The 72089-nt window shown below is 42.5% G+C and overlaps 1 protein-coding gene across 1 annotated transcript; it reads right to left on the reverse strand.

Moving 5' to 3' along the window:
* Nucleotides 1–1058: 1058 nt before the first annotated feature.
* Nucleotides 1059–27952, reverse strand: TPPP3 (tubulin polymerization promoting protein family member 3). The gene is made up of 4 exons (XM_056526385.1): nucleotides 27735–27952; nucleotides 9386–9580; nucleotides 8513–8666; nucleotides 1059–6168 (listed from the first exon to the last, which is right to left on the reverse strand). Exons 2-4 carry the CDS (start codon nucleotides 9571–9573, stop codon nucleotides 5980–5982), a joined length of 531 nt encoding a protein of 176 aa, XP_056382360.1. The 5' UTR covers nucleotides 9574–9580; nucleotides 27735–27952; the 3' UTR covers nucleotides 1059–5979.
* Between the last annotated feature and the right edge of the window lie 44137 nt (nucleotides 27953–72089).

Genomic DNA, 72089 nt, shown 5'->3' on the forward strand with positions numbered 1-72089 from the left:
AATACACTGAAAACACCTGGTAGTAACAATCTTCATGTTTTTGAATGAAAACATGGGGCCTCATGGCAACGCTTGTATGTTCTCAGATATTAACTGCTGTGCTGCCAGATGCCATGGCTAGTGAGAATTCCTGGGCTCCCAGCTATAGGACATAGCGAACAAGCATTAGTTCTTCTTAAGCTCATTATATTTCTTATTTTACTATTACAGCTAAGTTACATGCCGTATTTTTCGTCCTATAGAACGCACCGGCGTATAAGACGCACCCAATTTCTAGGTGCAAAATCTAAAAAAATAAAGATTTTGAACCCAATAGTGGTCTTCAACCTGCGGACCTCCAGATGTTGCAAAACTACAACTTCCAGCATGCCCAGACAGCCAACGGCGTGCATGCTGGGAGTTGTAGTTTTGCAACATCTGGAGGTCCGCAGATTGAAGACCACTGCATAGGAGGTAATACTCACGTGTCCCCGCTGCTCCGGACCCGTCACCGCTGCCCTGGATGTCGCTCCATCGCTGTCGCCGTGTCCCCGTCGCTCCGGAACGTCTCTGCTGTCGGCCGGGTTTCCTCGCTCTCCGTCGCCATCACGTCGTTACGCACGCCGACGCACGTACGCGATGACGTGATGACGAGGAAGGAGAGCGCCGGCCATACAGGGGATCCCTGAACGGAGAAGACACCAAGGAGGCAGGTAAGGTCCCTCCCGGTGTCCTGTAAGCACTAACCCGGCTATTCAGTCAGGCTGTTCGGGACCGCCACGGTGAAATCACGGCGGTCCCGAACAGCCCGACTGACCAGCCGGGTTAGTGTCACTTTCCCTTCAGACGCTTTGATCGCCGCGTCTGAAGAGTTAATACAGGGCATCACCGCGATTGGTGATGTCCTGTATTAGCCGCGGGTCCCGGCCGTTGATGGCCACAGGGACCGACGCGATAGGGGTGTATTCGCCGTATAAGACGCACCGACTTTTTCCCCCCAGGTTTGGGGAAGAAAAAGTGCGTCTTATACGACGAAAAATATGGTACTTTAAAGAAATAGAAAATAAAAAAAAACGATGTACAAAAAAGATATATTTATTGAAGAAAATGATTTTTTCGTACACATATATATATATTTATATAGACAGAAAGACATTTTAATACATTAACTGTTCACCTTTAGATTGGGGTGATAATATACAACCAAATATTGCGCTCTCTGCAGTGTGAAAAGAGGATTAGAGTTTATTAGTATGAACTGGTGTGAAATAAGTTAAGTCTGACACGAGCTGCCTGTAACAACTGTACTCACCATTGCCTTAGAAATAAATAACAAATTAATATTGGGTAGTTACTACCATTTCTTTTACTGCGCTTATTGTGCACAATGCCCTCAGGAGTGGTGTCTTTAGCTTAAGTGTTTTTTATGGTATATATATATATAGACAGACAAAAGAAATCCAGCAGCACACCATAGACGGTGAAAAATCAAGGTGGTTTATTCACCCAGTGTCTTGCGACATTTCGGTTGCCCGGTTGCAACATTTCTCAAGCAAGGCAATCGGGCAACCGAAACATTGCAAGACGCTGGGGGAATAAACCACATTGATTTTTCACCGTCCATGGTGTGCTGCTGGATTTCTTTTGTTTGGATATCATCATAGACCCTTGACCAGAGTCTGCTCCTGCCTGCACCCAGCATCTTTTACTTTATATGGTTGTGCTGCTTCTTTGCTCTGTATATATATATATATATATATATGTTATTAATTCATGTCTGCTTTAGTGTTTTTCATGCTCTATTCCATGTCGGCAAGGGTCAGTATCACAGGACTATACTGCGACAATTTACAGTATATTAGTCATCACATTTAAATAACATTGATTTTTCCTCTGTCAACCCTTTTTAGAACTTCTTTGTTGCCCGCACAGTAACCCTGATGTTGGCACAGTGGAATTGGATGATATCACCATCAACTCCACATGAGCCACTGAATAACTATTTGGCTGAAATACAAGTAGATCAACATTATATTGCGGTCAGTAGAGCGTTGCACTATATTAGTAGCTTGCAGGTGAAGACCACCAAGGCTGTCATGTATCACAGTGTCAGAACATCTAGTTTAGGAGATAAACTCCTGTATTTTTCCTCTAATAGGTCAATGATGTTCCAGTCCAGTCCTGGAGAGTACATAAATATGGACCTCTGTGGTGTTCAAAATAGCTGTAAATAGAGTATTGACTAAAGCTAGAGCAGTTTACATTCAGACCACTGGGATGTTAGCTTCCGGTATAAGGGTCTATTCACACAGGACTGCAATGCTGCAGGTTTGTTGCAGATTGTGATTTCCCTGTTAACTATAATTGGGAAATCCGCAACAATCTGCAGCATTTAAACCCTATACCCTTAGGCTGGTGTCATACAACACAGTTTTTATTTTTATTTTTGTAACTTTCCGTGCAGTCAGAAGTGGATTGAAAATGAATGGGAAACATAAAGGAAAGAATTGTACTTCTCATTCCTGCTGGATCCACTTCTGGGTTTGGTTCAAAAATTGCAGTGGAGTTTTAAAAAACAATAAAACAACAACAACAAAAAAATATGAAAAACAAAAACAGCTATGTGTCAGCAGGCTAAGGGTGTCTTTTTAATCCTTAGCTGTATACTTAAATCTACATAAAAGGGAAGCTGTCACATTAAAAAATGCAGTCTATTATGCAAGCAGCATGTTATAGAGCAATAGAGGAGCTGAGCCAATTAATATATATCTCTTTGGTAAAAAGATCCAATATATAATGTCATTTATTGATTCTCTGAGTTTTGGAATCCAGTGGGTAGTCCTAATAAGTAACTGACTATCTGTAATAACTGACTACAGGTTACACAGAATTATATATATATATATATATATATATATATATATATATATATATATCCAGCTCCTTTTGCTCTATAAGACTATAACATGCTGCCTGCACATTGAGTAAATTGTAATCCAGGTGACCATGGCTGACTATTGCTAAGTGGCACGGTATGTCTAACATGATACAATTATCAAATACACCTGACCCCCTATACACATTTAGACATCAGGAATCATTTGTTTCACACATTCCTGGATAAATGAATCCATCACATAGATGCCTACATGGCCCAAAGCAGATAAGCACATTATAATATAACAAGTAATATTATACTGCTTATTTCAACATACACATGCTGCATATAACACATGATAGCGCAAGTTGTATAAATAGCATTTGGGTAGGCATTGAGATAGAAAATATCCTACTGTATTCTAAGTCATTGCATGTACTAAACATTATATTGGGTACTGCATGGGGAAACGCATATATAGTAAGGCAAATTCCTAGGCATTGTAAGGCAGCAAACGGTAGAGAATATACATGAAGTGTTAATAAACAGCATGCTCCTACATTCTATTTAGTGCATTTTCTATACTGGGCAAGGTAATATAAAGATATATGGGCTGAATAAAGCCATGGACACGCTGAATTGGTCATGGTTTTTTTTTTTTTTTTTTATGTATTTCGTTGTTCTCTATGTTTGGAACCAGTTTCTGTCTCTCTCTCGCATCGGTGATGGCATGATAATCTCCTTTTAGTGCCAAAAATGATTTAACAGCTGTGTAATGGCTCAATTGTTTTACATATTTGGGCAATATTTATATAGCCATAAAAAAAATCTGCAGTTGAGGGACAGGAAGATGATCTCATATGGACTTTTTGCAGAAGTGGTGTCATCGAACGGCAATTTCTTACTCAAAGCACATTTTATCTTTAGACTGTCCCTTCATAATACTTGTGTAATGTTGGTATAATGTATCAGGAACGTATATGGTAAACAAGAATTTAAAGGGGCGTTCTGCTTTTAGGGTAATAATAAAAGAAAACCTCAGAAAAACTGTATTTAAGACTTCCAGCAAGTTTTAAATCGTTCCAATTTTTTTAAAATGTTTTTGCTTAGTTGGATCAATTCTTGAATTTGTGCAGGAGGTTGGGAAGGCTGATTTCATGATACACAACAACAATGTAACAGTATGCAATACTAATGAAAAATCCCTGAAAATATATACTTCATCCATTCAATATATGGCCATTACTTATTTATTGCTCCTTTGGTAATTATACCTTATACCATTTCCTGTTACAAAAATATCCTACTGTTCCCGCTGCTTTTGGAGTAAATTATTTACATGGTAAAACATGTCATCTAGAGGTGTAAATTAAAGCTCCTGGGTCTTGGTACAAAAGCATTAACTGCTGCCACTAAAAAAGATACTGACATTATATGCCACAGATATCCTTATAGGCGCTGACCTCACATCCTACTGGATCTATGTACGTTCCGTTTAGTCTGCGTTTACCATTGTACAGTTAACATTGTACAATACATAACATTGTTTTGTGCAGGGGTAGCATTCGCACCTGGACCTGGATGCCTGAGGGGCCTCAAAGACCTCTTTTCTACATAAAAAACATTGACTTATAAATGACATATGACAGGTAGGGGCCCTGAAATTTTTTTTTTACTGGGGCCCAGGAGCTTTAAAGGGTTACTCCACTGCCCCACTGCTTGGAACATTTTGTTCCGAACGCTTGGAGCAAGCGGCGAGGGTCGTGACAACAGGACCACGCCCCTCGTGACGTCACATCCCACCCCCTCAATGCAAGTCTATGGGAGGGGGCATGGCGGACGCCATGCCCCCTCCCATAGACTTGCGTTGAGGGGGTGTGGCGTGACATCACTAGGGAGCGTGGCCATGATGTCACGACCCTGCCCCCCGCACCCAGCGTTCTAATCGCTGGGTGCTGCACAGAGATCGCGGGGGTCCCCAGCAGAGTGACGCCCTTGATCAGATGTCTAGGGGCGGAGTACCCTTTAAGTTACATCTCTGTTTTTGTGTCCACATTGGCTAGCAACTACCACCTCTGTTGGGCCAATTTGGAACAGCAGTTTTGTCAATATTGCCACTACTACTTTAGCCTTTTTTTTGTTTTTGTCAAAGCAGTAAGAAGGTGCTCCCACATGGTAACCAGCATTAATGGGGTGGAAAACTTTTTATTTTTTTTAAATCAACTGGTGCCAGAAAGTTAAATAGATTTGTAAACTACTTCTATTAAAAAAATATTTACCCTTCCAGTACTTTTTAGCAGCTGTATGCTACAGAGGAAATTCTATACTTTTTGAATTTCTTTTTTTGTCTTGTCCACAGTGCTCTCTGCTGACACCTGCTGCTCATATCAGGAACTGTCCAGAGCAGGAGAAAATCCCCATTGCAAACCTATGCCTCTTTGGACAGTTCCTGACACAGACAGAGGTGTCAGCAGAGAGCACTGTGGACAACACAAAAAAGTGCTAAAAAAGTACTACTGGAAGGGTAATGATTTTTTTTAATAGAAGTAATTTACAAATCTGTTTAACTTTCTGGCACCAATTTATAAAAAAAAAAAAAAAATGTTTTCCACCAGAGTACTCCTTTAATACCATATACACCATTCACAATCTTATATTCCAGGCCAATAACACTAGGACTGTAAAGATTAACCTTCCCATGTATCTCATCTGAGGTCAAGTGTTTCCTAACATTTAATTCATCCATTATTTTTCAGGCACTGTAAACCAGAACTACGGTAAGTTATTACAGAGGGTATGGTGGTGTACTTGATTCTTCTCATAGTAGATAATGCTGTGTATAGGCTAAGAAGTGTACAAGAGAGATTAAAAGATGCATGCACAGTTATCACCATCAAGACATGCTTTACCGATGATATAGTGTACTGTATATACCTTACACCCAACAAAATGTTGCTGAGAATGGTTTTCTGTCATAGGTATTACTGACAACAATACTATATTGCTTTAATCCTCCACTTCTTACATTATCTTCATCACTAGCAGAAGGACTACATTATTTCAATGGGGACACAGAAGTTAATAATGTCTTTGCAGGAGCTGATGGAAGTTACGTCCAAGGTCTATTTCTTCACTTTAGCGTCATAGGTGCCTGCATTTTTGTAGGAGGCTACATAGCCAGTGTTTTCGACGAGGTTCTCTCGGCCACCTTTGCCTTTTCCTTTCCCACTTTCATCAAAGCGTTCCTTGTGGGAGCCGGTGTACTTGGTTGTATCTGTTAAGCGTTCCACTGCTCCGACTGCTGCGGCTTTCTGTAGGGAGAAATCATTATGGGTGTGAGACCCGGCAATCCATTACAGTGATCCCTCAATTGGTTCCAGGAAGACCATTGTATGTTGAAACCATTGTATGTTGAGACCATAACTCTATGGAAACCTGGTAATTGGTTCTAAAGGCACCAAAATGTCAAAATGGATTAAAGAAAAATAAGTAAATAACTAATAGATAAAGCAAATCCTTACATATAAAAGTAAGAAAGATCTGCTGGGAGCTGTAAATGACTGTCTATGTCAGTGTTTCCCAAGCAGGGAGCCCCCAGCTGTTGCAAAACTACAACTCCCAGCATGCCCGGACAGCCAAAGGCTGTCCGGGCATGCTGGGAGTTGTAGTTTTGCAACAGCTGGGGGAACCCTGCTTGGGAATCACTGGTCTATGTAGAGGACAAGAGCTTCTTCGGGGAACTGTACAGTACACACAATGTCCTAAAAAAGTAACATGGAGCCGCCCTCACCTGGTACCCAAAAGAGCAGCTAACCCTGGTACAGGTAAAGTGTACAGAACATGTAATACCTCCCTGTACTGTAGGGGGTGCTACCAGACACCAGTCAGTGCATACGCTTCAGTAATACAGGAGTTTTACCAGTGAATGCCGATTCTGATTGGTCAGTTCATTGACATGTTTCACAGATCTGGACTGTCCATAGCATTGCATGTTGAATCTGGTTTCAACTTACAATGGTCCAGAAAGGACCATTGTATGTTGAAACTATTGTATGTTGAGGCCATTGTAAGTTGAGGGATCACTGTATTATATTCTATAGGCTTTATTTAGGAAGTTTTCCTTTTTTGGATTAGAACAGCCAGCTGACTTCACATTTTATTGTATTGTAAAGCGAAAGGTTCAATGTAATGTCAAGTAAATCTCATTGAAAAGTTCATTCATTGCTTCAGGTATGTGAAGGTGTGGCGTATTCCCAGTGATGTATACCTTGAACTGGCTATAGGATGCAATGAGCCCACAATTGTGATCAACTGATCTCTGCAGTTCTCTATCCCATGCCTCTCAGCTGGTATTGCCAAAGAAAGCTGTGTGCCATCACTGAATCCCCCTATAACGGTAATGTTGTAGTTATGGCACCAGCCGGAATAAATGCTCGGCCATTATGATATTATGGTCATGCGGAGTCTTTTCTTTGTAGCTTCTCTCCACTCTTGATCAAAGATTTAGAGCCTGAGCGGACAGCAGACCTCTATGATATCCCTATACTCTCTGTCCTAACTCCAAATGAAATGAAAAAACCCTTTAATGTGTCACTGTCATGTAAAAAAAGCAACTTTTGTTGTAGACTCAGCTAAGCGCTTCCCTCCCTGTCCCTCTCCTTACTGCAGGAGCCCCACTCCATAGACCTTGTATAGAATCAGAATGTTAAGCTTCGACACATTGAGGAACCTGTTTAACCCATGGAAAGTTAAAGGGGTACTCCGCCCCTGGACATCTTATCCCCTGTCCAAAGGATACGGAACAAGATGTCTGATAGCAGGGGTGCCGCAGCTTGGGCCCTGCGATCTTCGTGCAGCACCCGGCATTAGTTTAGAACGCTGGGTGCGGGCAGTGGGGGTCTTGACGTCATGTCCACGCCTCTTGTGATGTCACGCCACACCCCCTCAACAAAAATCTATAAGAGGGGGCGTGGCGACCATAGACTTGCATTGAGGGGGCGTGGTGTGACATCACACGGGCCGTGGCTGTGATGTCACAACTCCCCTCTGCCCGCTTCAAGCTTTGGAACAAAATGTCCCGAAAGCTAGGGCAGTGGAGTACCCCTTTGAATCTGAAATCTAGATACTCATTTCTGCATGCTTCAGAGTTAAAATCTCCCTAATAATGTTTACTCTTGAAAATAGAACTAGATATAGTGCAGTAATCTGGTGTAGAACAAATTGTCTTGCTCACCCATGCTGATAGTATCTCTGACTACATGCTTGCAAATTGTTTCCAATGACAAAATGCCAACTTGTACATGGCAGCTGTGGGCTATAATATAAGTTGTAATTCAGAATCAGGGCACATTAAAGGTTATGTATGTACATAGACTGTAAAGCAGACCATAGCCACATTAGATTATAGTCGTAGGTGGGATGTCTACCTCCCGCTAATGGATGATGTCGGGAGAAGGAATAGACAGTCAGGTTGGATTATAAAAGGCCCGATATCTGGCAGTGGCTTACTCATCTTCCCTATTTTAGAGTACATGTATATAGGGGGATCGGGAGAGACAACTTAGCTGGCAGCTATCTAAACTGAAAAGCTAGCCTTGAGATGATGTTTAATGGTCAACAGACCTTAATATGTTGTACAAGTATATGTTCACTTACCGTGACCCCGGAGCTTACAGGTTCCTTTCCAGCCACAAGTTTGCAAATGGAGTCATATGCTTCGTCTTTGCCCTTTCCTTTAAACCTTTTTGCAGATAGTTCCTCTAGGGCCTTCTTAAACTCTTCATAGGTGATAACTCTTGCTGTCTTTGCTCTAAAAAACAAAAAATAAGGTTATCATGTGAAAAATGCTACAGCTTATTTTCTTGCTTGTACAGTATATGGTGACCTTTGGAGAATAATTATTTTGCATAGGCTACGGCTCTGTTCAGAGTCATATTTACAATTGGGACATGAACATTGTGACTGATCTATTTTTCAACAGAGCTAATTGAACTATGATCAACTTTATTGAGCTTTATAGGGTCTTTTATGGTACCCCATTTGAGCTAATACAAATTTTGTACTTTGTAAGTTATATTTTTTAATGTGCCCCGATGTTTTTTTTTTTTTTCTGTGGTCCCATCATATTTCACTCTGATGTTATTAGCATTGAGTCAATATCACCATCAATTATAGTAGTTAAGATCAATTATAGTCCTGCAGGACCATCCATTGAGGGGAAATCTTGGGTAAGTTCCCACACTTTGTTTTGCCAGGACTTGACCCCTGTATGCTTGAAAAAGGTTCCAGGAGGAGCTGAAACGTTGTAATGCTGACATGAGATATTAAATAATTTATTTTGTTGGAGTGCTGCGCCTGTATCTGGTTCTTATCTTGGATGGACTCTGATCAAGTCCTTTGGGACACTGGCACCAATTTTTTGGTTGGACTGGATAAGTAGTGCTGCTTTATTTTGGGATTATATATATATATATATATATATATATATATATATTTATATATATATTTATGTGTGTGTATTTCACTTACTTTACTTTAGAGAACACAATGTCAACATCAGTTCCAGTCACTGTCTTCCCATCAATAACTTTGCATTCTTTACAAAGCTTGGCCCAGTTCTTGCCTGTCATTTCATTGCCTGTTGCCTTAGTGTCACCATAGATGGCAAACTTTTTGAAACTTTCTTCTAAAGAAGCAAGGTCAGCGTTCTCAGCCATGGTATTCCTGATAAATATAAAAACAGAAAGGACATTTGATAAAGAAAAAGTTCATGTAAAACAGGAGATCAACAGGTTAAATCCTTCTAAATAAAACTGCTGGGTTCTATATGTTAATATGTACTTATTTTGTTGCTTAAAATTGTGCTTTGCATAAGGTGCATATAAATAGGGGTACAGATTTTCCTCATTCACACTGAAGATGTGAACCTGCACTGTTAACAAACAAGGGTGGGCAAAATGACCTGAACATAACACCCCTAAATGTAGGTTTTAACTTTAGCAAAAAAGAAGAAAAAAAACTTATCATATACATGTCATAGCTGGTGGTCAACTTATTAACTTAATAAGCAAATAACTAATAATATATTGGTAAAAAAATAAAATAATAAAATCACAAGACTGTCACAGTCAGTTGCACCATAGTATGTGACTAAGCCTAACAATTATTAACAAGCATGCACCAATATATAAAGTACAATTGATTCAGTACACAAACAGCTAAATAAATTGCTAGTAAAGCCAGTCCAACACCTATTTGTACACGCTCCTCTTAACATATATTGCATGCATCATTTGCACTCTTGATGTCCTTTGTCTTATTGACATTATTACTCCCTATAGCAGATTTGAACACAGTCCAACATACTGTGGTGTCAAGCGGCACAAGGAAGAATGTTCACTTTCTATGTCAGAATACGTTTTGTTTTGCTGTGTATTTAGTAGCAACAAGTAGTTGCTATTTGGCATCCAGCATAAAGTTTACAGCTTGGTATTTGTACTTACACCTTGTTGCTATGCAGCTTCTCTGTCTATTATTTTATGTAAGGTTCCTCTTATGTGTTAATACTGTGATTCATGTTTGTTCTTTGTTGGCTTTACTCATGAAGTGTGGCAATTGGACTCATTTGGAAGTCAGATGAAATTTCCAAAAAATTGAAAATCTTTGATGGGAAGATAATTCTGAATTGAGAGTTGGGGGATCTATATGAATCTGAAGATCAGACTCACTAATTCACAGTGGGGCAAAAAAGTATTTAGTCAGCCACCAATTTTGCAAGCTCTCCCACTTAAAAAGAAGAGAGAGGCATGTACTTTACATCATAGGTATACCTCAATTATGAGAGACATAATGAGAGAGAAAAAAATCCATTAAACCACATTGTCTGATTTTTTTAAGAATTTATTAGCAAATTATGGTGGAAAAATAAGTATTTGGTCAATAACAAAAGTTCACAACTTGAAGCAAGGTGGGCTCAACCTATATATAGGGGCCATGAACCCCCTCTCTCCACTATCCCATCGTCCAATAATATTACATAGTGATAGCTGCTAGTACTAGATGACCCAATATGTCCTGATACTAGTTAGCAAATGCACTGTGGTATAAACAAAGCATCTAGAAATAACATGAGATGGAACTCATAAAGATGGTAACCACCACAGTACATCTAAGACATAAGGCAAGTAGAGATGAGCGAATCGAATTGGACGAAGTAAAATTTGTTCCGAATCCTAAAATTTGATTTGGACCGAATCCGAACTTTGACTTCGAAATAACAAATTTTTTCATTAGCGACACCCGCTGATATCGTCCTGTATAATGTATAGATGCGAGCGTCTTTCTCCTGCGCTCGCATCTATAGCAGCAGGTGTCAGGAGTGACATTTGCTGTGATCTGTAATCAACTGCAGGTACTACTGCTCCCAACATGGACACACTCTTCTCCATGCTGGGAGCTGTAGTACCTGCATTAATAGTCACATCACACCGCGTGTCCCTTCTGACATCCGATGAGATCGTCCTGTATAATGTATAGATGCTGGTGGCCGGCCGCTCTTCTCTGGTCCCACTGTAGTATGAGCATATGCCAGGTATATATACCTATTATTTATATTTCCCGCAGAGAGCTGTGAGTGGCTGGAACCATCTGGCCAATCACAGCTCTCTGCGGGATATATGAATAAGTGATGTTGAATTCTATTCACATCACTGGCCGGCCGGAGTATAGTGCAGAGATGTGAGCGCAGGAGGAAGCTGCTTCATCTCTGCAATAGATGGGATGATCATATCGGGTGTCAGGAGTGACACCTGCTGTGATCCGTCTATTAGTACAGGTGCTACAGCTCCCATCATGGAACAGTCTGTTCCATGCTGGGAGTAGTAGTACTACCTAAAAAAATTTAAAAATAGAGAAAAAAAAGTGAAACACACATACACACACTTTATTAAACACAGTATTAAAATACATTACTACCGGTAATAAAAAAAAATTGTTTGGAAGAAGAGATGTTGCTGGCCTCTCTATACCCTTGCCTGAACTGCACCCCTGTGTAATACAGTAACCCCCCGACCTACGATGGCCCCGACATATGATAAAATCGACATACAATGGCCTCTCAGAGACCATCGCATGTCGATGTCAGCATCGACATACGATGCTTTTATATGTCGGGGCCATCGCATTAACTGCTATCCAACAGCGCAAAATGCTTAAGCTGCTGTCGGATAGCAGTTTAAGCATCCCTGGCAGGTTCGCTTACCTATTCCCGCTGCTCTGGGTCCAATTCGCGATCCTCCGGTGTCTTGCGCATCTTCTCCAGGGTCCGGGCCTCGCTTTCCTCGCCGGCGCAGCAGCGTAATAACGTCACCAGAAAGCGAGGCCCGGACCCTGCAGAAGATGCGGAAGAAGCCGGAGGATCGCGAAGAAGACACCGGAGCAGCGGGACAGCATCGAGAGCCCCTGGGACAGCATCGGGAGCGGTGAGGACCTGGTCCGGAGCGACGGGGACAGGTGAGTACAGCTTCCTATACTTTACATTGCACGGATCCCTCAACATACGATGGATTCGACAAACGATGGGTCGTTTGGAACGAATTACCATCGTATGTTGAGGGACCACTGTATAGATAAAAGTTATATAACAAAATGATAATACATTATGAAGGAATAATATATGTATGGAATAGGGGATACAGCTGGCCTCTCTGTGTATCTGTCCGCCCCATGAGCTGAAACTGTAGACAGCTTCCCCATTTCCCAGCAACTCTATCAGCAGCAGTCATTAGTTGTTCTATTCACTGACAGTTTTCTTTTCCACAGGTTGATATTGAATAGAACAATTAAAGATCGGGATTAACAGCGGAAATTCTCTTACCCCTGCCAGTGCAGAGGCCAGTATAGGCTTTTCTCAGGCGTGTAATACATCACTATAAGGGTACGTTCACACACACGGATTTTTGCAGCGTATTTAGCTGCGGATCCGCTGGTGAAGGCCCCGCTGTATGCTGGCTTTATATGTGCCTGCTGGTAACGGCAATACGCCGCTACCAGCAGACACAGTGCAGCGATGTGCGCGGCGTACTCGCACATCGCGGCCGCTCTCCCTGCTCTGAGCTAGGCAGAGAGCTCCCGCCATGTGCGAGTATACTGCGACTCGCACATTGCTGCAGTGCGTCTGCTGGTAGCGGCATATTGACACTACGAGCAGGCACATGTAAAGCCAGCATAGAGTGGGCCTTCATCAGCGGATCTGCAGCGTAAAATACGCTGTAAATCCGCACGTGTGAACGTACCCTTAGGCTAGGATTCCACTGAGGCCTTTTCCCACTTTTTCCTGAGTTTTGGCAGTTTTTCTGGCTTTTTCTGGCGTTTTTACCTTTGTGTGGAAATTGCATTTTTACCCCTTTGGCAGTTTCCCTGCAGGCGATTTTATGTTGAGCACCATAAAATGCAGAAATGATGCAGTAGGGATGTCTGAATTTGTAGGGATTATTTTACATGTTTTAAAACGAAAATCTTTTTTATTTTATTTTTTTATAACATTTTTCTGTTTGTAATGTTTGATTTCCCTTAATTTTTTTTTTTGGGTGGCTTTATAATTTTTTAAACACCCAAGAATGGAGTCTACATATTATTGTATTCTGACAGAGCAGAGAAAATCATTAACTAGACCACAGAAGCTGCAAAGGTCACAGGTTAAATATGTGATTAACCACAATTAATTTGCATAATAAGTAGGTCAATTGACTGTGCTCTTGTGGTTTACCACATATTTAACCTGTGACCTTTGTAGCTACTGTTTATTGATAATGATTATTTCAGCTCTGCGCTGAAAGTTAAAAAAGTCTGCTATGTGGATTTCAATAATTTCCTTATGTATCACAAAAATAAAGAAATAAAAGATGTAAAACTGATACTGTGACCATGCCAGAATTTTTAGGCAACAACATTTATATGTTTTAAAACAAAATTATTTTATAGTAAAAAGCACTGAACAATTTTTGTGAGAGGGGCAAGGAACTGAGAGCCCCAGCCAGCTGATATTAACATGCAAAGCAGCCTGTGAAAATGAATAGAATACTGTAATATAGTATTACAGTAAAGGTTAGAATCGACAAATAATATTCTTAGACTGGGGCTATATATATATATATATATATATATATATATATATATATATAACATTCAATATTTCTAGCTGCGATGTTCTACAGAAATAGTTTACACTGCCGTGTGCAGAAGATTTAATCAGCCTGTTGTACAGTTCTGCCGGGATGGATTTATATTGCTAACATTTTTTAATAAGGGGGTATAGTGACTAAAACTACCACTATTAAATATAAGTTTATATACAAAATACACCTGTACGGCATAACGAAAGGTGTTCTCCGGGCGCAATGGTATATATGCTGTACGTATGTTGTTTGTACATATGTTGCTTGTAGGTGACCAAATACTTATTTTCCACTGTAATTTGCAAATAAATTCTTTAAAAATCGGACAATCTGATTTTATGGATTTTTTTTCTCGTGTCTCTCATAGTTGAGGTATACCTATGATGAAAATTACAGGCCTCTCTCATCTTTTTAACTGGGAGAATTTGCACAATTTGTGGCTGACTAAATACGTTTTTGCCCTACTGTAGACTCTTCTGTATCATTTTCATATGTTCTTATAGGAGCATAGAGAGGTCCCTGTATTACTGGCTATAAGTTATCCTGGTATAAAAGATCATTCTAAGGCTGGCTTTATATATATATATATATATATATATATATATATATATATATATAAATAATAATAATAGGGTTTGTCAAGCTGAGACAACCCTATTTTAAAGAGAAAATGGGAAATATGTTGGCTGTTTTTGGACATGCTAAAAAGTTTTTCTGTGCAGACTATCATAAGTGTTACAACCATAGTGTCCCTGCTTCAGAACTGTTTCTTATATTATGCAATCCCAATGTTATTTGCAGCAATGTGATAGTTTTATTGTAAATTCTGCAATTACTTGAAAAGTTCCACGGATCATTGATGGATTCAGTTCCTCAATGGTGTCAGGTTTGTCAATTAATAAAAGCAGAGTTACCAACTATCCGTTAATCAGGGTCAGTACCAAAAAATTAGTTTTTACATTATTTTATAGCCTTCGATTCTTACCTTCTTGCTACACCCCCACTCGTTCCCACAATATATATATATATATATATTTATTTATTTTTTTTGCTATGTTGACTATCTATACTTTACACTGAGTAATGTGGTGTGATTAGGAGCTTCATGGCGACACCATTCTGAATATGATTCACACCCCTTACACCCCCTTGAGTCTTGTATAAACACCACACTCTACAATAAAGGTCCTGCCTAGCTGACTATTCAGTGAAAAGTACAGATAGTCAACCAAATAGTACAACTCCTATCCTGACACAGGTGTCAGCAGAGAGCACTGTGGTCAGACAGAAAAGAACTACACAACTTCCTGTGGAGCATACAGCAGCTGATAAGTTTTGGAAGGGTAATAGAAGTAATTTAACAAATCTGTATAACTTTCTGCCACCAGATGATTTGAAAAAAAAAAATTTGTTTTCCACCGGAGTACCCCTTCAAGTTATTACTATTAGCTACTAGCATTATAACTACCCAAATAAAATATCAGGGTTCAATTTAAAGGCATTGTTCCACCACAGGATAGGTGTATTCTCGCATGGCATCCAACTGTGAATATGGGATAAGTTTTAATAGTGGGACTGTCCCTTTAAAGAAGCACTCCAAGTTTTTCTTTTCTTTTTTTTGGCTCATATCATGCACACTCACCATTACCATTCCTACTGTGCTATTTTATTCCAGCACAGCTGCATCCATGCATTTAGTTACTGTACTCGGATCATGTGACCAGCATTTAGGCCACCAGAAAATTACATGGATTTATGTGTCTTAGTAAATGGTTTGTCCTGGGTCAGCTGACTTCCTCTTAACTACCGAATGACATCAATATCTATTAGGCCATGTTCACATGGCAGAATTTCCGTGCCGGATCCGCATTGCAATCCGGCACCGAGATTCCACTGCAGCAAAGTCCTGTTGAATTCAATGGGATTCTGCTGCTCTGTGCACACAGCAGAATTTCTGTGACAGATGTTTCTGACACGGAAATTCTATTTTCCTTGTCCGTACAAAGGATTAACAGGTTAATTCATTGTGCAGAGTTCGCATGGAACATAGCCTTAGATACCTCCTGGCTGCTCACAGACCCCTCCCTACCTCTCTCTTCCTTTCCCATGTCTATCTGAATACTGCTGCTATTTCTACGGGTTCAGGATATACTGTATAGTAATTATACACCTCCCCTGAAATTTTTTTATTTGCTCCAAAATTGCTGCAAAACTGGTGTTATTTTACAACAATTGCAAAAATCACAGTAAAAAATGTGTAATCTGTCCAGCGATTTTGGATAATCTAAGCAGAAGTACAGCAAAGAAATTATAAAAAACATTTGAAAATGCACTAGAAACAGACACTTACAAGACTCAGCAATTTAGGCTGCTGGAATCTAGTAAATCAATAAGGCTGAAAACCCATGCTTGCCCCATCAGCTTAAAAAGGTAAGCACAAGGCATACACATGAACCTCTAATAATAGCATATGCTGCACTTTACAAAAAAAAATGCTTCTTTTCAAAGCCTGCCATTTCATTGCTTTTCATTTCTTTTTTTTTTCTTTTTTTCCAGTAATACAGATGGAGAAGCATCTTCTTTAATTTTTTTGTATCACAACAAGTTAAATACATTTACATTTTGGATTTTTAAGACCATAGTAGATATATCCATAAATTGTTGAAGATAAATTTTCGCTTTCCCTTGGTTAATATACTGTTATTACACACCGGTGCGCACACACTCAACTGGCATGATGACCGCAGTACAAGCCAGGGCTAAATACTGTTTACTTTATCCTTTCCAAACTGGCAAACAGTTTTATCACTAGATATATAGGCTGAATGATTGTATGAATGGGACAAATATTTGTTTAGGATAGCAAATGATTTTAAAGTATTCCTATCTGCTTGTATGTCAATTATCCTTTACACATGTCTCCGGACAATAAGCTCATTTTATGCTCAGACAGACTCAACTCATAACCAGTTTATAGGCACAATTCTATCCTAATGATCCTCTGTAGTCTAAGCCATATTATGAAATAGCACCCTCCGCTATGTAATGATTGTTCACGACAAAAGAATAGTTAACCTTCATACAATGGTCCAGGTTTACTAAAACTGTCTAATTCTGGGACAGTATAACCTAAAACAAGCAGTTTACAGATTCACCAGATTTACAATGTGGCTCAGGCTGATTGATACATCTGTCATATCTGTAGATTATCTAGTCTACATTTACATCAACTATTAGTTGGCTTACGTTACATATAATATGTGCATCAATATTTTGGTGCATATTTTTGCACCAACATCTCACTGGAGCCACACACTCTTTTAGACAAACCACACCCTTTACTTATGGACCACACTTACTTGTTGATAAGAAATGTGGTGCACATGTACACCTCAGTAACTACACTTCCGGCTCCATGTACAGAGCTCTATTGTGCACATAAGCCCTTGCTTGAAGAAGTCAGTGACAGCACATAAATCTAGCATTTTAGCATCTGTATTATGGCTTCAACATGCAGACCACATGAGAATCTGCTAAACTGGAATTTGGCCACCAATGGATCCTATGACATTCTAGGTCAAATTTAGTGCAACTGTGGGAAGTGCAGGAGTTGTGTCCATAATATGGTCACTGACTAAGACTAGGTTCACACCACGATATGTCGGGAAAATGTCAAAATTACATGCTGACGTGTCCATGCTCGGACATGCACGGGCCCCATTCATTCAGATAATTTTTTGAACATATCCCAGTTATGGCACAAATCATGGTGAGAGCAATGCCTTATACTGTTTATAGAGTGACATACTTGAAGTCAACATAAAACATCCATCAGTCTAACTTAAAATAAATTGTATCCTCCGATACTGCCAATGGTTTTGGTGTGAAAATGTATTTTTTGTTCTATGTGACAAGCTGCCTGCCCAGTTTATACAAGTCCCTTACTAACATCTTCAGTGACAAAACAGCTGCAGCCAATGAACTAAGTATTTGATTCCCTTGTGGTATTTTTGTCGCCCTTATGATACACTGAAACACTTGCCATAAGTGTGAAAAGGTTTTCATAGAAGGAAGGAATCAGTTACTACATACTTACATGACACACAGATCATCTCATTCTATAGAATAAATCCATTTTGCATATGACCTGTGGAAGTTATCTATTTTACATAAGCAGTTATATTGAAAAAGTATATACCCATACAGGGCTGGATTTGTCATTTTTCCCATTGAGGTGGAGACACCATTGGAACATTGTGATAATTTATCTATTGCTGGGGACATCACAATATAAATCTAAGGTTTTGGATCATCAAGATTAAGGAGGTCTCCCTCAGGGAACCTCTTTGATAACCTCAATATACCCTGATAGGGCTAGGTGAAGGGTATTGCATTGTTCCCTTGCACCCTCTTCAGGGGTTCACTGATTTCATCCTACTTAAATACAATGGACAAAACAGTCCACTTCTCTGCCCAAATATAGTTAGGTCAAGTATTGCAGTATATCTTACCTACCCCTACATAAGACATCCATGAGGTTGGAAATGAAATTCTATTTTCACCAATGGACACAAGCAGCAAGCACACAATGAATTCATAAACTCCTTTACCATGATAAGCTGTACTTGGATGTACCAAAATGAGTGCCTACACTTTATACACATTTACAATGCATTTGGAAAGTCTTAAGACCCTTTTCTTTATTTAACATTTTCTCTCAAGAGCGCAATGGCCTCCATAATTCTTTAACGAAAGAAATCAGAAACAACCAGAACTCTTCCTAGAGCTGGTCACCCCACCAATCTTAGTAACTAGATGAGAAGGGCCTTGGTAAGAGAGGTGACCAAGAACCCAACAAAATGACAGAAAGAAGCCTCTCCTTAATGGAGCAAAGTGCAGAGATATTCTTAACAAATACCTTATCCAGAGTGCTCTAGACTTAGACTGGGCCAAAGGTTCACCTTCCAACAAGACAACAACCCTAAGCACACAGCCAAGACTCTAAATGTGCTTGAGTGGCCCATCAAGATCCCTGACATCTCTGGAGAGACCTGAAAATGTCTGTTCAACAATGGTCCCATCCAACCTGACAGGGCTTGAGAAGATCTGCACAGAAGAATGGCAGAAAATCCCCATATTCAGGAGTGCAAACCTTGTGGCATCATACCAAAGAAGACTGGAGGCTGTAATCACTGCCAAAGGTGCTTCAACTAAGTACTGAGTAAAGGGTCTGAATACTTACAGTATCTCACCTGAGTGAGCCCACCTGGAAGAAATGACCCTCGGCTACAATGTAAAGTAGTGAGTGCACAGCTTGTATAACAGTGTTTAATGTTGTGTCCCCTCAGAATAACTCAACACACAATCATTAATGTCAAACCCTTGGCAACGAAAGTGAGAACACCCCTAAGTGGAAATGGTTGTCTTGGAGGTCTGCATAGGAACATTATTATGTTGGAATACTGCCTTCGGCCCAGTCTCCAAATGGAGGGGATCATGTCTGCTTCAGGATGTCACAGTACATGTTAAACGGGGTCAGTACTTTCCTCAGGGAGAGGACACCTCTTCAGGTGTAACAGAGATTCAAGTTAGGCCATTTAGCACTCCGCGGGCTTCTGGGTAAAAAAATATTTAAATTAGCTCACCACACCACCTTCACAGGTAATGTGTCCTGCAAAACCGCTCAGGCTCCATTTAAGAAGTCTCAGAACTGATTGGGATTTATGCCAAGCCAGAACTCTCTCCAGAAGGAAAGAGAACCCATGTTGGCATTCATGGCTCCTTCGTGAACTGTAGCTCCTCAGTGCCAGCAGCACTCATGTAGGCCCAGACCATGCCGCTCCCACCCCATGCCTGGCGGTCGGCAAGACAAACTTGTAATTGTACTCCTCACCTGGTTTCCCCCATACATGCTTAACACTATCTGAACCAAATAAGTACCTCCTGGTCTCATTGGACCACAGGAAATAGTCCAATCTGTATGTGAGCTTTCCTTTGCTTCCTCTCTAGAAGAGCCATCTAGCATGACAGACATACATACCAATTTGATGCAGTGTGCAGTGTATGGCCTGAGCACTGACAGGCTGACCCCCCCTCCCGCCTCACCCTTTTAACCCCTGCAGCAATGCTGGCAACACTCATGCGTCTATTTCCAAAAGACAACCTCTGGATGTGCATTGAACTCCTTTGGTCAACTATGGTGAAGCCTGTTCTGTGTGGAACCTGTACTGTGAAACTGCTGTATGGTCTCACAATGCTGCAGATCAGTTTCAGGGTCTTGGCAATCTTCATATAGCCTAAGCCATCTTTACATAGGGGAACAACTTTTTTTTTTTAGATCTTCAGAGAGTTCTTTGTCATTAGGTTCCATGTTGGACTTCCAGTGACCAATATTAAAGAGAGTGAGAGCGATAACACCAAATTTAAGACAATTGCTCCCCATTCACACCTGGGATCTTGTAAAACTAACAAGGTAAAATGACTTATTGGGCCCATTTTGGACATCTCCACTTAGGGGCCCATTTTGGACATCTCTACTTTTGGGCAACTCCACTTGTACTCACTTTTGTTGCCAAGGTTTAGACATTAATGGCTGTGTGGTGAGTTATTTTGAGGGGACACAACATTAGACAGTTATACAGGCTGCGCACTGACTACTTTACATTGTAGCGGTGTTGTCACATGAAAATATATAATAAAATATTTTTTTAAATTTGAGGGCTGTTCTCACTTAGATACTGTATTTTCATGCAATATTTTAGTTTTTCCTTTTCAATAAATTCGCAAAGATTTCTAGCATTCTGTCTTTGCTTTGTCATTTCGGAGTATGTAGTGCAGAAATATGGGGAATAACTTTTGTTTTTAATTATTATTTTAGCACAAAGCCGCAACATAAGAAAATGTGAAAGAGTCTGAAGACTTTCAGAATCCACTGTACACCACCTCGATGCCGTCTCACATTTGTGCCATCCATCTATCTGTGGGCATACATAAAACAGCAGTGTATCCATTCACACACCCATCGTGTGCAGCTATATTGATACATATGCCCCTATAACAAAACTATTAGAATAACAGATGTGTGATCTCTCTTCTTGCCACACTGTAGTGGGTTTACAGAGGGATTCTATTCCTTAAATGGGCACTGTTGTACTTATGCACTACAACATATCTCTAATATAGATCCATAATTTTTTTTTTTTATTATTAAAATAGTTTATTTTAACTTTGAAAAACGGCCACTAGGGGTCTTCCTCCTAGTGGCCGGCTGCAGGCTGGTGTGACGTCACGCTTGAATTCGGACTGATGCCGGCTGGGCAATCGGTCCTAATTCATTCAGCCTGATTGACAGGCAGGGAGCGAGCGCTGAGAGCGCATTGGCTGCCTTGCCTCACACGCTGGTCCCGCCTCCCGGCATTTACACACCGCTGCTGCTGCCCTACTCTTCACTAGGGTATGTCTTGGGGAGAGCGGGGTTCGGGATTTTAAACACGGGGGTTGTGGGAGAGCGGGGTTCGGGGTTTTCAACACGGCCCTAACTTATTGTTTTCATCACAGAGTGCCTCCAGCTGTTTCACCACTACAACTCCCAGCATGTCCTGATAGCCAATAGATGTCAGGGCAAGCTGGGAGTTGTAGTGGTTAAACAGCTGGAGGTACCCTCTATAGGTGAACTAAGGGCGGAAGTCGGCCCCCCAGCAGGCATCAGTGAAGTTGCACTAGCTGGGGAAGTCTGCCTGGTAAGTGAGCAGACAAAAAGTCATTTTAAATATAGTAAAAAAAAAAAAATTTAAGGCAGGGAAGGGGTTAGGGATAGATGGGCAATAGGCAGGGACAGAAAAAAAAAAGGAGGGTGGGAGCTACTCTTTAAAGCCAGTGTTTTCCAACCAGGATGCCTCCAGCTGTTGCAAAACTGCAACTCCCAGCATGCCTGGACAGTCTTCGGCTGTCCAGGCATGCTGGGAGTTGTAGTTTTGCAACAGCTGGAGGCACCCTGGTTGGGAAACCTTGCTTTACGGTATGAAATTCTCCAGTAAATGTATGTAGTACATGGTATTTGTGATGCCTATAGACCTATAGACCCTGGGCTATTTCTGTAGACATAGAAGCAGTTAAGCCAACATGAAGCTTTTATTGGTTCATGTTTTAGCTGCAGATTCACCACCCTTCTCTGTATCCCTGTGGGCCCTGCAGGCAGATCATGTCACTGCTATTTCTCATCCCGCAGATCACCATGACAACAGTCTGTAATGGTGTAAACAAAGCGTAACAGAGAAAGCATAGGGTGGGAGGCAGCGGGTTCCTTCTCACAGCCATTGGAACAAAATTGTGTAATTCCCTGAGTGTTCTTATTAAGAGCCATTAATTCATTTAAGTGCCTGACTGTCATAGGGGACGGCGAGACCTCGCTGTAATGCAGGCCTAAAGATTCAGCATCTAGCTGAGAGTCACACCGAGCATCCCCAGGGTCCCTAGGGACAACGACGGAGACATCAGATGTTCTTGTATGAAATCTCAATTCCCTTTAGACGCCTGTAGTATTTTTGCTTGTATAGATCTCATCTGTGTTGGGATCCGCACTGGATGGATATGTTGTTTAGTTTTTTACAATCTATAAAATGAGGAAATGTATCCAGGGTGTGGTTTGACTAGACAGAATTACTGCAGGACATGGAGGAACGGGATGAACATATCAATGCATGGCCAATGTATTCACTGGGTGCTATTCTTCCATGTTCATAGTACTTTCTACTTGGTCTATCTTAGTTATTTTCCATTATTTATATAGACCCAACATATATAAATATATATAAAATAAGGGTGTCGCCAGCAATAAATCACTCCTATCAATCATTCCAGACTAGGGTCCCATTTGTCTTTTCTTTAGAATTAGATGCAGGGACTCCTTTCAACAATGACAACTTGTCATAGAAAATGAGAGGACACCCACTTAAATGGGGAGTAATGTACCTTTAATTACACTTAAAGTGTACCTGTCATCAACAAAAACTTTTTATATAATGTAGATCATACAATTATATGTATATTTGTGATATACATTGGTTAAAAAATGTGTATATTTATGGGTGAAAAAGTGCTGTCCCTGCAGCTATTGCCTGTGTGTCTCTATGAGGAGACCAAATACAGGAAGTGAGGACAGGACAAGCAGGGCTCTGTGCAGGCTCCTGGCTTGTCAATCATTCTGATGTGTGAGCCCGTAGCATGTCGCAGAGCCTCAGTGCACACTGTTCTGCTTGTCCTCAGTGTACAGAGCCCTGCTTGTCCTCAGTGTACAGAGCCCTGCTTGTCCTCAGTGCACAGTGCCCTGCTTGTCCTCAGTGCACAGAGCCCTGCTTGTCCTCAGTGTACAGAGCCCTGCTTGTCCTCAGTGTACAGAGCCCTGCTTGTCCTCAGTGTACAGAGCCCTGCTTGTCCTCAGTGCACAGTGCCCTGCTTGTCCTCAGTGCACAGAGCACTGCTTGTCCCCAGTGTACAGAGCCCTGCTTGTCCTCACTGTACAGAGCTCTGCTTGTTCTCAGTGCACAGAGCCCTGCTTGTCCTCAGTGAACAGAGCCATGCTTGTCCTCAGTGTACAGAGCCTTGCTTGTCCTCAGTGTGCAGAGCCCTGCTTGTCCTCAGTGCGCAGAGCCCTGCTTGTCCTCAGTGCACAGAGCACTGCTTGTCCTCAGTGTATAGAGCCCTGCTTGTCCTCAGTGCGCAGAGCCCTGCTTGTCCTCAGTGTATAGAGCCCTGCTTGTCCTCAGTGCACAGAGCCCTGTTTGTCCTCAGTGTACAGAGCCCTGCTTGTCGTCAGTGTACAGAGCCCTGCTTGTCCTCAGTGTACAGAGCCCTGCTTGTCCTCAGTGCACAGAGCCCTGCTTGTCCTCAGTGTACAGAGCCCTGCTTGTCCTCAGTGTACAGAGCCCTGCTTGTCCTCAGTGCACAACGCCCTGCTTGTCCTTAGTGTACAGAGCCCTGCTTGTCCTCAGTGTACAGAGCCCTGCTTGTCCTCAGTGTACAGAGCCCTGCTTGTCCTCAGTGCACAGTGCCCTGCTTGTCCTCAGTGCACAGAGCCCTGCTTGTCCTCAGTGTACAGAGCCCTGCTTGTCCTCACTGTACAGAGCCCTGCTTGTTCTCAGTGCACAGAGCCCGGCTTGTCCTCAGTGAACAGAGCCCTGCTTGTCCTCAGTGTACAGAGCCTTGCTTGTCCTCAGTGTGCAGAACCCTGCTTGTCCTCAGTGCACAGAGCCCTGCTTGTCCTCAGTGCACAGAGCACTGCTTGTACTCAGTGTATAGAGCCCTGCTTGTCCTCAGTTCACAGAGCCCTGCTTGTCCTCAATGTATAGAGCCCTGCTTGTCCTCAGTGCACAGAGCCCTGTTTGTCCTCAGTGTACAGAGCCCTGCTTGTCCTCAGTGTACAGAGCCCTGCTTGCCCTCAGTGTACAGAGCCCTGCTTGTCCTCAGTGCACAGAGCCCTGCTTGTCCTCAGTGTACAGAGCCCTGCTTGTCCTCAGTGTACAGAGCCCTGCTTGTCCTCAGTGTACAGAGCCCTGCTTGTCCTCAGTGTACAGAGCCCTGCTTGTCCTCAGTGTACAGAGCCCTGCTTGTCCTCAGTGCACAAAGCCCTGCTTGTCCTCAGGGCACAAAACCCTTCTTGTCCTGCCCTCACTTCCTGTATTTGGTCTCCTCATAGAGACACACAGGCAATAGCTGCAGGGACAAAAATATACATATTTTTTTAACAAATGTATATTACAAATATACATATTATGGCATTACATACGTTATATAAAAAGTTTTTGTTGATGACAGGTACACTTTAAAAGGGAAACACAACATCTTGTCCATCGTTCAGTGCTGCCTTATACAATGTAGAATTGAAAGCTTGTAGGAACATAACTAAACTTTCTTGCCAGAATATTTTATTATTTTTTAAATCAGGGAGACAGTACCTTTTGTATGACAAAAAGTAATTTAAGAGAACAAGTGTCTAGACATGTAACGTTACATGAAATTCCACAGTTTCTCTATGGTAGACTAAAGGCTGATACAGATCCTAGGCTGCGTTCATACATAGTATCAGTAATGATGTAGCTGGGACATATCTGCATTTACATATTGATGTGGCAGAGCTGAGTTTGTTATATGGCGCAATGCATCATGATTTTGGGATGTATCTGTATTTTTACTAAGGGCAGCAGTTAGACCTACTACTTAGCTCAGAGAGTTAACAAGATTGATCACAAGACGTTATATGACTAATGGGGCTTTACTACAGAACATGCACACTTTTGCTATAGAACAGTGTTTCCCAATGTGGGAGCCTCCAGCTGTTGCAAAACTACAACTCCCAGCATGCCCGGACAGCCCTTGGCTGTCCGGGCATGCTGGGAGTTGTAGTTTTGCAACAGCTGGAGGCACCCACATTGGGAAACACCGCTATAGAGACTATTGCTTTCTAGTAACCTTATACTTAGTACATACACAGTATTTGAGGTTCATGAGTATGTAATATGCAACACATAATGAACACTCTCAATTTTATCATATCTATCTATTTATCTATCTATCCATTTCATCTATCTATTTATCTATCTATCTAATCTATCTCCTATCTACCTATCTATCTATCTATCTATCTATGTATCTATCTATCTATCTATCTATCTATCTAATCTATCTCCTATCTATCTATCTATCTATCTATCTATGTATCTATCTATCTATCTATCTCATATCTATCTATCTATCTCATATCTATCTAATCTATCTCCTATCTATCTATCTATCTATCTATCCATTTCATCTATCTATCTATCTATCTATCTAATCTATCTCCTATCTATCTATCTATCTATCTATCTAATCTATCTCATATCTATGTATCTATCATCTATCTATCTAATCTATCTCCTATCGATCTATCTATCTATCTATCTAATCTAGCTCCTATCTATCTATTTATCTATCTATCTAATCTCTCCTATCTAACTATCTCCTCTCTCTCGCTCTAATCTCTCTCTCTCTCTCTCTCTCTCTCTCTCATCTCTCTCTCTAATCTCTCTCTCTTTTTCTCTCTCTCATATCTATCTAGCTGCACGCGTCTGAATAAAGATCACTATTTTCCACTATACTGGAGTGCTGCTGCCCATTCATTTCTATCTATCTATCTATCTATCTATCTCTCTCTCTCTAATATCTATCTATCTATCTATCTATCTAATATCTCTCTCTCTCTCTAATATCTATATATCTATCTAATCTCTCTCTAATATCTATCTATCTATCTAATCTCTCTCTCTCTATATATATATATATAATATCTATCTATCTATCTAGTTTCACACATTGATGTCTGAATAAAGACCACCATTTTTCACTATACTGAAGTGCTGCTGCCCATTCTTATCTATCTATCTATCTAATCTCTCTCTAATATCTATCTATCTAATCTCTCTCTAATATCTACCTATCTATCTATCTATCTATCTATCTAGTTGCACACATTGATGTCTGAATAAAGACCACCATTTTTCACTATACTGGAGTGCTGCTGACCATTCCTTTGTATCTATCTATCTATCTATCTATCTATCTATCTATCTGTCTAACTATCTATCCAACATCTATCTATCTATCTATCTAATCTCTCTCTCTCTATATATATATAATATCTATCTATCTATCTAGTTGCACACATTGATGTCTGAATAAAGACCACCATTTTTCACTATACTGGAGTGCTGCTGACCATTCCTTTGTATCTATCTATCTATCTATCTATCTATCTATCTGTCTAACTATCTATCCAACATCTATCTATCTATCTATCTATCTATCTATCTATCTATCTATCTGTCTGTCTGTCTGTCTGTCTATCTTTATCCATCTCCTATCTACCCCCCCCCTCTCTCTCTCTCTCTCATATATTTATATGTTTATCTATGTTTCTATCTATACAACACAATAGTTTTGACTACTCAGTTTTAGTGGAATTTCAGCAATGCTACATCATAGCTATATAAGTACTGAATAGTTACCATTAAATGCATTTGAACATGCAGAATATATTGAAATCACTAGATAGAACACCCAATATGTTGTTAACCCCTTTGTAACATGCTAGATGAGCTAAACACTGTATTAGGTTTACCTGCAGTCCTATGTAAAGCCATGTAAAGCCAATCACAAATTGACAACCCCAGCTCTGTTGCATCTGTACATACCCAGACAGGTGAAAGGCATACAGCAGCATCATGTACAATCCTCCTTACCACAAAGCATAGAAATATTGCCTAATCCCTGTAAAATGATACGAATTGTACCAAAAAACCACACACACCAGACGCCTATGAACAACCGCCACAGCCTCTATGAACAGATGTACTGCACGGTAGCTGAGATAAAAATACTACACAGTGGGAGAGACTGAGGCAATGTTTATAAGACAACATGCCTGACTATATTCAGCCACAGCAGAAGACATTGGGGCACTAAACCAGGGAGGCTTCATGTCAGGATGGAGAAGGTTCATGAATGCAGAGATTTGCTTCTTTGCTTACTCTTCTTTTTGACAAGACAGGTAGAAGGAAGGGAGGAAAATAAATTCTATACCTTTAGTGTAAAGGAATCTTGTTTTTTTTTTATTATGGAAGGAAAGGGAGTGTGTTGAGCTATGTGCAGTGTCAGAATCCTGTTCTTACCTCCTGATTCCCTGTGTTCTGCTATAGACGCCTCCTCTCCCCGCCTGGCCCTGTAGAATGAAATGCAGCTTTAAAGACTGTAGGGCTATTATCTTGTGTTTATTCCTGTATCCATAGAGACATCCTGTAAAACATCAAGGGAGTGTAATATAAATATAAGTGACCAAGGTCATTTACAGGCAAGAGATGTACCCTCCTTGCTTGGAGCAGACAAGATCTCCAATACAAGTGACTGGATGGGGTTCTGTCCCAGAGGGGTGGGTCAGAGCAGAACAAAGACAACTAGTCAGAGACCTTCATTCATTCATTAGCTGGCTAGCATCGCTCCTGAACAGGCTACTACACCCAGCTGGCTGCTATGGATTTTTGCAGTAGTTTTATGACATCATTTTAATAGAATCATTTACTGCATTTTTATTTAATAGCACTGACAGTTCTTACAGGGTGGGGTTTGCGTGTTGGAACCTTTGCACGAAATTAATATAAAAAAAAGAGACAGCGGCAAATAATATTTTAACCATTTTTGCATTTTCATTTTTTTTTTTATCCTTACCTTCTAAAAGCCATAGCTTCTTTTTTTTGTATGCTACCAAGCCAAATGAGGGCTTGTTTTTTTTTCCCCGGAACACATTGGGGGAGATTCATCAAGATCTGTGCAGAGGAAAAGTTGACCAGCAACCAATCAGATTGCTTTGTTTATATTTAATAAGGCCTCTGAAAAATATAAGAAGGGATCTGATTGGTTGCTATGGGCAACTGGGCAATGTTTCCTCTGCACAGATCTTGATGAATCTCCCCGTTATACCTTCTAATGACATCTTTTATTTTACCCTAAAATGTATGGAGAAACTGAAAAAAATGTTGGTGTGGTACACACACACACACACATACACACACACACACACACACACACACAATTATGCAACATTTATATATATATATATATATATATATATATATATATATATATATGAAGGAAAGAACAAGGTCCGGCACTAGGTTGCAGGTAAAAACTTCTTATTTCTTTATTTGAAGATTCTGCAGTACAAGGTAGAAAGTCTGACACGTTTCGCTGAAGAGCTTAAGAGGCTATGATTAAGCTCTTCAGCGAAACGCGTCAGACTTTCTACCTTGTACTGCAGAATCTTCAAATAAAGAAATAAGAAGTTTTTACCTGCAACCTAGTGCCGGACCTTGTTCTTTCCTTCACAAGTGAGTAGCCGGAGGCGGTACCGGCCGGTCTGCAGCACAGGTGGTGAGGTGGGCGTGCACAGGGTGAGCGACTCACAATCCTGCCTTCTGATATATATATATATATATATATGTATATATATATATATATATATATATATATATATATACTCCAAATTAGTAATAAGCTGCACAACCCAAAGGTGCAAAAGTGCGGTGGGTGCCGTCAGTACAGTCATGTTCACGGTCTGTCTTGTTAGATGCAGGAAAAGAGGTTCTGCAGCACTTCAGTTATGTTCAAAAACGGTGTTTTATTATCCCATAGCAAAAGTGATACATTTCACCGGTCTCACACCGGCTTTTTCAAGCCGGTGTGAGACCGGTGAAATGTATCACTTTTGCTATGGGATAATAAACCACCGTTTTTTAACAAAACTGGAGTGCTGCAGAACCTCTTTTCCTATACATATGTGTGTGTGTATATATATGTATATATATATATATATATATATATATATATTCATTTATTTATTTATTCGCCATGCAAGTTATGGTAAAACTGATATGTTGTCTGTATTCTGTGGGCCACTATGATTACAATGAAACATAAAATATACTGCATTTGTTTTATTTTACTACTTATTTACTGGATTTGAAAAGCGGAGAAGTCTTAATCTTTTCTTATACATGTCCTCCCTTTATGATTTGTTCCTGACTTCCTGACAATTCTTGACATGTACAGAGGTGTCAGTAGAGAGCACTGTGGACAAACAGAAAAGAAATTCAAAAAGAAAATGATGTTTTCACCCCCCATGCTTCACAGTAGGTATAGTATTTTTTGAATGCAACTCACCATTCTTTCTCCTCCAAATACGATGAGTTGAGTTTTTACCAAAAATTTCTCTTTGGTTTCATCTGACCATATGACATTCTTCCAATACACTTCTGAATCATTCAAATGCTCTCTAGCAAACTTCAGACGGGCCCAGACATGTACTAGCTTAAAGGGGTACTCAGGTGTAAAAAAAATGTTTTAAGTCTTTTTAAGTCAACTGGTTTCAGAAAGTTAAACAGATTTGTAAGTTTCTACTATTAAAAATGTTCATCCTTTCAGTACTTATTAGCAGCTGTAAACTACAGAGGAAATTCTATTCTTTTTGGTTTTCTTTTCTGTCTGTCCACAGTGCTCTCTGCTGACACCTCTGTCTATGTCAGGAACTGTTCAGAGCAGGAGAAAATCCCCATAGCAAACCTATTCTGCTCTGGACAGTTCCTGACATGGACAGAGGTGTCAGCAGGGAGCACTGTTGAAAATAAAGTCAAAAGAAAATAATTTCCTCTGTAGTATACAGCTGCTAATAAGTACTGGAAGGATTAAGATTTTTTAATAGAAGTAATTTTCAAACTGTTTAACTTTCTGGCACCAGTTGATTTAAAAAACATTTTTTTTTTCCATCAGAGTACCCCTTTAAGCAGGGGGACATGTCTGGCACTGCATGATTTGAGTCCCTGGCGGCGTAGTGTGTTACTGATGGTAGCCTTTGTTACTTTGGTCCCAGCTCTCTGTAGCTCATTCACTAGGTCCCCCCGTGTGGTTCTTGGATTTTTGCTCACCGTTCTTGTGAACATTTTAACACTACGGGGTGAGATCTTGCGTGGAGCCCCAGATCGAGGGAGATTATCAGTGGTCTTGTATGTCTTCCATTTTATACTTTTTTGCCCCACTGTATTGATGAGACCAGTGAGTTGAGGTTTTCCATATTTCCAGAAGGCACAAATACAAGTTATGTTTTATCTGATATTGGATGGGAAAACAAGGATTTTTCTGATCACTTAGTAATCAAATGTGCATATATTTTAAGTTAATCCTCCATCCAAAGGTCCAAATTCATTTTAGGATGTAATGCCACTCACAGTCTGAAGACAGGTGTGGTGCTACTTTTGGAAGTAAGGAGCTCTTTTTCTATTTCTGGATAGTTACTATATATATATATATATATATATATATATATATATATGTGGTATCCTGGTACCGGAATGCATCTGTTACCTTGTGGTGAGGTCCCTAAAGTCAGAGTCCCTAGGTACCGGTGGGGTCCTCATCTATAGTTTGCCCCTTGTCACCCCTGTAATAGTTAAAATTATTCAAATCCAATGTGTAAATATGTAGAAAAGTGTAATTACGTTGTTGTAGTGTCACAGGACCTGCGGGTCACGTGATGCGTTCTAAAACTCCATGGTTTATGGTTCAAGGACCTTTGGGGGAAGTCAGGTGATCGCCCACCATGCATTGTAATGGTGAGTGACAGCAAACATGGACCAATCCAAAACAGCCCTGCCCATATAAGGGAGCGGCAGCCATTATCCTTTCTCTTTCCTCGTGGGTTGCTGATGGAGGAGGATCTGCGCAGCTGTCATCAGCAGTAACTAGGCCCAAGCCTTGCGGCAACGGCCATCTTACAAAACTGTGAGTTATCTAAATCCCTGTTAAGTCTGCAAGATCACCGGCCCTAAACAGACCCCTAAATCCGGACGGATCTCTGCATCAATCCTAATTCTACTAGTCTTGTGGATAAGTCAATGGTCCGCAGCATCTGTCAATCACTGCCGTGCTGTATAGAGACTGTATTGCTAAGACTGTTGCTGTTAATTGGATGTACCGCAAGTACCTCAGTAAAGTTTATACAAGTTCAAGTTCATCCCTATTGTGGACCTTCATTCATTTAAGCACGCACCTATCGTTTCTGGGAAGGGTGGCCATAGGCCGAAGATTTACCTCAGCGTATTAACCCTCACCCTCGCGTCACGAGTGACAGGGGTTAAATTAACTCCTCATATACCGAAGCAACACCCCAACTACACTACACCCCCAAGGCCCTACCACATATATATATATATATATATATATATATATATATATATAAACTTTATTTATATTAATTTCCATACATTAAAATCTGCAATTACAAACAAAATAATAATTTTTTGGCCCCAGAAAAGGAGTCTATGCTGAACTTATTGCCTCATGCCCAGAAATTCTTTATATGTTTTCTGGGCATCCTCTAGCTTTGCTCTTCCAGTAAGATCTCTTGCCTTACTATATGCTATCTCAGCCTCCTCCCGCTATCTCAGGGCCCTCTCTTTTTCCTTTGCTTTTTTTTCTAACTCTACTTATGTTTCTGTACAGGCAACCCCTTAAAAAGCTTTCAGAGTGTCCCATACGGTAAACAAACTAGCCGTGTTTTTATTATTTTGCTAATTCCACTAATTCCTCTTTTATTCACTTTGTCACCTCCTCCATCTCCAACCAGTGAGGGTGAATATTAAATTTCCTACCTTGGATCTTTTTTCTCCCACTATGCTGAACCCTGAAGCACACAATTGAATGATCTGATACCACCCCTGGCACATACTGAATTTTCTTAATTTTACCAAGTGCACTATCATTTGTCAGCAATGTGTATTTTCTGGACGCTGTGTTATGTGTCTTATTATAATCTCATTTTCTGGATACATACATCTCCACACATCATTCAGTCCAAGCTCCTCACAATAATTAGGAGACTCTTAAAGGGTAACTCTCATAAATTTTTTTTTGCTATTGCACTCCTTATGGTAAATAAAAACATATTGCTAATACACACTGTTTAAAAAAAAATGAAGTTTTCTATGTTTTATTTGTGCTTAAAAAAGCTCAAGAGCACATTTTTCCCGCATCTCATTAACAGACTTTGGACCAAAGCCCAAGCACAGAACGTGCAGCCTGGAGTTCTAAGGGGGGGGGGGGTGTCCAGCCTCATCCAATCATAGCTCCTCTCACACTTAACTGCCATATGCTGTTGGTTGGACAACCCCCCCCCCCCCCCCCCCAGCACTCCAGGCTGCACTCCCTGTGTTTGGGCTTCGGTCCAAAGTATGTGGATGAGATGGGAGAAAATGTGCTCTTGAGCTTAAGCACAAATAAAACATAGATTTTTTTTTTTAAACAAAGTATATTACAAATATTTTTTATTTACCATAAGGAGTGCAATAGCAAAAAAATTTTTTTTAATGAGAGTTACCATTTAATTAAAAAGTTACAGGTCTGCGAGAGCCAGAAATCTTGCTTGTTTGTAGGTGACTAAATACTTATTTTCCACCATAGTTTGCAAATAAATTCTTTAAAAATCAGATGTGATTTTATGGATTTTTTTTCTCATTACGGCTCTCTCTCAAAGTTGAGGTATACCTATGATAAAAATTACAGGCCTCTCTCATCTTTTTAAGTTGGAGAACTTGCACAATTGGTGGCTGACCAAATACTTTTTTGCCCCACTGTATTGATGAGACCAGTGAGTTGAGGTTTTCCATCTTTCCAGAAGGCACACATACAAGTTATGTTTTATCTGATAGTGGATGGGAAAACAAGGATTTTTCTGATCACTTAGTAATCAAATGTGCATATTGTGGTGTCCCGGTACCGTATTGCATACCGTACCTAGTGTGGTGGCCACAAAGCCAGAGTTACTACGTTCAGGTAGTGTCCCCCAGGTGGGATAGCCCCTAGTCGCCTCCTTATCTTCTAATGCTAACTTGTTTATATGTATATATTTAATAGTGTGTATATTTAATATAAGGTATATTAGTCTACTTACCTTGTTGGTGTCGCAGAACCATGTGACATGTGTCATGTGTCATGTGACTGTGTTGATTCCTCTATGGTATGTTAGAGGACCTATGGAGGTCCTTGGGTCACATGGTAACCCATAATTCTTTGTATAGGAGATTGACAGTTGTATGGACCAGTGAGCTTAAGTCCAGCCCCTGCCCATATAAGGGAGCTGTAGCCAGTAATCTCTCTCTTGGGTAGCTGCTCTTGTGGATGCTGGACTAGCAGGACGGATCTGCGCAACTTTCAGTGACAAGCGAGGCCTAAAACCTGCCAACCTCAGCCTAAACTAAACTGTGAGTTAACATCTAAATCCCCGCTAAAGCTAGCGTGATTACTGGACCAAATCTAACCCCTAAATCCAGTGGATCACTGCAACAATTACCTTCTTAAGCTCAATAGACTCACGAGGTCCCAACCACTTGTCAAGCTCTAATAGACTCTGTTGTATGGACTGTTCCTGTTCATTATTGCCTAAAATCTTCAGTAAAAGTTCTAACAAGTTTATGCAAATCTCCGGTTGTGGACAATCAATTATTTCCCTATCTCTCTATCGCTCTTGGGACGGGTGGCGGTAGGACAAGTATACAGAGAATAGCCCTCACCCTGGTGTCACGAATATAAAGGGTTAAACATGCCCCCTTTAACCCCTTAAGGACATAGGGCGTATCCATACGCCCCCGTTTCCAAGTCCTTAAGGACCGAGGGCGTATGGATACGCCCTGAGCATTTCTGGCCCCCGCCGCTAGCCGGAGGGGAGCCGGGGCTGGATGCCTGCTGAAATCGTTCAGCAGGCATCCCGGCATATCGCCCAGGGGGGTCATTATGTCCCCCCATGTCGGCGATTGCCGCAGATCGCTGGACAATTCAGTCCAGCAATCTGCGGCGGATTCCGGGTCAATCGGGTCTCCAGTGACCCGATGACCCGGAAATACTGGCTGATCGGGGCCGTCTCTGACAGCCAGAGCCAGCAGGGGTGAGGTGGCACTGGTGCCACCTCACGATCGCCCTGATTCGTCGGCCGGATTCCCGGCCGTCCAATCAGGGCGCCTGCTGCTGGTGTCACTCCCACAACCCGCTCCGCCCCTCTTCCGGAGGACGTGAGCGGGTGCGGGAAGACGACCCCTGGTGCTGGGGACCCCGATCCCCGGCGTCCCTGTTGGGATCGGGGCCCCAGGAGCGACGGTGGCGGCGAGGGACTGACCTGTGCGGCGGCATCGTGGAGCAGCAGCAGGAGGTGAGTGACAGCCTCCTGCTGTTGCTTAGCAACAGCTCCCAGCATTGAAAATGGGCATGCTGGGACTTGTAGTTTTGCAACAGCTGGAGGCACATTCTTTCTATGGAAAAGTGTACCTTCAGCTGTTGTATAACTACAACTCCCAGCTTGCACAATCAGCTAAAGTGCATGCTGGGAGTTGTAGTGGTGCATCTGATGGTTGCATAACTACAATTCCCAGCATGCCCGTTGGCTGTCGGTGACTGCTGAGAGTTGTAGTTTTGCAACAGCTGAAGGCACACTGAGTTAAGTAGCAAACCAGTGTGTCTCCAGCTGTTGCATAACTACAATCCCCAGCATCCCCAGCCAATGTAGTATGCCTCCGGCTGTTGCATAACTACAAGACCCAGCATGCCCTTCCACTGTCTGTACATGCTGGGGGTTGTAGCTTTTGCAACAGCTGAAGGCACACTGGTTGCAAAACACTGAGTTTGTTACCAAACTCGGTGTTTCACAACCTGTGTGTCTCCAGCTGTTGCAAAACTACAACTCCCAGCATGCACTGATAGACCGTACATGCTGGGAGTTGTAGTTTTGCAACAGCTGGAGGTATTTCCCCCCCTCCCCCCATGTGAACGTACAGGGTACACTCACATGGGCGGAGGATTACAGTAAGTATCCGGCTGCAAGTTTGAGTTGCGGCAAATTTTATGCCGCTGCTCAAACTGCCAGCGAGAAACTACTGTGAACCCCCGCCCCTGCGACTGTACCCTAAAAACACTACACTACACTAACACAAAATAAAATAAAAAGTAAAAAACACTACATATACACATACCCCTACACAGCCCCCCTCCCCAATAAAAATGAAAAACGTCTGGTACGCCACTGTTTCCAAAACGGAGCCTCCAGCGGTTGCAAAACTACAACTCCCAGCATCCACTGATAGACCGTACATGCTGGGAGTTGTAGTTTTGCAACAGCTGGATGTTTCCCCCCCCCCCCCAATGTGAACGTACAGGGTACACTCACATGGGCGGAGGATTACAGTAAGTATCCGGCTGCAAGTTTGAGCTGCGGCAAATTTTCTGCTGCAGCTCAAGCTGCCAGCGAGAAACTACTGTGAACCCCCCGCCCGTGCGACTGTGCCCTAAAAACACTACACTACACTAACACAAAATAAAATAAAAAGTAAAAAACACTACATATACACATACCCCTACACAGCCCCCCTCCCCAATAAAAATGAAAAACGTCTGGTACGCCACTGTTTCCAGAACGGAGCCTCCAGCTGTTGCAAAACAACTACTCCCAGTATTGCCAGATAGCCACTGACTGTCTAGGCATGCTGGGAGTTTTACAACAGCTGGAGGCACCCTGTTTGGGAATCACTGGCGTAGAATACCCCTATGTCCACCCCTATGCAAGTCCCTAATTTAGGCCTCAAATGCACATGGCGCTCTCACTTTGGAGCCCTGTCGTATTTCAAGGCAACAGTTTAGGGTCACATATGGGGTATTGCCGTACTCGGGAGAAATTGGGCTTCAAATTTTGGGTGGGATTTTCTGCTATTACCCTTTTTAAAAATGTAAAATTTTTGGGAAAACAAGCATTTTAGGTAAAAAAATTTTTTTTTTTTTTTACATATACAAAAGTCATGAAACACCTGTGGGGTATAAAGGTTCACTTAACCCCTTGTTACGTTCCCCGAGGGGTCTAGTTTCCAAAATGGTATGCCATGTGTTTTTTTTTTCTGTCCTGGCACCATAGGGGCTTCCGAAATGCGGCATGCCCCCAGAGCAAAATTTGCTTTCAAAAAGCCAAATGTGACTCCTTCTCTTCTGAGACCTGTAGTGCGCCAGCAGAGCACTTTTCACCCCCATATGGGGTGTTTTCTGAATCGGGAGAAATTGGGCTTCAAATTTTGGGGGGTGTTTGCTGCTATTACCCTTTTTAAAAATGTAAAAATTTTGGGAAACCAAGCATTTTAGGTTAAAAAAAAATTTTTTTTTCACATATGCAAAAGTCGTGAAACACCTGTGGGGTATTAAGGTTCACATTACCCCTTGTTACGTTCCCCGAGGGGTCTAGTTTCCAAAATGGTATGCCATGTGTTTTTTTTTGCTGTTCTGGCACCATAGGGGCTTCCTAAATGCGGCATGCCCCCAGAGCAAAATTTGCTTTCAAAAAGCCAAATGTGACTCCTTCTCTTCTGAGACCTGTAGTGCGCCAGCAGAGCACTTTTCACCCCCATATGGGGTGTTTTCTGAATCGGGAGAAATTGGGTTTCAAATTTTGGGGGGTATTTTCTGCTATTGCCCTTTTTAAAGATGTAAAATTTTTGGGAAACCAAGCATTTTAGGTAAAAAAAAAATTTTTTTTTTTACATATGCAAAAGTCGTGAAACACCTGTAGGGTATTAAGGTTCACTTTACCCCTTGTTATGTTCCCTGAGGGGTCTAGTTTCCAAAATGGTATGCCATGTTTTTTTTTTGCTGTCCTGGCACCATAGGGGCTTCCTAAAGGTGACTTGCCCCCCAAAAACCATTTGTCGCTCCTTCCCTTCTGAGCCCTCTACTGCGCCCGCCGAACAATTAACATAGACATATGAGGTATGTGCTTACTCGAGAGAAATTGGGTTTCAAATATAAGTAAAAATGTTCTCCTTTTTATCCCTTGCAAAAATTCAAAAATTGGGTCTACAAGAACATGTGAATGTAAAAAATGAAGATTTTGAATTTTCTCCTTCACTTTGCTGCTATTCCTGTGAAACACCTAAAGGGCTAATACACTTACTGAATATAATTTTGAATACTTTGGGGGGGTGTAGTTTTTATAATGGGGTCTTTTATGGGGTATTTCTAATATGAAGACCCTTCAAATCCACTTCAAACCTGAACTGGTCCATGAAAAATAGCGAGTTTGAAAATTTTGTGAAAAATTTTATGTGTAAAAACTCATAAATGTTATGATGCAATCATAAAGTAGACATATTGTATATGTGAACCCAAAAAAAATTATTTTGAATATCCATTTTCCTTACAAGCAGAGAGCTTCAAAGTTAGAAAAATGCAAAATTTTCATTTTTTTCATCAAATTTGGGGATTTTTCACCAAGAAAGGATGCAAGATACCACAAAATTTTACCACTAAGTTAAAGTAGAATATGTCACGAAAAAACAATCTCGGAATCAGAATGATAACTAAAAGCATCCCAGAGTTATTAATGTTTAAAGTGACAGTGGTCAGATGTGCAAAAAATGCTCTGGTCCTTAAGGTGAAAAAGGGCTCGGTCCTTAAGGGGTTAATAACCGCACAGCTACATCCCATATACCCTACTCTCTCAGGCTATCACATTATGTTTTAAGTTAATCCTCCATCCAAAGGTCCAAATTCGTTTTAGAATGTAATGCCACTCACAATCTGAAGACAGGTGTGGTGCTGCTGCTTTTTCTATTCCTGGATAGTTACCTTATTAACAGGGTGTGATATGGTTGGAAAACATAGGCAGGGTCAGGGATAAGTAGGTGGGGCCTGGCGGAAGTAGACTGCTTTGCTGGGAAGCTAGTAGTGAAGGTAGGTTTAGCCTGCCCTATGTTTAGTATCAGTAGTGTGGTTGTGTCATCATGGTGGTTGCTGTATTTATTTTACTTGGTAGGGTAATTTTGGGTTTGGTAGATATGCGGTCCTTTGAGTTTTTTTTCCCTAAGAACTGCCTCAGGGGGAGATTTATCAAGACCTGACCAGAAGAAAAATTGCCCAGTTGCCCATAGCAACCAATCAGATCACTTCTTTCATTTTGCAGAGGCCTTGTTAGAAATGAAAGAAGCGATCTGATTGGTTGCTATGGGCAACTCAGCAATTTTTCCTCTGGACAGGTTTTTAATAAATCTCCCCCTGAGTCTCCAGGATGGGTGTTTAACCTGTGCATTATGGGCTCCTCTGGATAGGTGCAGCATGGCTGGAGGGAGATTTATCAAAACCTGTCCAGAGGAAAAGTTGCTGAGTTGCCCATAGCAACCAATCAGATTGCTTCTTTCATTTTTCAGAGGCCTCTTCAAAAATTAAAGAAGCGATCTGATTGGTTGCTATGGGCAACTCAGCAACTTTTCCTCTGGACAGGTTTTGATAACTTTCCTTCATTGGCCAGTGCCCAGTGTTGAATTAGAGAGGCATCAACAGGAGAACCTTCAAGGACCCCTGATTCAGATTATTTCCTATGGGCCCTATAAAAGACAGTACTCTTAATACTATGTTATGTATGTGTTTATTGTACCATTTTTTATTTAGGTGGAAACAACAAGCTGGAACATTACAGGTCCTTTATATTTTAAACCTAGTAAACATATTTCAAGTAGTCTTCTGTCATCTTAATAGCTTAATACCAATTGTCCAGCATTTCCAGCAATTGAAGAAAATGTGTGATCCGTCACTGGTTATTACAAGAAGGAAGCTTTTAAGTGTTAAAGCACTTCACATGGGGATGGGGTCGATGTTCTACTAATGGCGTTCTGTCTTTTATGTATTTCCTCTAAAAATAAAACAGAATACAGAACACATTAATCCCATTATGCTGTTTACATGTGTAAATGTTTTTCATATTCTATTCAAATATTTGTATTAGTGGATTTTCAAAGATGACAACCAGTAATGGAAGCCATCCCTGTAGGGATTTTAATCCTGCTTTCCACCAACCCTGAATAGCATATAAAAGTGAATGATGCTGTGTTTGATCTTCTTTCTCTGCTCCTTTCCTCCTGTTCTGTGGGCCTATAGCTGCATCACATATAGTAGTTGAGGAGCAGCACATTGCCATCCATGGATATACCGCAGAATCAGACACAAGTGGGAAGAGAGATGATAAGAAAATCCTTATAATTCCACCATTATAATCAGAGACTTTCACGATGGGTCAAGTTTTAGATCGCAGGGGGTCTGAGCACTGGGCTCTCCCCCCGTGATCTCCTGTTTGGAGCCCTGGCTCTCCTTCACAAGGCATGTCACGACCCCTGCCCACAGCGGGGGCCACCACGCCCCTTCTGTATAGCTCTATGGGAGAGCCGGAGATTGCCGAAGGGCTCTCTCAAAGAGCTATATGGAGGGGGCGTGGTTGCCCCCGCTTCAGGTGGGGGTCGTGACATGCACTTTGAAGGAGAGTCGGGGCTCCAAACAGGGGATCGCGGGGGGCCCCAGTGCTCGGACCCCCCTGTTTTCTCCCATGATACTTGTCCTTTACAACTTTTGCTAATGAGCTGTGGTCTGTATGACTAATATATTACATTCATATCTCTAAACCTCTATTGTGCAAAGGTTATAGAGTTTCTCAAATGTTTTTACTTGATGTGAAATTTCAATCACTTCAAACTATTAGTTATTTTTTATTTCTCCAACGCCCAAAAAATGATATCCTTTTATAAAGATCTATTAAAGATCTATATGGACACCCAGGGCACTTTTTAGGGTTGGGTAAAAAAATTTCTGTGTATATTTCTGCAGTAGTTTGCTGTTGCATATTTTTCTAATTATTGAAGTCTATGGATAGCAAAATGAGTTGCAGAAAATAAGCTGCAAGATACGCAGCAAAATACAGCATGTGCTACTATACCAGTATAAAGAAACTAATCTCCTATCCGCAGGATAGTTTCAGATTGTGAGGGTTCCAACAGTTCGGACCCCCGGTGATCTCGACATGCCCCAGGTCTCCGCATGAATGCAGTGTATTGACCATGGCACAAAGCTGTGGCTGACACGCCTTCTCCATGCATCTCTATGGGAGAGCTGGATATACAGTATTCGTGTATCTCCGGCTCTCCCATAGAGATGCATGGCAGGGGCGTGTCGGCCACTGCCTCATCCTACGGTAATTCATGCAGAGTGCTGGGACACCGGGCAGGGGATCGCAATTCTGCAGCTAGGGGATATGTTTTTTTTTTTTTTATGTAAGAAACATCTGAAAATCTCATTTTTTTATTTTTCTTGCATGAAAAATCTTGTTTTTTTTATTGCCATTTGGAGCATTTTTTTCAGTTTTCAAAATGTTTTTGTTAGATGTCTTTTATCCATTTTCTTTTTATAGAAAATGCTATTATGCAGTTTGCAAATCAGATATGTTTTAGGGCAAAGGCAGTCTAAAACAGTGTGTGAAAACATTTTTGAGGTGTAAATGGATGAAAAAAGGACCCTGTACTTAATTTTGGGGTCATAAAATTATAGCTATAAAGTTATACGGAATGAATTACCAGCCCTTTTTCTGTTGAGTTTTTTAGAGCTCAATTCTTCAAAAGGCAGCACTTGGAATGTTATTTTTTTTTTCCAGCAATACAACACACATTTTACATAGTAAAATAGTTTGTAAGGCTAAAAAAAGACAAGAGTCCATTGAGTCCAACCCAGAACCCTACTGTATTGATCTAGAGGAAGGCAAAAAAAAAAACATTGCCTCATTGCCCCATGAAGAACAATTCCTTTCCAACTCCAATATTGCGATCAGGATAAATCCCTGGATCAACGTTCTATCTACATAAGTCTAGTATCCATAACCTGTAATATTATATTTTCCAAAAAAACATCCAGGCCCCCCTTGAATTGCTTATTGAGTCAGACGTCACTACATCACGTGGCAGAGAATTCCACAGTCTCACTGCTCTTACAGTAAAGAATCCCTTTCTGTGGTTATGGTGAAACCTTCGTTCCTTTAGACGTAGAGGATGCCCCCTTGCCATGGTTACATGCCTAGGTATAAAAAGATCACTAGTAAGATCTATGTACTGCTGTATCTTTTACTGCTGCAAAAAAGGCCCACAATTGTGTGTGTGAACATAGTCTATTATTGACAGTAGTTGAGACCAGTTTGGGCTTGATTCTTTCCCTTAGAATATACCTTCATAGACTTTAATTACATTATTTACCCCACCCTCAGACCTTTGGTTACCCCAGAACAGTTGTTTGGATCAACGCCATGGTCAATGATAATGACAATTTTAATTTAAAATATAACATGTCAAAACTTTTGATTAGTTGGAGTCTTAGTGCTAAGACCCCTACTGATCTATATATATATATATATATATATATATATATATATATATATATATATGAAAAGAGAGGGCCTGACCCACTGTGTGTGTATGTTCCAGCATCAAGTCCAAACGGCTAAAGATATTAACATGAAACTTGGCACACATGTTACTTATATGTCAACAACAAACATAGGATAGGTAATTTAACCCCATTTGCCAGGGTCAGGGTTTTTGTTTAAAGTCTCATGCAAATCAATGGGAAATGTATGTTCCCACATAACTAACTTCCGTATGGCTGGAGATATTTCAATACCTGGTACACATATTACGGGTTGAGATATGAGGTTGGGATAGGAGGTCGAGATAGGAGGTTGAGATAGGAGGTCGAGATAGGAGGGCGGGAAAGGAGGACGGCATAGGAGGTCGAGATTGGAGGTCAGGATAAGAGGTCGGGATAGGAGGCCGAGATAGGAGGTTGAGATAGGAGGTCGAGATAGGAGGTTGAGATAGGAGGTCGAGATAAGAGGTCAAAATAGGAGAACAGAAAAGGAGGACAGGATAGGAGGACGGGATAGGAGGTCGAGATAGGAGGTCAAGATAGGATGTCGAGATAGGAGGACGGGATAGGAGGATGGGATATGAGGTCGGGATAGGAGGTCGGTATAGGAGGTCGGGGTAGGAGGTCGGGATATGGGGTTGGGATATAACAACAATATATGAGAACGGGATATGAAGTCAAAAGCTTCCTCCTTTGTTGATTTTCCTCTCCAACAAGGATTAGGAAGGAAAAACCTGGCAACGTCGGGTACTCAGCTAGTGTGTATATATAACTGAAAGCTGCATGACTGTTTGCTTCTCTTCCTGACTTGCTGCCCGATCTGACTTATTGCAGGAGATGGGCTCCATGAAAGTCTACAGACTGATCAAAACTTTTAATATGCCTGTGTTACTTTCATTCTCAAAAGGACAAGCTTTAATCCACATCCTTCTGCCTTCTATGTTACTAGTTTAAAACATGACAATAGCCATTAAAGTTAATCTTACACCTGCACTCGCGTCATATCGGGTCGGTCCCGGCATGTATCTGAAGCTGGGACCCGGGGCTAATAGCGCGCGGCAACGATCGCGGTGCCGCGCGCTATTAACCCTTTAGACGCAGCGTTCACAGTTGACTGCTGCGTCTAAAACGAAAGTGAAAGCTGCCCGGCTGTTCAGCAGGGGCTGATCAGGACCACCGCAGTGAAAATGCGGTGTCTCGATCAGCTGGGACACGAGCGGAGGTCCTCTTACCTTCCTCCGGCGTGTCCCTTCGGCGATTGATTGCTCCAAGCCTGAGATGCAGGTTCGAGCAATCGACCGCCGATAACACTGATCACTGTAAAGCTATGGCTTTGCAGTGAACAGGGTATAAGATCAGCGTGTGCAGTGTTATAGGTCCCTAGTGCTGGCAATCAGTGTGTGCAGTGTTATAGGTCCCTATGGGGGCTATAACACTGCAAAAAAAAAGTGTAAAAAAAAAGTTAATAAATGTCATTTAACCCTTTCCCTAATAAAAGTTTGAATCCTCCCCTTTTCCCATAAAAAAAAAAACATGTAAATAAAAATAAATATAAACATATGTGGTATCGCCGCGTGCATAAATGTTTGAACTTTAAAAATATATAATTAATTTAACCGCACGGTCAATGGCGTACACGCAAAAAAAATTCAAAAGTCCACAATAACATATTTTTGGTCACTTTTTATATCATGAAAAAATGAATAAAAAGCGATCAAAAAAGGCCAATCAATACAAAAATTGTACCATTGAAAACTTCAGATCACGGCGCAAAAATTAGCCCTCATACCGCCCCATAAGTGGTAAAATAAAAAGTTATAGGGGTCAGAAGATGACAATTTTAAACATTCATTTTCCTGCATGTAGTTATGACAAAATCAAACCTATATAAGTAGGGCATCATTTTAATCATATGGACCCACAGAATAAAGATAAGGTGTCATTTTTACCGAAAAATTTACTGCGTAGAAATGGAAGCCCCCAAAATTTACAAAATTTCGTTTTTTCTTCAATTTAGTCGCACAATGATTTTTTTTTCCGTTTCGCCGTAGATTTTTGGGTAAAATGACATGTCACTGCAAAGTTGAATTGGTGGCGCAAAAATTAAGCCATCACATGGATTTTTAGGTGTAAAATTGAAAGGGTTATGATTTTTAAAAGGTAAGGAGGAAAAAACGAAAATGCAAAAACGGAAAAACCCGTGGTCCATAAGGGGTTAATAAGGTATTGCAGGAGTTATTGCTCTTTACTTTTCTAGATGCATTGCTCGCCACACTCCCCTTTCTCCTCCATATTTCCTACTCTGGTCAGCCCTCATAATAAATATACAGACTATTCACACTCATGTTGCTAGGACATGGGAGTCTTTGCTTTTCTCTGAGCAGGCACCAAACTCTCACCTTCTAGCGACATAAGAGGGAATATTTTGCATATTCTTTATGGGGGTGGGAAGAGCGGGGAATGGGAGGGCGCAGCGAGTCGACTCCTCACCTCCATTGCACATTGCTACATTGCGAATGCAATCATCAATATAAACCATAACCCAGTATATTGGGTTTAGTGCAGGTGGACAGCCTGTCAGTTTCCCTTTAAACTAAGATCAAATGTATTTATTTGGAGAAACGTGTCTTGATTTTTACTGTTATTTCATTCATTTATGTTAATATAAGACTGTGATCTCTTTCTGTATTTTTATATGTCTAAATATTTTCAGCACAATTCTAATACTTTGTTTATGTTTAATTTCTGTTCAGGATAATTTGAATACAAAAAAAAAAAAGAAAAAAAAGAAAAAAAGAAGTCATGTAGATAATACAATATTTGTTAGCTTAATAAAATATTATAATTCTAATATTGTAAAAACAGATCTTTGTAACTGTGACAACATTCCCACTGTCACAATGAGGGTTGTTTATGACGCTCAATGACTAATCTCTGATCACAGTGGTAAACAAAAGAAGAATGAAAGGAAAGGCCTGGATGGAGATGGTACCATTCATGTACCATGCAGTGACGTTATTGCTGGTTCTACAACAATGCCTATGAATAAATCAGTTGTCTGTTTATTCATTCTCTTCTTATGACATGCAGCCTCCTTGGTGTGATCCTGCTGTCATGTATCTGTCTGTTGAAGGAGCTTTTCATTATCTTGGCAGACCAATGTCCCTCCACCCATTGCTTCTCACATGTTATAAGCCAATGTTTTGTGCATGATTAAAAGTCCAACAGCACTAATGGGACCAATGGATATTTACGTACAGATACATAAAACAAATTATGTAGGCCATGGCACCTTGCATATTGAGAGTAAAAAAAAAGAAGGGCCCAATACTTGTTTTCTTTTTCCTGGACCTTGAATAGAAGGGCTTTGGGATATGACCCTAGGGGGAGTTCCCTCTTCACTTGTTTCACATTAGTAGTTTGTAGTACCTTTAGGAAGGAGATACTTTGCATAGGTATACACCTATGGTATATAACTCAATATTTATTATTTATATCTTTGTAATAAAAATATTAATTTGAAAACTCATTTAGGATGATGCCATGTGCTACAAGAAACAAACATAGGCTATTTTAAGGAGTAGTCCATTGCTGAAAAACATATCCCCTGTCCTAAGGATAGGGAATAAGTTTCAGATCGGGGGGGTCCGGCAGCCCGCGGGAGGGGGGCTTATTGACCACTGCACGAAGTGGCGGTTGACACGCCCCCTCAATACAACTCTATGGCAGAGCCGGAGGGGATACGTTTTTCAGCACTGGACTACTCCTTTAAAGGTTATGGACATCTTTGAATAGACACCATTATTTGCTCAGTTTCTCTTCTGCAGCCTGCATGTTTTTATTTTTTATATCATTTTAATACATTTTTCATATTAAATAAACAACATAACACAGGGATTTGACCAGACATATGACAGTGATAAAATGTGATAAAAAATAAATAAATTCTATAAAAAAATTGGACAGGATCAAACATATCCTCTAAAGTGCCACAGAAATATTCCCCAACCACCCCTGCTCATATTTTCCCCCACTGAAAACTCCAGCCTAAGCCTTACCATAACATATTAGGCTAATAGGTCACAAAACATGGATTAAAGTCCCACAGGATAAATAGAGCCCAATGGGGCGTGCATGGCTATAGTTGGCCACTAAATTTGCAATCTACACAATGAACCCATCAGCGCCCTCTGTAAATGCCACATAGAGACCTTAAAAGGGGTCACCACTCGAGTTAGCTCCTCATCCATCAAAAAGATCTTAATGAAGGTCCTCCACTTTTTGAAAAAGGATTTGGTGGATTTTTATTCCGTCCTCCCCACCTCCAACTGATCCAGAAACAAATATTGTTTCACCTGTCAGAGCACTTCATCCACAGTTCAGCATGTCAGGCACCAGCCAATGTGCCAATAGGCATCTCTTTGCCACTAGGAGAAGGGTGTGAACCAACAAAGGCAAAGTGGAGTCGTGCTCCGGTATGTGAAATTATATCAGAAGCAGATTAATTTGCAGCTTAATCCCTTATTTGCGGTCCAAGCAAGTGAAGAGGGAGACCCAAAAATCTCGGGTTTGGGGGCAAGAAACCAAGCCAAGCAGCAAGTCTCAAATGGCAGTTCAGGCAAGCCTCAATGTGATCTAGGTGCGGTGGCCCAGTATAGGAGTTTCACCCCTGTACCCTTGCTGCGCTGTCAGGCAGACTCCATTCAGTGACCCCTGGGCCCCCCTTCACCTATGTGCCCTAACTAGTTAAGTAGTGCCTGTGATCTGTATTGTAATGTACATATATTGTTATATACCTTTAAGTAATGTTGCAATGTGTTGTAACCAAGGAAGGTACCAGTGACCATGTGACCTACAGAATGACCTATGGGACCCCTCCAGAGTCTCCCCCATATAAGGCCTGGGAGGAGCTCAGTCTATTTTCCTGCTTACCTGTTGCAGTGAGGTCAAGTCCTGAGAGAGTGTCTGGTGTCCTGAGGGGGCCTAAGTCTACCACGCAGCCACACATCCACAAGTCCACTACCCCCAGGTGGAAGTCAAAACCTGGTGAAGTCTGTCTAGTCAGTCTCAGTCAAGTCGGTCAAGATAAATCTGTGTCAAGTCAGTGTGGCCCTGCATCAATTTGTCCAAGTCCACTACAAGTCCCAGCAAGCCCTGAGGTCTCAGAAGTCACTGGTCACCCCCTTGGGTCTAGCCAAACTGTTAGGCTGTTATACGTGTCTGACTCAGTAAAGCTGCCATTCTTCTGTAACTTAGCGTCAGAGTCATTATTTGCCCCCCCGAGCCTAGCCCAGGATCCAGCAGTATACCTTCGGGTGGTGTAGAGGTAAAACCACACCCTGGCATCATGAACACAGGGGGTAAATGCCATCTGCCCCTAGGGTAATAACATCTGCCCTCATCGCACCCTTGCCACAACTTTTGGTGTTGTACGAACAGGATATGGGTGTGCACCTTTTGCAAAAAGTACCCCCCCAGTCTGAATTGTGTCCAGTATTGCAGAGTGTGCGATAAAAACTGCCCCAGAAAGTGTACAGGACTTCCAGCTGGTGGCCATTGTCCGGAATTCCTGTATAAAAGACACAGTGCCGCTGGATCTCTTCAGTTTGCTGGAAGTCTTTGAGGTGAGCAACATGACGGAGCAAGCAAGCACGAGGTCGGAGAGTCCCAAGATGGCGCCGAAGGCCTGGAAAGTCGCGGCGGAAATACATGTTTCTAGAGCCAGTGGATCATTTGCAGAAAATCTCCATCGGGGCCGAGGAGGCCTATCTCAAAGTCCCGCAGCCCGAGGATGATGGAGAGTGGCTAGCAACTCTGGCGGGAGGAACGCCGGCATCTTCCAGAGGAGCTTCACTGGTGAGGCTATCCCCTCACCACCGGACCTGGGGATCCTGAGCGGAGATCTCTACAGAGGAGTCAGAAGTGAGTACCCAGGCTGAGGCCGCTTTCTCTACCCCTCTTTCTACCCCCAGCCCCGAGCAAACTCCCCAGGTCCAGAAGTCTGCAGCAAGCCCCTTGTCACCACCACTGCCCCATCTGGTGACGAGCCTGGTCTGATCAAATACATGAGAGAGCACCTTCTACCCTTGTCAGATAAGCCCCATCCCCCAGTTATGATGGCCCAGTTCGAGAGGGCTAAGCGAGAAGCCCCGGTGGCCAAAATAGTGGAGGAGGTGTGGGCACAAAAGAGGAAAGAGTATGGGCCGATACCGTTTGAAGTGCGTCAAGCACAGCAGCTGGTCACTAAAACCCTTGCGGCCCTGTACATCAGGATGCTAGACCACCCTACCGAGAGGGAGAGCCACCCCTGGAAAGGCGCAGAGCTACAGTCGTGAAGTTTGACAAAATGCGGGGGTTGGACTGTCGTCATGGAGGGACCATCCTGGTGAACTGACGTGCAACCCATATGCATTCTCTGGAGAGTGGGGAGATTGTGGAATACACTCCAGTTCAAAGCATGAGAGGAGAGTGGGCGGCAACGGTGACCCATCCGAAGAACCCCATGCAGATTCCCTTTGCATATTTTCCATTGGATGACTGGGACGCAGATCCCTTCGGTTTATTGGCTCCCAAAACCAAAGAGCCTTGTCAAGAAGAAGGGGAAACCTATTTGCCCGAGGTGCCTGTCATGGCACCAAAGTACCTACACAAGTCGTCTGCGGATGTGCCCAGGAGGTTTGGCCTAACCACGGGGCACCAACTAAAATGCCACGGCCTACTCCTGCTGAGGAGGAGGTTTTTGCTGACCCAGCAGGCACCAACATCTATTCCCTCAGTGGTGCAAGCTGCTGCTGTACAAATGGTGGTTACCATTAGTGCCACCATCACTGAGTGTCACGCACCTGAATGCGGGTGGCCTGGAACAGGATGTGGATCCTCTACCTGTGTGGCTGATGACTCGGACCGTATAGGGGAGCGGAGTCTAAGGTGCAGCTGGTCTTCACCAGAGCCTGCCGCAAAGCAGGATGGATTTGCTGAGGCAGGCGACACCCAGGTCGGCTCGACCACACAGATAACTGGGCAAGGCGGGTTACCAGGGGATGAGGCAGAGGTGTAGTCAACTTAGCAGAAGGTCTAGGCAGGCGGCAAAGGTTCGGAGTCAAAAACGTAGCAGGAAGGTCTGGAACACGGATAGGCTAAACAGGCAATAGGAACACTTTCTCTTAGGCAATGAGCTCCGGCAGGGGGGTGTAGGAGGTGCAGGAACTTATAATGTGGTGTCAGGTGCAAAGACTAATTATGGGTGCACTGGCCCTTTAAACTTCAGAGCTACGCTGCGCGTGCACCCTAGGAGACGGGGACGAGCGCTGCAGAGCTAAGTTAGAACCAATAGAGTGGGGTAAGTAACGGGCTGGGATTCGCATGCGGGCGCATCCCGCAATGCGAATCCCAGCCCCGCCGACAGACGGGGACCCCGGGACACTGCGCTCACTGCCGGAGCTTGCGGCCAGAGCGCAGTGCATGACACTGAGTCTACCCTGACCACGGTAAATTGGAATACACAAGTTAGTCCTTTGGAGGGGGCACAGTCCCGTGCTCGCTGTTATATGTCCCAGCCTAGGAAGCAGTCTGATAGGCGGGGCTGGGATGGAAAATTTCCTGGCTGACATTCCTGTGTGATCATTTTGTTGTCCACTATTCAGCTAGCTTTTTGCTCCACAGGAAGTTCTTTTCTTTTTGAATTTATTTTCTGTTTGACCACAGTGCTCTCTGCTGACACTTCTGTCCATTCTAGGAACTGTCTAGAGTAGGAGCAAATCCCCATAGCAAACCTATCCTGCTCTGGACAGTTCCTGACATGGACAGATGTGTCAGCAGAGATCACTGTGGTCAGACAGAAAGGAAATCCAAAAAGAAAATAACTTCCTGTGGAGCAAAAAGCAGCTGATAAGTACTGAAAGGATTAAGATTTTTAAATAGAAGCAATTTACCGATCTGTTTAACTTTCTGTCACCAGTTGATTTAAAAAAATATATATATATATGTTTTCCAGAGGAGTATCCCTTTAAGGCACATTGTAATAAAGTGTATATAACATGTTCATATAAATCGTCTAAAGTGCTTAATGTCTTTTTTTACCCAAATTATTTGTCCATAGTATACTAATGCCTAGTTAGTATAGCATAATTAACTCTGATGTCATTTCATGTACAGTTAGTCGGTAATGTACATAGCATCTTATGTATATAAATAGTTAAATGTCATATAACTAGTCAGGACTGTAACTAACCAGTTTATATTATCAGTCCGCCATAGTCATCAAATGTCATATCAATTGTCTAATGCCTAATTATTTTCCTGTCCATCGTGTACAGGGTTCTCTTGTGGCCAGAGAGTTCTTCTGGAGGTCTAAGTAAACACGTGCAGTGACAGAGCTACTGTGTATAGGTAATATTGTCACATGTTGTCATATTTTTTGCTATTTTAACACTAATAGGTTGCATATATTTATACTTTCTGACCACATAGTTTATGAAACTTGTACTTACCCCCCCCCCCCCCAAATGACCCCGCTTTAAAAACTAGACCCCTCAAGGTATCCGCTAGTGGGTACAGTGAGTATTTTAACACCATAGTTTTTTGTCAGGAATTATTACAAAGTATAAAAAATTCGAAATTTGCTTTTTTTTCACAAATGCATAATTTGTGGGGCATATTTTTTGTACATTGCTTCTGTTATTGAAAGAAATTCACCCTATATTTTATTGAGCTGCTCAGCCAGTGTTTGGAAATACCCCCACTTAGGCCATATTTGGTTCCCTGGCCGCATGGTAGGACCCAGTAGGAGAGGAGCGCCATTTGGCTTTCAGGGCATCATTTTAGGTCAAATGGATTATAGGCCGCACTTCATGCCTGCAAAGGGTTTTAGCTGCCAGAACCATACAGAATCCCCACAAGTGACCCCATTTTGGAAACTACACCCCCGAAAGTATTCACCTAGACCTAAAGAGAGTACTTTGAGTCCCTTTTGTGTGGCTGGAATGGTTACAAAGTCAGTGGAAAATTTTTAATTTTCTTTTATTTTTCCAAATGTATCATTTGTGGGACACATTTTTTGTACATTGCATCTGAAAGATAGAAAATGCGCTCCATATTTTATTACGCTGTTTATCCCGTGTTCGGTAATACTCTCGCTTAGGCCATATCTGGTTGCATGGCCACATGGTGGAACCCAAAAAGAGAGAAAAAAAAGAAAAAAAGCTTGCCAGCGGAGTTCCCCTTTTAAGCAGTGGTCCCCAACCAGGGTGCCTCCAGCTGTTGCAAAACATACGGACTGATATATTTCAGCCCTTTGAATACTGTAGTAGTTAGTTGCTTGAAGGAACTTAAGTTTTATTCTGGAGTACCCCTTTTAACCAGCGGTTCCCTCCCAACCAGGGTGCCTCCAGCTGTTGCAAGACACACGGACTGATATCTTTCAGCCCTAAAAAGGGCTTTTTTGGGTGCTGTCCTTAAAGCAGATGTTACACTAGTGCTTTAGGAGTAAAGTGGACCCTGAATACACCACCTAGCAGCAACCTAGCTATCGCTTTCCCTATACAGCAGGAGCTGCTTCTCTGACCCTCCACTTCCTAAGCCTGCAGCATGCTGAATGAGGGTAAAGTGGCGTCCAAGCAAGAGGTAGGAGGGTCTGGAAGGGAGGGACTGCTGCTGATTGGCTGTAATGTGTCTGCTGACTCTGACACACAGGGTCAAAGTTTATCGCAATGTTAAAGTATAGGGGGCGGATCGAACTTCACATATGTTCGCCCGGTGAGGCAAAAGCGCACATGCTAAATTCGCCGGCGAACAATTCGCTACATCTCTAGTAAGGACTTGTTTTATCTGTATTAGCTATCTGCTTATTTTCTCTAATCCTCACTTTTTCCTATTTTTAAATACATTTTGGGGCTTCAGAACCAATAAGCAAATTCCAACATGGTCTCAACATACAATGGTTTCAACATACGTCCTGGAACCAATTGATATTGTAACTTGGGGGGGGGCAGTGTTCTGCCATAGAGTGTACAATGTAATCTCTGTTTACATCCCACTAAACATATCAGTAGGTCCCCATTTCCCTAGCATGTGAGCTGGCATACTTTTCTTTTACTGTATAAATATTATAATAGACCACAATATAAATGAAAAAGTCCCGGACCATGTAGTAAAGCTTTTAACAGTAGTTGGCTTTTGGTGACATATGTCACTAAATGCATATAGAGTGTCATTTATTGCAGCTTTTTTGCTGGCATGCGTCAGTAAATTCTCCCAGTGTATAGATCTAATAGAAGGCTTTAACACAGTGTCAATGGAGCTTTGCCAAACACAACAGTACTTGTAACACCATACCAGGTTTTTCCACAAGACAGTTTCTTAAAACTACCATACAATTCCTAATTCCTACAGTCCCAATATTAAATATTATCCTTCTGGATGTCTGGTTCTATTTGTTAAATCAGTGATGTCAGCAAACACAGAGTTTAGTATGTTATTCTTAAATAATTGTTGTTTTTTTCACCAGATCACCACTTTTGCTTATTTATGACTTGTCGGACATCCTTCCCCTCCACTGTCAGTATGGTGCCAATTGGCTTGGAGCTACAGACTTGAGTAATCTCACAAACAACTGGTCTCTACCTAACAGCTAAAGTCTTAAATGTATTCAGGTAACACGTACCTAGCAACTAATCTTTTGTGGGCACAGAAATGACAAAGATGCTTGACTGCACATAAACCAAATATCTACACAGTACAGTATTTCTTACTGCTTTTATAATCAGATTAGGGGATCCTCCAGCACATTAGGGACCTTTCAATAAGGTAGGAGCATGACTAGTTGAGGAATATATAATCTATTTTGTCCTACCTTTTACGTCCAGACATAAATTCTTGGTGTAAATTTTGTAATGTCTGTGTTCGGCCCATGCAAGCCCAGTCTACAGTGTTGACATCCAAAGATGACAGTTTTTATAGACAGCCACTAGAACGTATAAGATATATATAAAAAATGATGCTATAATATATTGTTATGGCTATATTGGTCTAATTGGACTTGCAGACACATTTCTCTTTATCAGAACTGACAATGTTTCCTCTGGAAAATGTATCATAGAACCACAGAAAAATGATAACATTTTAGAGGCCTTCTATATTTTTTGTTACTGTCTGTGAGATAGGGACCACAAGTTTTCCCGGTTTTACATTATTATGAAGAAATTTTGTATTTTTTGTTGTCATTGAAAATTGAATATAACTCTTCATTTTTCTTCATTTTTCTTCCATCCTTTCTGGAGTATGACCTAAGCAGTGGCAGACCCGGGGGGCAACGGGGCAATTGCCCCCTCCCCCCCCCCCCGAGATTTCTGCCCCTACCGTACTATAGCATGGTGGAGCTGTCAGCTCCCGCTCCACAACTCCCTCACCTTTCTCACACGCTGTTCCATTTTTGCAGCGTGTAAGCCGTGGGGACACCATCCACTGCAGGCCAGTGCCGGGAGATCACGTCCCCGTGGCTAACACTCTGCAAGAATGGAGCAGCGTGTGAGAAGGGTGACAGCTGGAGAGAGCTGCTCAGGTGCTGTATGGTACCGTACAGGGTAATTATTAAAACTAAAACTCGGGTGGGGATGGGGCGATGCACAGAAAAGCGCACATTATAAGTGAGGGGCACATAACAGGGGGGGCATTATAAGTCAGGGGCACATGTCAGGGGGCGTTATATGTGAGGTGTACATGACAGGGGGCATTGTAAGTGAGGGGCAAATGTCAGGGGGGCATCATATGTGAGTGGCACATGACAGGGGGGCCCCTGTCATGTGCGCCCCAGATATAATGCCCCACCATACATTTGCCCCTCACTTATAATGCCCCCCTTTCATGTGCACCTTACATATAATATAATAACAGGGCATCACATATAATGCCCCCTGTGCTGTGCCCATCACATGTAATGCCCCATGTCCTGTGCCCCTCACATATAATGCCCCCTGAGGGGCAGGATAGGGGGTATTATATGTGAGGGGAACATGACGGGGGCATTGTATGTGAGGGGCACAGCACAGGGGGTATTATATGCTAGGGGCACAGGACAGAGGGCATTATTATTATTTGGGGGGTACAGGAAGGGTCATAATTATTATATGTGGGGGCACAGGATGTGGCATTGTTATTATATATGAGGGGCACAGAGTGTTTTGCATTCCAGATGTATAGTGCATATTATAAGGATATATTAAGAGGGTTCATTGTGTAGCAGTATTATATTCAGAGGGTGCAGTGTGTGGTAGTATTATATTCAGAGGCTATAGTGTGTGGCAGTAGTATATTCAGAAGGTATGGTGTGGTGGTTTTATATTCAGAGGGTACAGTGTGTTGTAGTATTTTTTGAGTGTGTACAGTGTGTCAGAATTATATTCAGAGGGTGTGTGCCAGTATTATACTCACAGTAATACTGGCAGTAGTATATTCAAAGGATACAGTGTTTGGCAGTATTATAATAATTATTGTTTTCATTTAGAGGATCAGAATCTGCTGACATAGTGAGTTGCCATCTCGGCGTAAAGTTCTGCAGAGAGAACATTTAGCTGGACCCGGCGACATGTACATCTAAATTAGATAAGTAAAGACTATAGAGAAGACGTCACCTATAATTGGGGATTTTCCTACCTTTAGTGACGGAAAATATAGATTTTATTGAAGACAGGAGGCGACATTATGCTTTTCTTTCTTTACTTAAATTTATAACAGTAAACAAAGAGTTAATATATGGTAATCAGAAAAAAGTTTTAACAAATCATAGGAACACTAGTATGGATAATGGTACAGTACAATTAGATATAGCAGTCTCTCAGGCAAAAACCATTCCTCTCTCTTTTCTGGAATATAATAAAGTATAGATAACACCAAAAACAACAAGGGCCGTATAACGGGATGACCAGAATGGATGAACAAAGGTAGGAAAATACCCAATTTTATTTTATTATAGTATTTTATAATATATATGATTATTGAATTAAATTCATAGATACATGTGAATGAGGTCTAAAATAAAAGGTTTTAAAAGTAGATTCAGAAGACGATTTAGCGACCTTAAAGGAGTAGTCCAGTGGTGATTCAGTGGTGAGCAACTTATCCCCTATCCTAAGGATAGGGGATAAGTTGCAGATCGCGGGGGGTCCGACCGCTGGGGCCCCCTGCGATCTCCTGTACGGAGCCCCGACAGCCCGCTGGAAGGGGGCGTGTTGACCTCCGCACGAGGCGGCGGCCGACACGCCCCCTCAATACAACTCTATGGCAGAGCCGAAGCGCTGCCTTCGGCAATCTCCGGCTCTGCCATAGAGATGTATTGAGGGGGCGTGTCGGCCGCCGCCTCGTGCGGGGGTCGACACCTGCTATCTCAGCGGAGAGCCGGGGCCCCGTACAGAGAGATCGCAGGGGGCCCCAGCGGTCGGACCCCCCGCGATCTCAAACTTATCCCCTATCCTTAGGATAGGGGATAAGTTTTTCACCATTGGACTACCCCTTTAAGAATCTCTGCCAAAGATCATCCTGATTGACTAACTTTGGTGGACATGGCACTTCTAGTAGAATGGGCACCAAATATAGAAGTTTTTATACCTGCTAAGGACATGGTTTGTCTAATCTATCTTGCTAGAGTGGGAGAAGACACAGGGAGGTGAGGTTTACAAAAAGAGATAAGTAATAAGAGTTTCCGTTTTTTGTTCATAAGATTTTAAACAACGAACATCACATAGATTCTCTTGATGAGGATAAGAAGGGTAAAATACAGAGCCAATATTAGTTTTGGTACGTCTACATATGTGAAATATAACTCCTTGGGGAGAGAACTGTCTTCGAGATATGTCTAGGGCAGGAACATCTGAAACTCTTTTAACCCCGGACACAGCCCATTTTGACCTTAAGGACCAGGCCAATTTTATTTTTGCATTTTCCTTTTTTCCTCCTCGTCTTCTAAAAATCGTAACTCTTTTATATTTTCATCCACAGACTAGTATGAGGGCTTGTTTTTTGCGTGACCAGTTGTCCTGCGTAATGACATCACACATTTTACCATAAAATGTATGGCGCAACCCAAAAAATACTATTTGTGTGGGGAAATTAAAAAGAAAACCGCAATTTAGCAAATTTTGGAAGGTTTTTTTTTCTCGCCGTACAATTTATGGTAAAAATGACATGTGTTCTTTATTCTGTGGGTCAATATGATTAAAATGATATCCATGATTATATACTTTTTTATTATTGTTGCGCTTAAAAAAAATTGCAAACTTTTTAACCAAATTAGCATGTTTAAAATCCTTCAATTTTGACGACCTATAACTTTTTCATTTTTCCGTATAAGCAGTGATATGAGGGCCCATTTTTTGCGCCATGATCTGTACTTTTTATTGATACCAGATTTGTGTTTATAAAACTTTTATAAATTTTTTTTATTTTTATAAAATGTGACAAAAAAGTAGCAATTTAGCATTTTTTTTTATTTTTACGTTCACGCCGTTCACCGTACAGGATAAACAACACATTTTAATAGTTCAGACATTTACGCATGCGACGATACCAAATATGTGTATTCATTATTATTTTTTTTTTTTACACTTTATGGGGGTAAAATAGGATAAAAGGACTTTTTACATTTTTATTGGGGGAGGGGATTTTTCACATTCTTTTTGACTTTTTTTTATTTTTTTTTACTTTTTTTACTTTCATTTTTACACTTAATAGTCTCCATATGGAACTATCTATAGCAATCCTTTGATTGCTAATACTGTGCAGTGCTATGTATAGGACACAGCACTGCTCAGTATTATCGGTGATCTTCTGCTTGTTACGCCGAGCGCTCCGGGTCCCCGCTCCTCCCCGGAGCGCTCGCTTCACTCTCCCCGCGGCAGCGCTCCGGTCACGTCCTCTGACCCGGGGCGCTGCGATTCCGCTGCCAGCCGGGATGCGATTCGCGATGCGGGTTGCGCCCGCTCGCGATGCGCACCCCGGCTCCCCTACCTGACTCGCTCTCCGTCTGTTCTGTCCCGGCGCGCGCGGCCCCGCTCCCTAGGGCGCGCGCGCGCCGGGTCTCTGCGATTTAAAGGGCCACTGCGCCGCTGATTGGCGCAGTGGTTCCAATCAGTGTGTTCACCTGTGCACTTCCCTATATCACCTCACTTCCCCTGCACTCCCTTGCCGGATCTTGTTGCCTTAGTGCCAGTGAAAGCGTTCCTTGTGTGTTCCTTGCCTGTGTTTCCAGACCTTCTGCCGTTGCCCCTGACTACGATCCTTGCTGCCTGCCCCGACCTTCTGCTACGTCCGACCTTGCTTTTGCCTACTCCCTTGTACCGCGCCTATCTTCAGCAGCCAGAGAGGTGAGCCGTTGCTAGTGGATACGACCTGGTCACTACCGCCGCAGCAAGACCATCCCGCTTTGCGGCGGGCTCTGGTGAAAACCAGTAGTGGCTTAGAACCGGTCCACTAGCACGGTCCACGCCAATCCCTCTCTGGCACAGAGGATCCACTACCTGCCAGCCGGCATCGTGACAGTAGATCCGGCCATGGATCCCGCTGAAGTTCCTCTGCCAGTTGTCGCTGACCTCACCACGGTGGTCGCCCAGCAGTCACAACAGATAGCGCAACAAGGCCAACAGCTGTCTCAACTGACCGTTATGCTACAACAGTTACTACCACAGCTTCAGCAGTCATCTCCTCCGCCAGCTCCTGCACCTCCTCCGCAGCGAGTGGCCGCTCCTGGGATACGCTTATCCTTGCCGGATAAATTTGATGGGGACTCTAAGTTTTGCCGTGGCTTTCTTTCCCAATGTTCCCTGCATCTGGAGATGATGTCGGACCTGTTTCCCACTGAAAGGTCTAAGGTGGCTTTCGTAGTCAGCCTTCTGTCCGGAAAAGCCCTGTCATGGGCCACACCGCTCTGGGACCGCAATGACCCCGTCACTGCCTCGGTACACTCCTTCTTCTCGGAAATCCGAAGTGTCTTTGAGGAACCTGCCCGAGCCTCTTCTGCTGAGACTGCCCTGTTGAACCTGGTCCAGGGTAATTCTTCCGTTGGCGAGTATGCCGTACAATTCCGTACTCTTGCTTCAGAATTGTCCTGGAATAATGAGGCCCTCTGCGCGACCTTCAAAAAAGGCCTATCCAGCAACATTAAAGATGTTCTGGCCGCACGAGAAATTCCTGCTAATCTACATGAACTTATTCACCTAGCCACTCGCATTGACATGCGTTTTTCCGAAAGGCGTCAGGAACTCCGCCAAGATATGGACTCTGTTCGCACGAGGCGTTTCTTCTCCTCGGCTCCTCTCTCCTCTGGTCCCCTGCAATCTGTTCCTGTGCCTCCCGCCGTGGAGGCTATGCAGGTCGACCGGTCTCGCCTGACACCTCAAGAGAGGACACGACGCCGTATGGAGAACCTCTGCCTGTACTGTGCTAGTACCGAACACTTCCTGAGAGATTGTCCTATCCGTCCTCCCCGCCTGGAAAGACGTACGCTGACTCCGCACAAAGGTGAGACAGTCCTTGATGTCTACTCTGCTTCTCCACGTCTTACTGTGCCTGTGCGGATGTCTGCCTCTGCCTTCTCCTTCTCTACAGTGGCCTTCTTGGACTCTGGATCTGCAGGAAATTTTATTTTGGCCTCTCTCGTCAACAGGTTCAACATCCCGGTGACCAGTCTCGCCAGACCCCTCTACATCAATTGTATAAATAATGAAAGATTGGACTGTACCATACGTTTCCGCACGGAGCCCCTTCTTATGAGCATCGGATCTCATCATGAGAGGATTGAACTTTTGGTCCTCCCCAATTGCACCTCGGAAATTCTCCTTGGACTTCCCTGGCTTCAACTTCATTCCCCTACCCTGGATTGGTCCACTGGGGAGATCAAGAGTTGGGGGTCCTCTTGTTCCAAGAACTGTCTAAAACCGGTTCCCAGTAACCCTTGCCGTAACTCTGTGGTTCCTCCAGTAACCGGTCTCCCTAAGGCCTATATGGACTTCGCGGATGTTTTCTGCAAAAAACAAGCTGAGACTCTACCTCCTCACAGGCCTTATGATTGCCCTATCGACCTCCTCCCGGGCACTACTCCACCCCGGGGCAGAATTTATCCTCTCTCTGCCCCAGAGACTCTTGCCATGTCCGAATACGTCCAGGAGAATCTAAAGAAGGGCTTTATCCGTAAATCCTCCTCTCCTGCCGGAGCCGGATTTTTCTTTGTGTCCAAAAAAGATGGCTCCCTACGTCCTTGCATTGACTACCGCGGTCTTAATAAAATCACGGTTAAGAACCGCTACCCCTTACCCCTCATCTCTGAACTCTTTGATCGCCTCCAAGGTGCCCACATCTTCACTAAATTGGACTTAAGAGGCGCCTATAACCTCATCCGCATCAGAGAGGGGGACGAGTGGAAAACGGCATTTAACACCAGAGATGGACACTTTGAGTATCTGGTCATGCCCTTTGGACTGTGCAACGCCCCTGCCGTCTTCCAAGACTTTGTCAATGAAATTTTTCGTGATCTGTTATACTCCTGTGTTGTTGTATATCTGGACGATATCCTAATTTTTTCTGCCAATCTAGAAGAACACCGCCAGCATGTCCGTATGGTTCTTCAGAGACTTCGTGACAACCAACTCTATGCCAAAATTGAGAAATGTCTGTTTGAATGCCAATCTCTTCCTTTTCTAGGATATTTGGTCTCTGGCCAGGGACTACAGATGGATCCAGACAAACTCTCTGCCGTCTTAGATTGGCCACGCCCCTCCGGACTCCGTGCTATCCAACGCTTTTTGGGGTTCGCCAATTATTACAGGCAATTTATTCCACATTTTTCTACCATTGTGGCTCCTATCGTGGCTTTAACCAAAAAAAATGCTGATCCCAAGTCCTGGCCTCCTCAAGCAGAAGACGCCTTTAAACGACTCAAGTCTGCCTTTTCTTCGGCTCCCGTCCTCTCCAGACCTGACCCTTCCAAACCCTTCCTATTGGAGGTTGATGCCTCCTCAGTGGGAGCTGGAGCTGTTCTTCTACAAAAAAATTCTTCCGGGCATGCTGTCACTTGTGGTTTTTTCTCTAGGACCTTCTCTCCAGCGGAGAGGAACTACTCCATCGGGGATCGAGAGCTTCTAGCCATTAAATTAGCACTTGAGGAATGGAGGCATCTGCTGGAGGGATCAAGTTCTCCTGTTATTATCTACACCGACCACAAGAACCTCTCCTACCTCCAGTCTGCCCAACGGCTGAATCCTCGCCAGGCCCGGTGGTCTCTGTTCTTTGCCCGATTCAATTTTGAGATTCACTTTCGTCCTGCCGATAAGAACATTAGGGCCGATGCTCTCTCTCGTTCCTCGGATGCCTCAGAAGTTGAACTCTCTCCGCAACACATCATTCCACCTGACTGCCTGATCTCCACTTCTCCTGCCTCCATCAGGCAGACTCCTCCAGGAAAGACCTTTGTTTCTCCTCGCCAACGCCTCGGAATCCTCAAATGGGGTCACTCCTCCCATCTCGCAGGTCATGCGGGTATCAAGAAATCTGTGCAACTCATCTCCCGCTTCTATTGGTGGCCGACTCTGGAGACGGATGTTGTGGACTTTGTGCGAGCCTGCACTATCTGTGCCCGGGATAAGACTCCTCGCCAGAAGCCCGCTGGTTTTCTTCATCCTCTGCCTGTCCCCGAACAGCCTTGGTCTCTGATTGGTATGGATTTTATTACTGATTTACCCCCTTCCCGTGGCAACACTGTTATTTGGGTGGTCGTTGATCGATTCTCCAAAATGGCACATTTCATCCCTCTTCCTGGTCTTCCTTCTGCGCCTCAGTTGGCTAAACAATTTTTTGTACACATTTTTCGTCTTCACGGGTTGCCTACGCAGATTGTCTCGGATAGAGGCGTCCAATTCGTGTCTAAATTCTGGAGGGCTCTCTGTAAACAACTCAAGATTAAATTAAATTTTTCTTCTGCATATCATCCCCAGTCCAATGGACAAGTAGAAAGGATTAACCAGATCTTGGGTGATTATTTGCGACATTTTGTTTCCTCCCGCCAGGATGACTGGGCAGATCTCCTCCCATGGGCCGAATTCTCGTATAACTTCAGGGTCTCTGAGTCTTCCTCCAAATCCCCATTTTTCGTGGTGTACGGCCGTCACCCTCTTCCCCCCCTCCCTACTCCCTTGCCCTCTGGTCTGCCCGCTGTGGATGAAATTTCTCGTGACCTTTCCATCATATGGAGAGAGACCCAAAATTCTCTCTTACAGGCTTCATCACGCATGAAGAAGTTCGCGGATAAGAAAAGAAGAGCTCCCCCCGTTTTTTCCCCTGGAGACAAGGTATGGCTCTCCGCTAAATATGTCCGCTTCCGTGTCCCTAGCTACAAGTTGGGACCACGCTATCTTGGTCCTTTCAAAATTTTGTGTCAAATTAATCCTGTCTCTTATAAACTTCTTCTTCCTCCCTCTCTTCGTATCCCTAATGCCTTTCACGTCTCTCTTCTCAAACCACTCATCCTCAACCGTTTTTCTCCCAAATCTGTTCCTCCCACTCCTGTTTCCGGCTCCTCGGACATCTTCTCGGTCAAAGAAATTTTAGCTGCCAAAAAGGTCAGAGGGAAAAATTTTTTTTTAGTGGACTGGGAGGGTTGTGGTCCTGAAGAGAGATCCTGGGAACCTGAGGACAACATCCTAGACAAAAGTCTGCTCCTCAGGTTCTCAGGCTCTAAGAAGAGGGGGAGACCCAAGGGGGGGGTACTGTTACGCCGAGCGCTCCGGGTCCCCGCTCCTCCCCGGAGCGCTCGCTTCACTCTCCCCGCGGCAGCGCTCCGGTCACGTCCTCTGACCCGGGGCGCTGCGATTCCGCTGCCAGCCGGGATGCGATTCGCGATGCGGGTTGCGCCCGCTCGCGATGCGCACCCCGGCTCCCCTACCTGACTCGCTCTCCGTCTGTTCTGTCCCGGCGCGCGCGGCCCCGCTCCCTAGGGCGCGCGCGCGCCGGGTCTCTGCGATTTAAAGGGCCACTGCGCCGCTGATTGGCGCAGTGGTTCCAATCAGTGTGTTCACCTGTGCACTTCCCTATATCACCTCACTTCCCCTGCACTCCCTTGCCGGATCTTGTTGCCTTAGTGCCAGTGAAAGCGTTCCTTGTGTGTTCCTTGCCTGTGTTTCCAGACCTTCTGCCGTTGCCCCTGACTACGATCCTTGCTGCCTGCCCCGACCTTCTGCTACGTCCGACCTTGCTTTTGCCTACTCCCTTGTACCGCGCCTATCTTCAGCAGCCAGAGAGGTGAGCCGTTGCTAGTGGATACGACCTGGTCACTACCGCCGCAGCAAGACCATCCCGCTTTGCGGCGGGCTCTGGTGAAAACCAGTAGTGGCTTAGAACCGGTCCACTAGCACGGTCCACGCCAATCCCTCTCTGGCACAGAGGATCCACTACCTGCCAGCCGGCATCGTGACACTGCTCTGGTCTGCTCGATCTCAGACCAGAGCAGAAGAGCCCGGGAGACATCCGGAGCCAGGTGAGGGGACCTCCGGCCGCCATGCTGGATGATCGGATCGCCGCGGCAGCGCTGCGGGCGATCCGATAATCCACTCAAACTACCGCAATGCTGCAAATGCCGTGATCTGTATTGATCACGGCATCGGAGGGGTTAATGGGGACATCCGCGCGATCGCAGATGTCCGCCATTACCGGCGGGTCTCTGGCTGCTGATAGCAGCCGGGACCTGCCGCGCATGACACGAGCACCGGTCCGGTGCTTGCGGTCATGTCAGAGCGTAAATGTACGTCATGGTGCGTTAAGTACCACGTCCTCATGACGTCCATTTACGTCCATTGTCGTTAAGGGGTTAAAGCATACTGGACACAATAACATGGTAAGTTTAAAAGACAAATATTTTAATGAAAGGAGATCATTATCACCCCAGGAATTAATTAAACCTAACACCAGTGATACATCCCAAGTAGAGAGATATTTGGGTAATGGAGGTCTCCTTTATTTAATACCTTTATTAATTTGCATATTAAGGGTGGTTTGCCTAAATGTAAGGATTGAATAGGTGAGTGGTAAAACGAAATGGCTGAGCGATAGACATTCATTTACAATAAACTTTACCCTTATCAAAGGAATCTGAAAGGAAATTTATTTCCTGAATTACAGATGCTTGTATGGGATCCAAATCCTGTTTTGTTCACCAATCAGACCATAATTTCCAGGCTGATCTGCAAGCAGATCTGGTACCTGAGGCCTATGCATTTGATAAAATGTCTCGAGCTGATTGTGACATTTTGATATCAGAGTCTGTTGGTCCGATATGTGCCAAACTATTAGAGAAAGAAGACCTGAGGTGACAAGGGGATGAGGATTCCCTGAAGGGTCAAGAAGAATGTGTTGATGAATTAGCAAAATGTGTGGAAAATCTATGGTTATTTCCAGAATTTGAGGGAACCATGTTTGGGTCAGCCATAAAGCAGTTATCAGTACTAACTCGATTTCTGTAATTTGGTGAGAAGGAGAACCTTTGGGATTAAGGCAAATGGTTGAAACGCATAGAGTGTTTCCTGAGGCCAAAACTGAAGGAGAGCATCTACTCAGTCCATCCGGAGAAGAACACAACAATGTGATAAGTCTTTTGTAAAACTCTTCAGGGCAAAAGATCCCGCCAAGAGTTCTAGGCAATTGATTTGGAGAAGTGTTTCTTGTGCGAACAACTTCCCACTTCTGGAAAGTGGACCACAGCAAGCACCCCAACTGAGACGACTGGTGTCTGATTCTATTATGAGATCTGGAATGGCATGAAATATGGCTTTCCCATTCCAAGATTGGATGTGTTGAAGCCACCATATGAGTTCTTCTCTGGAATCCGGAGTAAGAGGTACTTCGTCTGAGTATGTTAAATCATGTCTGAGATGTTGAATCTTGAGACATTGAAGAGCTTTGTAGTGGAGAGGAGCTGGGATCATCGCTTGAATAGAAGCTGAAAGTAGTTCCACTATCTGGGCAATACTTCATAGAGATACCATCTGTTTGTTGAAAACAGATCTTATTTCCTTCCAAATTAATTTCAGTTTTTTTGGAGGTAGACTCAACATGGCTGATTGAGTGTTGATCAAAAAACCTAAGAATTCTAATTCTTTTTTAGGTGTTAAGGTTGATTTCTCTGAGTTGATTGATCATAAAACCTAGATTGGAAAGTAGTGTCAGAGTCCAATGAATATGGAGTTGAATTAGATGGTAAGACTGAGCAATGAGAAGGATATCGTCTAGGTATATTTTGAGACAAATTCCTCGAGTCCTCAATACCACTATGACTGTTTTCAATAACTTTGTAAAACACCATAGGGCCGATGATAGGCCGAATGGTAGGCTGGTAAATTGCCATTTCTGACCTTCCCATTCAAACTGGAGGTATGGCTGATATGTGGGGTGCATAGGCACCGTGAAGTTGGCCTATTTCGGCAAACCAGTTGTTTTGTAATAACAGATCTCACAATAAGTGAATACCTTCCATCTTGAAATGGTGGTAAAGAACAAAATTGTTCAGATTCCTTAAATTTATCACTGGTCTGTGACCGCCATCCTTCTTTACTAAGAAGAGGTTGCTTAGAAAACCCAGTGAATGTAACGGGACTGGAATTATTCCACCTTTGGAAAATAGTTCCATGATTTATTTTTGATTGAGACCTGTTTGAGAGAAAGCTATAGGATGAGGAGCTTGAGTTTGAACAGGAGGGCATATGAATTCTATTTGATAACCCATCACTGTATTCAGGACCCATGAGTCTGAGATTATCATAGACCAGACACGGATAAAATGTGCTATTTTTCCACCAAATGGAATTTGGGAAGAAAATGTTAGTATGTTGCTTGCCTGTAGAGGGTCTGGAACATGGGTAGCCTCTGTGACCTCTAGCCCTCCATGGGAAAGAAGGGGTTGATTGGAATGAAGTTGTTGGCAATGAAATCTGATCTTGAGGTGGGAGGGACTTTCATGCATTTGGTGCCTAGGCCCCTACGTTTCCAAGCCCTGGAAAAAACACGATTACTAAAAACCTTTTTTTAATGATGACTGTGCTTTATCACGCCTTGAGAAGAGTCCCACATATTTATTTATTTCTTTGATAAAGGAATCACCAAACAGGAAACCATCAGGTGATTCTGTGGAGACTATGAGGATCAGTTGAGGGTCTAATTTCATTAAAATTGACCTTTTGCGTTTCATACACAGTGAGGCTTTGGCGTTGCCAAAAAGGCATAGGACCCTTTGCGCCCTTCCTCTAAGAACTGAGAAATCTACTGGCTCTCCAGAAAGTGTGGCCTCTTCTATAAGGTCAAGTATTTTTGTTAAAGGTCCCAAAAGGTTAAGGAACCTATCTTGTACGGTCTTAAATGACCTATCCACTCCCTTTTTGGGATTTGTTCCCAATTTAGCCAGGTATTTCACCAGTGTAGGATCTAGATCAGGAGTGATAGCCAGTTTTTGTGGGACGTTGATCTAGGACATTCGGCTTTTAATTTGCTCCTAGCTGTCTTATCCAGGGATTTTTTTTAGCCCAAAGGTTTACATATTTACAGACTTGTGCGGATGTTTGATGCTACCCAGATCAAAGTAGGGGGTTCCTGCACTAACCATTATTACAGAATCTGCAGATTCCTCACAAAGTAGTTCAACTTCTTCATAAAAAATGTCCTCATATTAGGAGTCATTATCAAAATCAGAATACTCAGACTCTTCCGAGGAAGATTGATGTGCGGAGGTATGGATAGGAATAGATTTTCCTTTTTTTTAATTAATAGCCTTAAATGACCGTTTTTAGGTTTCTCCTCAGGGGCCGAGGGTAAATGTTGTATGTCAGACATACTGTGAACATTGCTTTTTGAAATGTGTGTCCTGGTGCGAGAAGTACCGACAAACCAGGACGTACATTTACGTCCGTGGTTGTTAAGGGGTTAAGCAACACCTTATTTTCTGTCCGCGTACACAAAATACTACACCTACAGGAAAGGTTATCAAAACTAAAGGTTGCTATGTAAAGGCCAGACAAGATCAACTGATTACCTTACAGGGGCAGATCCAGAACCTAGTCTCAGGAGGCACAAAGAAAACAAGGAGCCTCCAAGGAGGTGGCGGACATCAGGAGGCGCTGGACACACTCGGAGGGTAAAATCAATCAGGTTGATTTTACCCTCCGAGTGTGTCCAGCGCCTCCTGATCTCCGCCACCTCCTTGGAGGCTCCTTGTTTTCTTTGTGCATCTTTCTGAAGGTGGACCGGCTGCCGGCATACTTACACACAAGTTATTTTCCATTGTTACACTTGGCGAGTGTAACATTCTGGGTGAGCATTGTAATTACCTCTGTTCACCCTGGTTTTTAGTGGCAATGCGCTAGGTAGCGCCCTCTCTATTCCTTTGCTGTAGTCTCGGGAGGGGCACTATCTGAGTATTTTGTGTTGGTGGGCAGAAAATAAGATGTTGCTTACGGAACTGTATCATACAGGAATTTGGCATGGAAATTCCACTGCAACAGGGTCCCGTTGAATTCAACAGGATTCTGTTGCACTGTGCACACAACGGAATTTCCATGCCAAATGTTTCCAGCATGGAAATTACGTTTTCTGTATCTGCAGAATCAATGAAAATGTTCATTCTTTTTGCAGACAATGCACGGAATGCATAGCCTACTAGGAGACGGCTGTCCGCACGGAGATTCTCCGTACAGACATTCTGTAGTCTGAACATGGCCTTAGAATACAAACAGATAGGATATGTTTAAACAGATATCATTATTACTTAGATCATAAGGCATTTTAAGCAGTTTACGTATAATATAATAGAATGTTTACATAAACAGGACTATATATAGGACACATGGTCACACATTTAGACTGGAAGAAAGGAGATTTTGTCTAAGGCAAAGGAAAAGTTTTACACAAAAAAAACTATAAAGATGTGGAATCCTCTGCCTGCAGATGTGGTTTTATGAGAGTCTGAACAGACATTTAAACAGCAACTGGATGAATACTTGCAAAAACATAAAATTAAGGGATATAGGCCCTGATTGTCTAAGAGTTGAGAGTAGTTTTCTTTGTGGGTTATAATTCCCAATATGTATTTTTTTCACTGTATTTACTAAGGTTTCCCTACGTTTTGCACTTTTCCCTACATTTTTTTTACACATGTTCTGATCTGTGGGTTTTTTCAGAGCTCAAATCCACCACATTTTCTGTGGAAACATTAGTAAATATGTTTGGTTTCGAAAATGTTGGGAACTCCCACCTCTTTCCCAGCGGCCATGCCCCTTTCCAGAATTTCTAAGTATAATGGAGAGTTGGTTGTGTTTTTTGAATTTTTTTTGCAAATACTGGGGCAGACACAATATTTGGCGCAATGTGACATATTTTGGCACACAACCCGACAAAACAGGTTGGGTTTACAATAGTAAATCAGGGCCATAATCTTTAAATTGTGGAGAAATTTTTTCTGGTTTGTTGCAATATTGGAAAGAGCTACAACCTGGATATTTCCTTCTTCTGGATAGCAACAACAATCAACACACAGGGGGAAGGCTGAACTTCATGGATACACGTCTTTTTTATTTAATGTAACTATGTTTAAAGGATAAAAAATAACACATTTATCAAAACCTAAACAGTATCGCTAACCAAACTCTTCTCGGACAGCAACAGACACACTTCACTATTAAGTTACAAAAGATTGAAAAATCACAGAATTAGTTCAAGTTTCCATTTTCCTTGCTTCGCAAACAGCTGAATGACTTTGTCAATATTCACAGAAATATCTCTGTGAATGTAAAGTAAACATAAGCCATTTAACCTGTCCTCTGCCATTTGTGACCTAAGCCATGTTTTAACACGACGGAGGGTTGAGAATGATCTCTCTGCAGAGGCGACACTTACAGGGAGAGTAGCAAAGATCAGAATTAAACTTCTGATGTTTGGGAAAAGGTCCTGGTCACACAAGTCTAACACTTCAAGGACCGTTTGTGGAATTTCCTTATTTTGTAATAACTCTCGTTTCCATTTTGTGACCCAGAGACTTAGTTCTCCTTGTAGTAATGTCTCCATTATCTTCTCCTTACCATCAGCTAGAAGAGTGTGGAAACGTTTTGATAGTGATTGAACAGCAAAAGTACTTTTGGCATCAGGATTTGAATCTGGAAACACTGCATTGAATCAACTGGCAAACGAGCTTTTAGATCAATAATAATGTTGTCCAGCAAGGGAATATATAAAGATTTCTTGTAGTATTCTTCAGTTGATGTCGCGTTGTAATTTGATCTGTGCACTTGTCTTTCTCCAAGGCGTTTTAGTTCTACTCCAAGTTCTGGGGCCAATTCTGTAGCCTCTATATGCAAGGCGGAAAAAGTGCTATCAGCAGTAGATCGCATATTCTCCAGGGTTGTCATGGTATCAGTAAAACAGTCAGATGCGCTGGTTAAATCAAGTGTTGGGGATTGAAGGAAGCGACTCAAAGGTAGGGTTACTTTCAAAACGTTAATGAGCGAAACCAAGAAAAAGATCAATTCTGTACTGCACAGAGAATGGATGAGAGTAGATGCTGTTGAGCTAGTGCTTGAACATTTCCACTGAGATATTGCTGTTAGCGCTCTCACAACTTTTACAAGCCCATCTCGAAATCTTATGAGAGAATCATGACGCTCTACCCACCTAGTTTCACAAAGACTGCTCAGTTGAGAACCTAACTCCTGCTTTAAAACAAAATGGCGCTTTGCTGATTGGTTGAAGAAGGAAATAGTTGATTTGACCACTCCTACTGTATTGCGAACCGCTGAAACTTGTGAGGACTTTGAAATTGAATTGTTTAGAGAATGATTATAGCAAGGACATCTGCAAGCATTGGGTGCTTCACGAAGAATTTCAGACACAACACCAGTGACCTCTGAAGACATAACACTGCAACTGTCTGTTCCAATGCCAACACAGTGAGTGATATTCAGGGAGAGGTCTTTAATTAGTTGAACCACTATCTGGCCCAAAACCTGCCCTGTAAGCCTTGGTTCACTTGCTGATTCCTTTTGGGTTGCTAATTCATAAGCATCTACTAATTTTTACAAAATCTTCACGAACAATTCCATTGTAGACATATCTAAAATTGAGTGAAAGTTGCTCTGTATGTGAAAGATCTGTAGTTTCATCAAAGATCACACTAAAATAGCAAGCTTCCCTAATTCTTCCTACAATGACATTGCAAATTTCTTCACCACAACACATTATTAAATCATTTTGAGTAGATTTGGAAATGTAAGTGGCACGGGAAGATGCAGTAAGAAGGTGCTTCTCTAACATTTTGTCTCCAGATGCAACTCGGTATCTGAGCAATTCCCGAAAGTTGCCTTCATTCACATCTGGAGTGGATACATCCAGTAAAGTGCCATCATCTCGATGGCCACGCAGAGGTATATTTTGTCTGCCCAAAAATATAATTGACTCAATGATAGGACTAATTCGCTCTCGGTTCTCCTTCACCTTCTGAAGACGATGCGAGTTTATTTGATTGACAATTTCATTGTCTGGTGAATGGTAGGTTTTTAAAAATGCTTTTCCTTCGGTTACACTCTCCCGGTGATAAACAAGTCTTTCATGGACTTCTAAATCTCCATCCTTACCCCAAAGCTTTTTAAAATTAGTTAGGGGCTCCGTTACCAATTTTCCAAGGGCCATGCCTTTGTTATGACCACCCTTCCGATGTTGCGCAAACAATGCACAGTACTTGCTAAATAAACCCTTCTTAGCAGCTGAATACACTAGTCAAGGAAAACTATCAATATGTTGTTTTAGCAAGTAACGCTTTATTGTTCGCATTTCTCCATTCTTGGAAGTCATGTTCTGAACAGAGAAAGGTAGTTCATATCCAGGAGGAGGTTGCCATGGATTTTTCAAGAGTAAGCATTTGGTGTAATCATTGATTGTTGTTCCAAGATGTTTGCCAATGTCATTAATTTGGATACTGCCGGTTTGAGGTGGGGTATCAGACAGTGGCAACACATTATAAACTACTGGCTCTACAAATGTACCAGAACTAGATGGGAGGCTAGTGTCAATTTTCATTCATGAAGTGCTTTCTAGTGTTGAGGGTTCTCCTGATGACTTTTTTGCACTAGTACTGAAGAAGGAATCTGCAGCTCGCTCTTTTCTGACTCATTTTGGGGTTTCTATAACTAAAGCAGAAAAGCACATATCTATACTATATATATATATATATATATATATATATATATATATATAGGCTGCCATTTTATATCTATCTATCTAACTATCTATCTATCTATATATATATTTATATACACACACTCACACACGCACAAAAGGAAAGCAGCATCACTCCAAAATAGTGTGAAAAATGTGTTGATTTTATTCACGATACATCAGAACGACATTTCATCCGCATCTTACGTCCATTGTCAAGCTTTGACAATGACGTGAGAGACAGCTGAAACATCACTTTCATGTTTGATTAATAAAAGCAACACATTTTTCATGCTATTTTGGAGTGCTGCTGCCTTCCTTTTGTATGGATCTGGCTGAGACTTTGGACTTAAATGGGCACTGTCATGAAGTAAAAAAATTGATATGTTGTAGTACTTAAGTACCACAACATATCTCTAATATACTTTAATTAAAAAAAGTGATTTTAAACAAGTTTAAAATCACTTTTAAATTCGGCCACTAGGGGTCGCCCTCCTGGTGGCCGAATGCATTCAGCAGTGACGTCAGTACTGGATTTCGACTCATTTCAGCCTGGCAATGAGTCGAAATCCAGTCACTGCGGTGCTCGCTCCCGCCTGTCAATCAAACAGGCGAGAGCGAGCACGCTGATAGCTGGGGCTGCACTGCCCACTGTCAGGCTGCTCCACTAGCCTTGCGCGTGGCCCCGCCCCTGTTACCCTGTCCGGAGGCAACGCACGCACTCATTGCTGCGCTGATCCTCCGGATGGGCAAGTCTGATCTGAGGTCTTATAAGGGGAGCGGAATGCCTTCTTTTCGGGCGGTTGGAGGGAGGGGGTTGTTGCACGGCGGGATCTGGGGGTGATGGAGTTTGGGGGAGCGGAATGTCTTTTTCGGGTGGGCGGAGGGAGAAGGGTGGGGGGTGTTGCGCGGCGGGGCCTGGGGGAGCGGGATCTGTGGCAGCTGCGGCTGAGACTGTTTTCACCACAGGGTGCCTACAGTTGTTTCCCCACTACAACTCCCAGCATGCCCTGACAGCCAATAGATGTCAGGGCAGGCTGGGAGTTGTAGTGGTGAAACAGCTGGAGGCACCCTGTATAGTTGAACTAAGGGCGGAAGTCAGGCCCCCCAGCAGGCGTCAGTGACGTCATGCCTGCCGGGGAAGTCTGCTTGGTAGTGAGTACACTACCAGGCAGAAAAAAAAGCATTTTTAATATAGTAAAAAAAAATGTAAAGGCAGGGAGGGGGTTAGGGATAGATGGGCAATAGGCAGGGACAGAAAGAAACAAAAAAGGGATGGTGGGAGCTACACTTTAAGTCTTTATACAGCTTGCATAAACCTAACAATTTATTAGGTGTTGCCCAGTTTCTGGAAATATATATATATATATGTAAAAAAATCTTGCAGCACTACCTTAGTTCCAAATGCCCAGTGCCAGCACTCCAGACCTTACCACAGTCCAATTCAGATAAAAAAAACAATAATGTGGCACTCCAAAAATGCAAAAAATAAGTGAATTTATTGTCTCACATCATAACAGCTACGTTTCAGTCCTGCACTGGAACCTCTTTCAAGCTTGAAAAAGGTTCCAGTGTGGGACTGAAATGTTGCTGCTATGATGTGAGACAATAAATTCACTTGTTTTTTGCATTTTTGGAGTGCCGCACTACTGTTTTTCTATATATATATATATATATATATATATATATATATATATATATATATATATATATATATATATATATATATAATGTTTCTAGGTTTTAAGCTCTTTTAAACAGGATGGGCCATCATCAATAGGGACAGAAAGTTGTTCCAGGGATTTATTCTGACTGACATATTGGAGGTGGGAAATAATTTTTACCTCTAGTATAAGGGTTTTTTGCCTCCTCTGAATCAACTCAGTAGGGACTCATTAGGATTATAAGTTGAACTTGATGAATTCTGGTCTTTTTTTTAGCCTTATGAACTATGTTACTATGTATATACACAGCGACTCCACTCCAGTAAAATAGTGAGTGCG

Source organism: Hyla sarda, chromosome 6, assembly GCF_029499605.1.
Source record: "Hyla sarda isolate aHylSar1 chromosome 6, aHylSar1.hap1, whole genome shotgun sequence".
Classification (NCBI taxonomy): Eukaryota; Metazoa; Chordata; class Amphibia; order Anura; family Hylidae; genus Hyla; species Hyla sarda.

What these genes read in the sequence shown, in the direction of transcription:
- TPPP3 (XM_056526385.1), bottom strand. Translation starts at nt 9,573, where the DNA reads ATGGCTGAGAACGCTGACCTTGCTTCTTTAGAAGAAAGTTTCAAAAAG. An exon ending in ATTGTGTTCTCTAAAGTAAA is followed by an intron (nt 8,667 to 9,385) that starts GTAAGTGAAATA and finishes TTTGTTTTTTAG; the next exon opens with AGCAAAGACAGCAAGAGTTA. An exon ending in CTGTAAGCTCCGGGGTCACG is followed by an intron (nt 6,169 to 8,512) that starts GTAAGTGAACAT and finishes TTCTCCCTACAG; the next exon opens with AAAGCCGCAGCAGTCGGAGC.